Below are 68,724 nucleotides of genomic sequence, written 5' to 3'. Positions count from 1 at the left end.
GAGGAGCAGCACAGCGGCCCCACCGAGGCTGTGCAGAGCAGGGCGGAACCACCCGCTTCCCGCCCCACCGCCCCCCACCGCGCATGCGTCGGGACACCACGCGCCGCCGGGCGGCACGGCACGGCATAGCATCCCGGGGCTGCGCTCCGCCCGGTCCCCCCGCATCCCGGCCCTATGCCCAGGGCTGCGCGCTGCCCAGCGCCCGAGCGGCACGCCCCTGCGCCCGCACCTCGGGGCCGTGCTCCGCCCGCTGCTCAAACACTCAAACTCCCACCCGCCACGCAACCGGGACCTGGGCACCCCTGGCCGTACCCCACGGCCACCGCGCGTTCCCACCGCCCACGCGCCGGTACCGCCGCGCCACCCCTGGGAGGGGCAGGGCCGCCGAGCGCGTGTGGCCTGCTGGGAGGCGGGTGACGTCACTGGTGATGCGTCGGAAGCGGCGCGGTCGGGTGGTGTGCTGAGGTGAGGGACGGGACGGGTTGGGATCGCCGTCCTCCCCTCACCCCACACAGGCCGGGGGGCCCTGCGGGGCTTTGGGCGCGGGGCCTGGCGGCTAGGGGAACTCGTAGTCGTGGTATGGCCTGCCGCTGACAGCCTGCCGGTGGGGCGCCTGGGGCTTCGGCCCTCCTCCCGCATGGGGCTGCGCTGTCAGGCCTCGGGTTGTGCTGCCCGGCAGGGACTCGTTGGCTGTAGGCTGCGCACCAGGCAGCGGCACGCCGTGCTTGCCTGTGGGCCAGCCCCACTGCTGGGGCTGTGAGAGTTTTTTTGGCTTCCTTTGGGTGGGTGTCCAGGTGGGGGGAATGGTTCCTGCCCTGCATGCTCCTGTGACCCTCTCTTCTACCTCATATGCTGTTGTCTCCTCTTGTTCTCTTCCTCTCCTTGCTGCCTGCCTAGTGCACGCTTCCTAGATAGAAAGTCCTCATGTCTGTGGAAACAATGGGCCCCAGCATTGCCTGGACTCTGCCCACCTCCCCTTCCTCTCACTGCTCTGCTTCCTGCTGGCTAGACTCTGCTCTCTGTGCCATCTGGCAGGGCAGGGCAGCCCTGCAAACCAACACCAACTTCCTGCTCCCAGGCAGCTGGCACAGCAGCCCTGTGACTGGAGTCTGCCCTGGCCTTCTAATTTTTTTTTTTTTTTTTTTTTTGGTGGGCTGTGACACCTGTCAGCTAGATCTGAAATCTTAATGGTGTTAATGGGGAGGCTGTCCCAGCTGGCTGCATGCTAGGAGTATGGCACCTTCGGGCTTCAGTGGAATGGCAAGATCTTGCATACCCTCCATGGCAAAAAGTCTGGGGCCCTTCCACTTTCCCTCTCCTTCCTGCAGCTTTTGCATTCTGGGTGAAGCCTGGCTCCCGTGGCTGGGTCCCAGTAGTCTGGTGGGACCACTGGTGCTGCTAACAGCCTTGTTGGGACAGTACTCATGGCCTGGTCATTGCTGCAGGGCTCTGGCAGCTGTCGCCATTGCATGGGGAGACTTTGTCAGTAGGGGCTGAGTGACATCCCAAAGAGCCTGTGCTCACTTTGGGTGTCTTGCTCAGATGTTGTGCCCAGAGGAACTGGCTGTCCTGGCAGATGAGGACCTGCTTGACTTCCTCCTGAAGGATGATGCTCCCTGCCCTGAAATCCCAGGGGAGGAGAATGGTCTGCTGGAAGACTGGGGCCTGCCAGAGCCTGAGGTGAGTTCTTCAGGAGGAATTGCTACTGGTTTGTGGGGAGGTTTGGCTCCCTGCTTATTAAAAGCTTGTTCTCTGCAGCTCCTGAACAAGGAGATGGATGACTTCATCAGCTCCCTGCTGAGCCCCTTTGAAGATGAACCAGGCATGCTGCAGGGTTATTTGCCTGCTGATAGTGACAGCAGCATTTCTGAGGATCAGAATCTGTCCCATAGCCCTGGCAGTGACTTTGCTGGCAGCCCTCGGAGCTCAGACATTGTGCAGTTTGATCACAACTATTCCCTCCATCGGGACTGGCCTGTGCTTGAAAGTGTGAGGTCTGAAATGGCAGAAGATGTTTCCATTGACCTTGGTAAGTGATGTGCGTGGGCTCTTTCTGTCCTGGCTACAGGCAGGACATAGGGGTTTTTGGGGAGGTGCCAGGCAGTGATGGAGAAAGCCAAGTTTGGTGGCTTTCTGCTGCCATAAAATTGTGGTTTTGTGCTACTCAAAGCTGGCTGGTCGAGTGCTGCCTCACTGGGGCCCAGAGCTTGACTCTCCTTTCCTTCCCCAGAGACATGGATGGGTTTGGAAGGCACAAGTGAGGTGCTGGAACAGAGCTCCAGTTTCCCCATTGCTGTTGCTGTGGATGCCAGACCCCAGCTTGTGCCCGGAGCCACCGTGCAGGTGCTGACTGCCATGCCTTAGGAAGTGTGTGGGCCCCAGCCTTTGCTTCTGCTCACACTTCCCCTTCTCTCCTGGCTTGGCTCCTGTGAGAGAGATCTCGGAGGAAAGCATGATGCTGCTTTGGGAGAGCTGATCCTGGTTCTGTAGGCTTTCTGCATGCCCTCTTTGCCCTAGGGTGGACTCCCTTTACTTTGCATTCTCAGTGGGCGTATTTTTGCTGTTTTCTAGTCTGACGTCCCAGAGCTGGTCCTGACAGAGAAGGAGAGGCAGTTCCTGGAGAAAGAAAGTGTTTCATTACCAACCTGTCTGACACTGACCAAAGTGAGTCCTCGCTACAGCCTGTCACTCCCAAACAGACTTGGACCGCTCAAACCCTTCAGCCAGAGTAGGGGTCAAAAATGCAGCATGGTGCCTTGGAGAGAGCATTAGCACTCAGGTGCTGCATTCAGGGCAGCATGTGGCAGGGCTTGGTGTCTTCCTCCTCCCTTTGAGGCCTGGGGGGTATCCACATGCACAGCAGCCTCTGCTTTGCTAGTCAGGTAGATACAAAGAGCAGCAAGACCTGGCTGCTGTCAGTCTCCCCATTTGCAACTGCTTGCAGGAGGCAGTTACACCACAAGTGCCTTTTTCTTACTGCTTGCCTCATGTCTTGTGAGCTGCGTGCTTTTCATCTCCCTTATGTGTGCCTCTTCTGCTACGCTGGGGAAGCTGCTGGCCTCATCAGCAGGCCAGAGTTTGCCTTGTAGCTCGCGCAGTTCATTCAGCAGTGTGGAAGGGACAGAGGACAAAAGCACGTGGGTTGCTGCCTTTCTAAGCAGGGCTGAGCGCTGAGATGTATGCAGGATTTGCAAGGGCTGGATTGACAATGCCCTGGGGTGGCTGCTAATGAGAAATGGCCCTTGCAGGCTGAAGAGCGGCTTCTGAAGAAAGTGCGTTGGAAGATCCAGAACAAGCAGTCAGCCCAGGATAGTCGTCACAGGAAGATCTACATGGACGGCCTGGAAAACAGGTACAGGCATGCAGCAGCTGTGCTGTGCCGCTGCTGGGGTCTTGCCACCCTGGGCAGAAAGTGAGGCTGACCCCTGTGGTCTTCTCAAGAGGCTCAGAAGATCAGGGCGTATCCTGCTGTCGTGGTTTAGCCCCAGCCAGCAACTAAGCACCACGCAGCCGCTCACTCACTCCCCCTGCCCCGATGGGATGGGGGACAGAATCGGAAGAGTAAGAGTGAGGAAAAACTCCTGGGTTGAGATAAGAACAGTTTAATAATTGAAATAAAGTAAAATAGTAGTAGTAGTAGTAATAATAACAATATAATAATAATAATATACAGAGCAAGTGATGCACAATGCAATTGCTCACCACCTACCGACCGATACCCAGCCAGTTCCCCAGCAGCAATTGCTGCTCCCCAGCCAACTCCCTGCAGTTTATATACTGAGCATGATGTCATATGGTATGGAATAGCCTGTTGGTCAGTTTGGATCAACTGTCTTGGCTGTGCCCCCTCCCAGGTTCTTGTGCACCTGGCAGAGCATGGGAAGCTGAAAAGTCCTTGACTAGCATAAGCAGTACTTAGCAACAACTAAAACATCAGTGTGTTACCAGCATTCTTCTCCTACTAAATCCAAAACACAGCACTATGCCTGCTACTAGGAAGAAAATTAACTATCCCAGCCGAAACCAGGACAGTATCCACCCCTTATTCTATACCATCTATGTCATGCACAGGTCTTACCCTTCCCAATGCATTCTAATGAATCACCACCACTTTCCCTGTCTTGATATATACACACAGATATCATTCCCTTTATCTATGGGCCATCCCTCTAAAATGTCCACTGAGTTCATTTAGTCCATGACTTTGGGCTCCATCTGTCATCATAGTCTTTCGGGGCAGGAGAGATGGTGTGCGGTGTTGGATTGTTGCATGCTGAAGCCAGTTCTTGTTCCAACACTGCTGCACTTTGCTCGGTTTCATCAAAGTTCATTCTTCATTAAGCTGGGCGATTCTTACTGTAATACCATTGATGTGGCATATAGCAACCATAAAAGAGATGACATACAGTATTATATAGCAATTAATATCATACCATACAGTTCATTGGCTGTTTTCACCCGAAGTCAAATCCCCTTGAGGTACACATTGGACTTCCCCATCCTTCCGCATCACCCACCAAGTGCACCCAGGTCCTTGAGCAAAGGCAATCTCACAAATGGGTTTGCCTTTGCCTGAGGCAGGAGTAACCCAGACTGTCTTCCCCAGCATATTTTTTATGTGCACTACAGGGACTTTATCTCCTTCTACAGTACATAAAAGTTTTGATTGGGCAGGGCCAGCTCGATTGGCAGATCCCCTGGTGTTCACTAACCAGGTGGCTTTTGCTAAATGTATATCCCAATGGTGAATGTCCCACCACCCATTGCTCTCAGGGTAGTCTTTAACAGTCCATTGTATCGTTCGATTTTCCCGGAGGCTGGTGCATGGTAAGGGATGTGATATACCCACTCAATGCCATGCTCTTTGGCCCAGGTGTCTATGAGGTTGTTTCAGAAATGAGTCCCATTGTCTGACTCGATTCTTTCTGGGGTGCCATGTCGCCACAGGACTTGCTTTTCAAGGCCCAGGATGGTGTTCCAGGCGGTGGCATGGGGCACGGGATATGTTTCCAGCCATCCAGTGGTTGCTTCCACCATGGTGAGCACATAGCGCTTGCCTTGGCAGGTTTGTGGGAGCGTGATATAATCAATCTGCCAGGCCTTCCCATATTCATATTTTAGCCATCGCCCACCATACCAGAGGGGCTTGAACCGCTTGGCTTGCTTGATTGCAGTGCATGTTTCACATTCATGGATAACCTGTGCAATACTGTCCATAGTTAAGTTCACCCCTCGATCACGAGCCCATCTATATGTTGCATTACTAAGAAAGTCCCCGATCTGGTACAGCCCTCTGATTGTTACCCATTGTTGGTTATGCAGGTTGGCAGTGATGAGGTTGCGGAGAGACGTCCTAAAGCGATCAAAAGGGACTTCAGGGCACTGGGGTGATTGGTTGCAGGATCGCAAGCACAGGGAGTGTTTTCCTCCATCCCATCAATGGCAGGGAAGAATGCTGAAAGGAACAGGAAAACTCACCTGATTAACAGGTGGCTCAGAGGCTGGTGCTGTCAGTGGAATTTTGGTTTTTTTGATCATGGGGAGGTTTACAAGGCACCCAGTCTGCTGGCAGCAGATGGAGTTCAGCTGTCTCCAAAGGGGAAAAGGATTCTCGCTCATGAGTTGGCAGGGCTCATCGAGAGGGCTTTAAACTAGGTTAAAAGGGGGAAGGGGATATAACCAGGTTCTCTAGAGAGGAACCTGAGGGTGGCATGGCAATGTTGGGGGTGAAATCGATAGCCAGGCTCAAGTGCATCTACACCGATGCACGCAGCATGGGCAACACACAGGAGGAGCTGGAAGCCCTTGTGCAGCAGGATAGCTATGATTTAGTTGCCATCACAGAAACGTGGTGGGACGACTCTCATGACTGGAGTGCTGCACTGGATGGCTATAAGCTCTTCAGAAGGGATAGGCAGGGAAGGAGAGGTAGTGGGGTGTTTGTGTTAGGGAGTGTTTTGATTGTATAGAGCTCAATGGTCATGATGATAAGGTCGAGTGCTTATGGGTAAGGATGAGGGGGAAGGCCAGCAAGGCAGACGTCCTGTTGGGAGTCTGTTATAGACCACCCAACCAGGATGTAGAGATAGATGAAGCATTCTGTAAGCGGCTGGCAGAAGTCTCACAATTGCTAGACCTTGTTCTCGTGGGGGACTTCAACTTGCCGGACATCTGCTGGAAATACAACACATCATGTTATCAGCATTATTCTCATCCTAAATCCAAAACACAGCACTATGCCAGCTACTAGGAAGAAAATTAACTCTATCCCAGCCAAAACCAGGACACCTGCCCTGCTCTCTTCGGCTTGGAGATGCCCCAGGGCTTGCGTCGTTTGAGCGAGGTACTGGTCTGCCAGGTCCAATGTGTTATCCAGGTCAGGCTAGTTTGTAATACAGCCTGGTGTTGCTGATCTGCAGGGCTGTTCTGCTAGGAGTGAGCATCCTTTGGGATTGATCTGGCACTTGTCTGCGGGACTGGGAAGGGCTTTGCTCCATCTGGTGCCAGGTAGACCCCAGGAGCACTTGTAGCTGCCCCAGCCACCCAGAATTGGTGGCTGATTCCCTGAGGGAGAGACTCTGGTGGAGTCCCTGCTATTGACTAACAAAATCTCTCTAGTTTTCCCCCATGCTGTTCATCTTTCCCGGGAAGAGTGGCAGCCTGCATGGCTCAGAACCATGAGCTGCAGAAGGTGGTGCAGCTGCTGCAGAATCAGAACATGTTAGTTCTTGTTGTTGGACATGGCTGGAGATGTGGTGGGGAAGGTTGTTCCTCTTCTTGGGATTGTGGTCTGTCCCTGGCTTCAAAGGGGCAGGAGGGGAGTGCAGCTCTTGTTTCACCCGCTGCATTGCCTGCTCTCCTGCAGGTCACTGCTTGAGCAGCTGCGGAAACTGCAGGCCTTGGTGAGACAGTCCACCACCAAAACTACCACAGCAAGCACCTGCATCATGGTGAGTGGCTTCAGCCCCAGTGTCTGTGAAGGGGTCTCTGCTGTTCCTATAAGTCTGGGAGAGAGGCGTTTATTGTAGCTGGTGATGCCTATCCATGTCCTTTGCTGAGGGCTTTGCTGATCTTTCTGTTTCCAGGTCCTGTTTCTGTTCTTCTGCCTCATTCTCTCCCCCAGCCTCTACTCATTTAGGAGCAGAGAGCCACAGCCGGAGCTCAGAGGTGAGTGCCCTGGGGGCTGAGGCACGGTTCCAGGTGAAGTGCTGCCCTCCGGGGCAGAGCAACTTCCTTGGAGACAGCCTGAACTCTGGGGCGCCTCCAACCCAGCAGCCCCTTGCCTGGGATGACCACTTGGTTTGGCTTTGCTGTCTCGCCCCAGCTCTGGACTCTTCCTCAGTCCTGTTGCGGAGGCCCGCCTGGGCCAAGGATGGTACCAGAACTGGATGTATCCAGTCTCTCTTGGAGCACAAGCTGTGCTTGTGCCTGGCGGCTGTGCAGCATCCTCTCCCTGCCTCCCTGGGAAGAGGCAGCCCTAGCTGAACAGTTTGTTCCCCTCTTGTGGGCTCTGTGGTGGCCCATGCTCAGGGCAGGACCATGAGAGGCTGGTGTGTCCCGCTCTCAAGGTGGGAATGACAAGGCTAGCTCTACCTCTCTTGCAGTGCTGTCACAGCAGATCCACGAGTTCCCAAACCAGGTTAGGCAGGCAGCACCTGATGTGCAGGAGGGAGCTGTGCTGGGGGAGGCTCAGCCCAGAGCCTGAGGACCCCTTGTTGTTGGGCAGCTTCAATCAGTCATGGGAAGAGGGACAGAGTCCACCCAAGCCCAATCCCAGATCTGCTTTCAACAGCAACTCATCCTCTGACTCTCCAGCAGCAGTGGGCTCTGAGCTGGGCCCTCCCCAGCCTCAGGAGCAGTGCTCTCGGAATGACCCTTTGCACATGGTGGTGCCAGCAGCGTGGAAAGCCAAGAGGCAGGAGTGGGTGGAACACACTGCCAGCATTGCCATCCAGCAGCACCATGCTGATGAGATGTGACTGCTGCCTCCTTCTACCTGTTGGGGTGACACTGGGCACCCTGCCAGGCAGGGACAAGCAGAGCTGTGTTAACAGATAATCTATCAAAGCAGATGCTTTTGAATACTCCTGATTGCTGGCAGCTCAGAGGGTTTACCAGGGAGGAATCGTTTTAGGGATGACCTGATTTTACACTCTGCTCTGTATGTCCATAGCAGGACCCTATCTGAGATGGGGTAGGAAACTGTGGGAACATTGCTATAGCTGCTGATGTGGCCTGCAGCCCAGGGTGTGTCCTGTGGCTTGTGGGGATGGGCTGTGGCATATGGAGGGTGAAGGCGGTCGGGCCTAAGGTGCCTGTACCTGGTCTGACTGGATGCAGGTGGTGATGAATGCTGCTGCTCTGCTTCTTCCCTGCCCAAGTGGAGGTGACCAGGCTGGGTCCTGCACATCTTACTGTGTCTGGTGGCTGCAAGCATCTGTCCCTTGTCCCTTCCCTTTAATCCTGCAGTGTTGCCTGATTTCTGGGTGTGAGATGGTGAGCTGACCTTCAGTGCCCTGGCAGGGAGCAGTCCTGCCATTGCAACAGACCCTGTGTTTCCCCTGTTCCTGCTAGGTGTTGAGCCATGGGCACAGCTCCTGGCCTGGCTAGAGAAAGTGCTGTGGAGTCCCTCCCGAGCCACACATGCTGTTTCCCTTCATAGGGGCTGATCCTTTCATCTCCCACAGCCCTGGGAGCAGGGCTTCTGGTCCATGCCTCAGGAGAGAAGGCATGCCTTGAACCGGACTGCCAAGGGGGCGTGGAGCAGAGAACAGCAGAGCTGTTTGCTCTTCTGAAGGCTTTCCTGGCCACACACTGGTTTCAAAGCTGTGTCCTCGTGTGCCCAAGCTTTGCTGCGCTGGCTGGTGAGGCAGTCGGCTGGCTCTGGTTGCACCCCAGGTCTGTGCAGAAACACTTTGAGCTGGCAAGTGGTGTCTTTCCTGGAGTGCAGCTTAGTGGTACCTGTTGAGCATCTCTCCTTGTCCTACTTCAGATCTACACTGGTGAGGACATTTCCTTATTAATGATGTGTAAATAAATATTAATGATGTGTAAATAGACTGGGCCCTCCATGGTTGTTTTGGTGCAGGGCTGGGCTGGCCAGTGGAGGCTAGGGGCTGCACCAGGGTCTGGGAGTGTTGTGGGAGGAACCCAGCGGAGGCTGGGGGGGTGACCACCCTTGTAGCCTAATGAAGGGGAGCGGGTGCTGCCTTCCTGTGGCTGCAGCTGTGCGGAGGGGCTTGTTGAGGCACAGTGCAAGTTTGCTGGGCAGTGCTCTGCTCTCACCCCCCTTCAAGGGTGCACTAACACCCTTGAAACACTTTTGGAGACAAATGGATGTTGTGAGCACCCAGCGCCCATGTGTGACCTGTGCACACTGAAGCTGCTGGTGCAGTGGAAGCGAGCAGCTTCCCTTGCAGGAAGCGCAAGGAGCTGGTGTCTGCCCTCACCACTGCTTTTGTAACGGGGAACTGCACAATTGCAGGAAGCGGTGCAGAGCCAGGGTGGTGAAACAGCCCAGTCCCTTCAGCTGGGGGCTGCAGAGAGGGCTCTGTCTGTTGTCTCACAAAGGGAGTTTATTACCCAGTGTGCGACAATCCAATCCACACACTGAGTCGAGATATCGATTTTATTTCATTTCTGTGCAGAGATGGGTGCTAGGTGGTAATTCCACAAAGCTAGCACACCAAACGAGGCTTTCTGAGCCTTATTTATACACAAAACTTACAGAGTTAGTAATAATCCTTTTTATGATGATTGGATAGTAATTACCATGCTATCTGCTATTGGTCAACTGTATTCTAATTAGCCTCACTTGCTATGTAAATTAGCACGCATGCTCCTTACGGGGGGGGGGGCAAATCCTTTTGGTCCTAAATTGAGTCGATGGTCATGATCTCCCCCTGCCGGAATTACCTTTCCCCCAGTTACTGTTTTTTGGCAATCGTCCAGTTTTTCTGGTGCCTTCTGGGGTAGGATGTTCCCTTTTATCAGTTTCTCAGTACTTCTTCAAGGTCTAGTTGCTTCAGGATGTCTTTGGTTAAAGGATACTGAATGTTTGTTCTTCTGATTAGGGATGATTAAGCGTCCTCTACTTGCCAGCTTACAAAAACATCTTGGCCTGATACGATGTTAGCTGAGTTTCAGAGTTAGCCTTCAACATGTCTGCTGGGTCGTTGCTAAATCAGGACTGTGCCCTGGGTTCGGTTGGGATCACCGGATCCATGGGAGGCACTAGCAGACCCTGAGCTCAGACTGCTGAGCCCAGTGCAGGGTTTGGGAGCACGGGAGCCCAGTGAGACGATGGGTGCAAGCAGCACTGCACTTGCAACCTGCCCAGGAAGCAAAGGGCACTTGTGCAGACAGATGAGATATAAAATTGAGTGCTGTGTCTCTGCCTGTGGAGGAGAGACAGCCAGAGGATGGCTCACCCACGGGCCATGTCTCAGGACAGGCAACGGCACGCTTGTAACAGGATCAAGTCGCAGCTCTGCTCTGCCCAGGGAAGGGCAGCCTGTGAGCATCCCCAGGGAATCACTGAACCTTTTTCCCCAGGAGCCGTGTGGTGACAGGAAGGTCTAGGACCCCGTCCTTACTTTTGTTTCGTTTTTTTGCAGTTCAAGGCCAGGGTGTGTATTGCCACTGATGTCACCTGGAGTCCCTGGCCCAGTGCTAATTAATATCTGTATGAGTCATCCAAAATAAAACACAGTGATGTTGCCAGCAATGCAGGGAGTGGCCACCAGAGCTGGTGTTTGGTCAGGGGTGATGGGGTCAGCACCATGCTCTGCAGCAGTCTGGCTTGCTTGGCCAAATGTCAGGAAGGGAGATAGCTCTGGGAGAGCAGGCAGGGAGCCAGGCAAGCACAGCAGGCTTTTCATCAAACACAGCCAATCATGTGCTCCTGCCACTAGGCACTGCCCACACCAGCCAGCACAGCCCTTCCATGCGGAAAGATTGTGGCAGAGGCTGGGATGTCTCAGAGCTGGTCCCGGTACTGCACTGGGAGTTTTGGGGACAGTTGCTCTGTGATCTCAGCCCGTGCTGCCCCAGGGCTGCTATTTTTCATCACTTTCTGTGTTCTTGCGCTGGTCCCGCAGCAAGTGGCTCTGAGCCAGCAAGAGGAAGGAAGCCTAGCCTAGGCCTTGCGCTTTGGGTTAAGGGGCAGTGATGATAAAAACAAGCTGTGACAAGCTGTGGGATGGTACGCGATGGTTAGAGGGACGGGGTGCTACTGTGAGCCCTCAACCTGTTGCCCAGAGGCATGATGGGGATGCTGCAGCACAGTTGAAGTCTGGCAGAGATGAGCCGGGGGCTCCTGAGATAGTTAGAGCTCACAAGGAAACCTTTGTGAAACACCCCGAGGGAAACAAGGGGTGTTCCACTAAGAAGGTGACGTGGCCAACAGCCCAGATGAAATGCCTCTACACGAACGCACGCAGCATGGGGAACAAACAGGAGGAGTTGGAAGCTGCTGTGCTACTAGAAAGCTACGACCTGATTGCCATAACTGAAACTTGGTGGGACGAATCCCACAACTGGAATGTGGCTATCGATGGCTACAGGCTGTTCAGAAGGGACAGGCAAGGAAGGAGGGGCGGAGGCGTTGCCCTCTATGTAAAGAAATGAATACAGTGTGAAGAGCTGTCCCTGAAGAATAGCCACGAGCAGGTCGAAAGCTTATGGGTAAGAGTCAGAGACAGAGGCAACAAAGGGAACCTTGTGGTTGGTGTCTACTACAGGCCGCCTGATCAAGGGGAGCCTGCTGACGAAGCCTTCTTCCTCCAGCTCCGGGAGGCTTCGCTCTTGCAGACTCTCGTCCTGCTGGGGGACTTCAACCACCCCAACATTTGCTGGAAAAGCAACACGGCGAGCTGTAGGCAATCCAGGAGATTCCTGGAATGCATAGACGACAACTTCCTAAGCCAGGTAATAGACACCCCTACCCGAGGGGATGCGATACTGGATCTGATGGTCACCAATGCAAGTGAGCTCATTGGTGATGTCAAGACTGGAGGCAGCCTGGGCTGCAGTGATCACGCGTTGGTGGAGTTCATGATCCTGAGGGACATGGGAAAAGCGAGGAGTACAGTCAGGACCCTAAATTTTAGGAAAGCAAACTTCCAGCTCTTCAAGGAGTTAGTCAGAAGGACCCCCTGGGAAACTGCCCTCAGGGAAAAGGGAGCAGAACAGAGCTGGCAGATCTTTAAGGACACCTTCCATAGAGCACAAGAGCTCTCAGTCCCCAAGTGTAAAAAATCAGGCAAGGAAGGGAAGAGACCAGCATGGCTGAGTCGAGACCTGCTGGTCAAACTAAAGAGTAAGAGGGAACTGCACAGGCAGTGGAAGCAGGGACAGGTGTCCTGGGGGGAATACAGGGAAACGGCCCGCTTGTGTAGGGAGGAGGTCAGGAAGGCCAAGGCGAGGATGGAGCTGAATTTGGCAAGGGACATAAAGAATAACAAGAAGGGCTTCTACAGGTATATCAACCAGAAAAGGAAGGTTAAAGAAAGCGTACCCCCCTTGATGAACAAGAAAGGCGAACTTGTATCAACGGACGAGGAGAAGGCTGAGGCACTCAACAACTTCTTTGCCTCAGTCTTCACCGTCAACCTCTCTCCTCACCCCTCCCAAATCGATGGACCACAAGATGGGGAGCAGGGGGGTAAAGCCCCTCCCACTGTAAGGGAAGATCAGGTTCAAGACCACCTGAGGAACCTCAATGTACACAAGTCTATGGGACCTGATGAGATGCACCCCGGAGTCCTGAGGGAATTGGCTGATGTAGTTGCCAAGCCACTCTCCATGATATTTGAAAAGTCATGGCAGTCCGGTGAAGTCCCTGCTGACTGGAAAAAGGGGAATGTTGTGCCCATTTGTAAAAAGGGAAGAAAGGAGGACCCTGGGAACTACCGACCTGTCAGCCTCACCTCTGTGCCTGGGAAGATCATGGAGCAGATCCTCCTAGAAGCTATGCTCAAGCACATGGAGGACAGGGAGGTGATTCGAGACAGCCAGCATGGCTTCACCAAGGGAATTTCCTGCCTGACCAACCTAGTGGCTTTCTATGAAGGAGTGACTGCATCAGTGGACAAGGGAAAAGCAATGGATGTCATCTACTTGGATTTCTGTAAAGCGTTCGACACAGTCCCCCACAGCATCCTTCTCTCTAAATTGGGGAGATATGGGTTTGAGGGGTGGACTGTTCGGTGGATAAGGAATTGGTTGGATGGTCACATCCAGAGGGTCGTGGTCAATGGCTCAATGTCCACATGGAGACCAGTCGCAAGTGGAGTCCCTCAGAGGTCCGTACTGGGACCGGTGCTATTTAACATCTTCATCAATGACCTGTTGGAGTGGGTCCAGAAGTGGGCCACCAAAATGATCCGAGGGCTGGAGCACCTCTCCTATGAGGCCAGGCTGAGAGAGTTGGGATTGTTCAGCCTAGAGAAGAGAAGAGAAGGGTGTGAGGAGACCTTATTGCGACCTTCCAGTACTTAAAGGGGGCCTACAGGAAGGATGGGGAGAATCTTTTTAGCAAGGCCTGTTGTGACAGGACAAGGAATAATGGATTTAAAGTAAAGAAGAATAGATTTAGACTAGACATAAGAAAGAAATTTTTTGCAATGAGGGTGGTGAAGCACTGGAACAGGTTGCCCAGAGATGTAGTGGAAGCCCCATCCCTGGCAACATTCAAGGTCAGGTTGGATGGGGCTCTGAGCAACCTGATCTAGTGAAAGCTGTCCCTGCTCACTGCAGGGGGGTTGGGCTAGATGACCTCTAAAGGTCCCTTCCAACCCAAAGCATTCTATGATTCTATGATGAAATCTGAGCGACCAGTTAAAAAAGAAGCTGGAAATACAGCGATGGAGCCACCACCTTCCCCCAGCTCCTGAAACTGGGCACCTCAGCCCCAGGGCTGTTGAACCCCCAAGGGAGCTGGTTGTGTCGGGACCGCTTTGGCAAGGTATCTGAGGTAGAAAGCAGAGAGGTTGGGCTGGGATGCCTGAAAAGACAAGACAGTGCCAGATGCATCCTTCCCCTCTTCCCTTTCCTTGGCCACATGCTGCGTAGCAGGGGCTTGGCTAGAGACTCTGGTGTGTGCATTGCTCAGGGGACATGGCCACGCCAAGGGGTCTCTCTGGGGACGGGCTGTTTGGGAGCTTTCTCCACCCCTGGTGCAGGAGGGCGGTTGGCAGCTGGCTGCTGCAGCGCATCCGCCAGGGCTGGGAACAGGATGCTTCCGGCTCTACAAAAGCCATTTGCAGCTGCCCTGTGTGTTCAGGCGCTCAAGAAACTTCCTCTGCTCTGCTCACACAGGGAGTGTGAGCTGCCTGGAGCCTGCCCCAGACCCCACAGTGTCCCACTGAGGCTGTGCCTCATCCCGCCATCTGATCACAGACTGGTTTGCCCTGCACCCCCTGGGATGTTTGGGAGGTACCCTGAGGGGCAAGTTGCCCGCAGCATGGTGGCAGATTTTCAGGCGCAGCGCTGCTGCACACTGCCAGGGAGGGGACATGGTACAGCCCCCATCCCCAGGTACCCTGCTGCCCTCAGCGATGATGCACGAAGCCTCCCCATGGGAAGGTGGCTGTAGGGGAAGACAAACCCTGCAGGTTTGAGGCAGGGCAGAAACCAGAGCCAAGCCCTACATCCCTACAAAACCCCTTTATTTTGCACCTGGTGCCCAGCCTTCATGCTAGGGTGAACTTGCCTGGGAAAGCATGAACCTGTGGGCTGAGAGCTGCCAAAACGCAGCACATCAGCATAGGCAGAGCCTGGCCAGGGGGAGCGCCATCTCTTTGCGGGCCTGGCCTGTGCCTCCTGGATTTCCCCACTCGCTGTTATTTTATCCGGGTGAAAACACTGGTGCCAATCCTGCAGGAACCCCCAAATCACTGTGGTTCATTCAGCTGGGGTCACCTATGCTGTGGTGGTGGGTGCAGAGGGGAAACCTGGGGTGGGGGCACCGTGTCCTTGCTGGGTGCTGAGCGGGATGCCCAGGGCTCCAGCACCCTGTGACGGAGGCTGCTCTGGGTGCTGGCATCATGCTCTGCTTTCTTCCCCCCCGGGCTATGTGTGAGGGGAGTCCTAGGGGGTGTCCAGTTGGGGCCAGACCCCATCCTGGGCTCACCCAGCCCTGGGGCACGCCTGGGATGCAGGAACTGGCCAGGTCACAGGGATGCTCCTTAGCCCCTGTTCATCACCAGTGACAAACCCATTTTACCCTCCTGGTCCCACTGTGCCTCATCCCATGGGATTTCTCCCTTCTCCAGCCCGGGGTGCAGGAAAGCTTGGCACAGCGGTGGCTGGGACCTGGCACTCACCGGGTGGCTTTCCAGTCCTCAGCAGGGCCCTCGGCCACCTCTTGCAGGAGCCACAGGGTGTGCAGGGTCTCTTCCCTGTTGGTGCCCACATAGCACTGGCCCAGGAAGGCAGTTGTCTGGGCTCTCTCTGAGTCTGGAAGGGTCCAAGGGGGCATGAGCCTGGGCAGCAAGGCACAAAGCCACCCCCCCTGGGTCCTGCTGGCATCCCTGCTGTGGGGCAATGGCCCCCTCCCACCTACCTCGGAGCTGCCAGCACATGGTGAAGGAGAAGGTGGGCTGTGAGACCAGCCCCACATCCTGCTGGGACCCCTCCAGGTGAGGATTTCAGGGTCGTTGGCCACAGGCTCTGGCAGGTAGGAACTGGAGAAGCTGCTGTCCTTGCTGAGGATGGACACAACCATCTGGCAGCTGGTATCACTCCGCCAGGACTTGGAGAGGAGGTACTGCAAGGCTAGCGCTGTGGCTCGGGGTACCTGGCCAGGCAGAGGGGGCACCCTGCTTCCATCTCACCACCCTGGCTCTGCCCTGGGGCAGCACTGAGGGATGCACTGTGGACCCTGTGCAAAGCTCATACCACCGGCGTTGCTGCCTTGGCACAGGCATTGCACCCATGGCACCAATTGCCTTCAGCCCAGCTGCTGCTCCGGGCTGTTTGCTGCTCCCACCCAGGGGAGAGTGGGTCCTCCCCATGCTAAAGTGGGATGTGCTGCTTGCTTTGTGCACTTGGTGGGAAATGGAGATTCTCTGGGGCATGGCTCTGTTTGCCTGTCTCTGGGCAGATTCCCACAGCGAGGAGCATCCTTGCATGAGTGGTCCCTCCCTCCTGGCCTCTCCACAGCTTCCCCCAGCATCGTGTAGTGCTGGTCCCACCAGCTCTAGCAGCCCAGCCCTGGCTCCCTGCCGAGCACCGCAGCCCCAGCCTTTGGGGTGTAGCAGGGTGCCAGTGCCACATCCCAGTCGCCACCCATCCCCGTACCTTCCTCTCCACAGGGGTGACGCACGCCGCCAGGGTGAGGACCAGGGCAAAAGCGCCGCTTCCCATGGCCGTGGGGCTGCGAAGCGCCTGGCACGGCTCCTTCCCAGCCCCACGCCCCGGCCCCCTTTATAAGGCTGTAACACGGGCACTGGGCTGGCAGCCATGGGGCGGATGGCCAGGTGGCAGGGTGGCAGGGTGCCTGGGACAGGCGAGTCAAGGAGGTCTGTGTGACCTAGGCAGCACCGGAGGAATGCGGGGATGAGTACGACTGTGGAGAGAGGCAGGGGCAGTGGGGTGTTTTTAAGGCCCTAATAGCAGCCTGGAAAGCATCAGCTGCCACCTTTGGGAATTCGTCTCCTGTGCATGCAGGCTGGAAATTATTATCTGTTTAAACATTTAACTGCTCCCTGCTTTGCTGGTGCCACTGCCTGGCCAGGGTGTCACCCATGTGGTGCTGGGGCATCCCTGGCAGAGGCAAGCTGCAGTGCTGCACAGGAGGGAAGGCTCACCCTGCCTTCTGCTTTAGCAGCAATAACATTTCCCCAGCATGTTCTGTATATTGGCTGCTAATTTTGCTGCTTTTGCTTTTACAGGAGTTAGAGGAAGAAGTAACCACAGCGGGACACTGGGGTCCAAGCAAGTGTGTTTACTAAACACACTAACCTTCCTTGTGTTTGCATCACTGCTCTTAGGGGCTTTGGATGTGCACAACAGGGTGTACACTGTCCCTGTGCACCCAAAACTGCTGCTCTGCTCCCTGCAGTGCCCAGAGCAGGCATGGGGCTGTGGGCAACCGAAAATTAAGGTGGGATTCAGGTGCCTAAATACATGCCATCTTCGGGACAGCAGTGTCTGGGGCACTGGATGGCACCTGGGCTGTGGTGTGTGTACTGGGGGTGATGGAGCCACTCAGCGCCTGCCATGAGCCCCAGCACAACCTGGGGCCCCACTGCTGCTGCTGCTCAGCACCTCTCCCTCCGGTCCGGGTGGCCCTGAAGGCTGGGGCAAGCAGAAACCATCCCTCTCCTAACACATCACTCTTCCTTGTTGCCTTTTACAGTCCCAAATTCACAGGCTTTTCAGAGAGGCCTGAGAAATCCCCCCTGGGGGCTCTCTTGCCCTTGCCCTGGATGCCACACTTCATCCTTTTAGCCTGACACCAGCCCCTGCCTTTCTGTGCTGTTTAGCAGGGACAAGCCACCCCGTTTGAGGTGCCAGGGAGGTGGCAGCCACCGCTCCACATCACACATGGCAGCATGCACCAGCCTCGCTGGGGCTGGGCCAGGCTGGATGGACTGTATGGCTTGTGTGCCGGCATCCCTGGTGCTGGGTTATATTTGTAATACTTCTGCAAGAGCCTTCGGGTTCACCCATGGACCTGCCAAAAACCCTTGTGTCAAAAGCACAAGCTTGGCAGGTGTCCACAGAAGCAGATTGAGTGCCACTGCCAAAACGCAGTAGCAGAGAAGGGTAAAATCCCTGGTTGTAACCCAGAGGGATGGGATGGATGGCATGGGACAGGATGGGGGCTTTGTGCGTGTTTTACTTAGGGTGCTGTGCAGCACAAAGGAAGTGCTTTACCAACATCTCACATCTACTGATACCATTACCTTCATCACCCAACTCTACAGGGAGTCCTGGGGCTGCAAAGGCATCTAGTGGGGATGGGTACGAAGGCACCACAAAGCAGGCAGCTGGATTCAGAATGCCAATGTCACCTCTGCCACCAGTGGGCAGGTGTGGAGCAATGGTGCAGGGTGGAAGTTCCGATTAGGATAAAGTGGGAAATGAGCCCAGGAAGCTGGATGAGGGTAATTGGGGGGGGGGATCCAGATGTCCCTGGGGAAGGGCAGTTGTGGACAGCAGATAGCAATGAGCCCTCCCCTCTGCAGGGGGACCTGTGGGGACAGAAGCTGCCTCAGAGGGGGAGCGAGAGCAGTTTTTTTAAAAAACACAATCACAGCTGACATGATTTTTAAATTTTTTTTTTTACGTGAGAGGCTGATTTTGCTTGCCTTGGGGGGCCAGGTTGCAGCTGAAGCGTGCCATCACAGGGTGGGCGAAGCTGTGTCCTCACAGGATGGGAACAAGCTTGGCAGGATCTTTCCTTTCGGGGTGCGTTTGCATGTGAAGACATTTCTGCCCACCCTGTGGGGAAGCAGAGTTCCCATGGGATGACCTGCACACATGACCCACTCAGAGGTGACCCTAAATGCCCCCCAACTTGCCCCAAGCAGCTGCCAGATGCCCCTGTCCAGGGCAAGCCCCTTGCCAGGAGGCATTGGCATCCCTGCTGCAAACCTACACTTGGGGGGTTACCAGGGGTGGTCCCTTCACCCAGGGGAATGCTTGTCCTCGGGGGTCCTGGGGAGGCCCCCTCTGTGGGGCTGCTGCCCACCGCATCCCTCTGCTACCTTGTGGCTTTCCAGTCCTCCTCAAGGGACCCAACAGCTTCGCGTAGCAGCCATGTGGTGGTCAGTGTCTCCTTTCCGCCTGCGTCCATGAAGCACTGCCCCACAAAGGCAGTGGTGGCATCTGGGGGAAGCGCTTGGTGAGGGGTTGGAGGGGGACAGCACCCGTGCTGCTTCCCACCCTTCCCTGGGGTCCTCCTGGCCACAGCCATGTTCCTGCTCCAACGGCCATGTGCCCACCCAGCCCACACCTGGGGGGACCTGCCCTTCCCAGCGGCTCCCTCGGGCAAGGCAGACTCTGCAACACTGCATCCCCGTGTCCTAACGGGATCCGGACCCACCACAGGCACCTTGGGCTGCCTGGCAGGGATGGGTGCAAAGATGCTGGGTGAGGAGGGGTTGCCCCGTGCGAGCCCAGCATTGCCTGTTAGCCCTATGCTGGCCAGGTACTACTGTCTCCCTCTGCTTAGCTGCATCAAAGCATCACCCAGCAGACTTTCCAGCAGTGGAAAAATCCTGCTGACCACCTGCCTGACTCCCGGTGTCCCCATGGTGCCAGTTCCAGGTGTCCCAGCACTTACTGGAGATCTTGTCCCAGAGCACAGTGAAGGCAAAGGTGGGCCAGCCCCCCTCACTGGGCTGCTGCTGGGCACCCTTCAGGGGGGAGGCGTGGGCACAGCTGCCAGTGAGGGTGACACATGTGGTATTTCCCCTGGAAGTCCCCATCGTCCCTCACCGCCGAAATCTCCATCAGCAAGGCCTGCTCATTCCTCCACAGCCCGCTGAGCTGGCACTGAAGGGACATGGCCACGGGCCCTCTGCCCCTGCACATGGCACAGAGGGGGACCCCATCCCTCCCAATGCCCCATGGCTGGAGCCGCAAGCCCTGCTGTGGGTGCAACTGTGGGGCACGGCTCTCCCTGTCCCCAATTTGGGGAAATGCTCCCCCAGGTGCTGCCGGTTGCTGAGCAGACGGTGCAGCCTGGCCAGCACATCCCAGCCCATCAGCATGCATGGTACCCCCCAGGCATAGACCACATAGGAGGGTATGTCCTGTGTGTGGTACCTCTGGGCATAAAACCCTGTGGGATGGGTTGCCCTGTGCATGGTGCCCCAGACCCCATGGAAAGGGATGCCTCATGCAAGGTGCCCCAGGCACAGACCCTGTGGGTGGGGATGCCCTGTGCATGGTGCCCCTGTGAGAGAGAAGCTTTGTGGAGGTGGTGACCAGGTGGCTGGGAGTGACCCAGAAATACCCTGCCCATTGCCTGGACTAGGTGCTTGCAAAGCTCTCCTGCTTGCCCCAGCCTAAAATGGCATTTAAGAGAGGACCTCCAGCTGCCCACGCTGCATCCCAGTGCCATGTCTGACATGTCCCCATCACCACCCATCCCTGTACTTTCCTCTCTGCAGGGGTGACGCACACTGCCAGGGCCAGGGTGAGGACCAGGGCGAAAGCGCTGCTCCCCATGGCCATGAGGCTGTGAAGCACCTGGCACGGCTCCCTCCCGGCCCCATGCTCCAGCCCCCTTTATAGGGCTGTGCCTGTGGGCACCGGGCTGGCAGCCGCGGGGCAGGTGGCTGGGTGGCAGGGCGCCCAGGACAGGCGAGGCGAGGAGGTCTGTGTGACCCGGGCAGTGCCAGAGGAATGTGGGGCTGAGCACAGCTGCACATCCACTATCCAAGGGGCTCTGCCAACCCATTCCTTGCTCCACGATGGAGCCCTTGGGGTGGGCACAGCAGCCTGACGCTGTCTGTATTGGGTTTGGCTGAGATGGAGTTAATCTTCCCCATAGCAGCCCTCATAGTGCTGTGCTTTGTATTGGTAGCTAGAAAGGTGTTGATAACACACCAGTGTTTTGGCTACTGCTGAGCAGTGCTCCCACAGCATCAAGGCTGTCTCTCCAACATTTCCCCCACACCAGTAGGCTGGGGGTGGGCAAGATCTTGGGAGGGGCCATAGCCAGGACAGCTGACCCAAACTGACCAGAGGGATATTCCATACCATATGATGTTGTCTCAGCAATAAAAGCTAAGAGAAAGGAGGAGGAAGGGGGGGCATTTGTTATTTACATTTGTCTTCCAGAGCAACCACTACAGGTACTGACTCCCTACTTCCTGGGAAGTGGCTGGACATTGCCTGCTGATGGGAAGCAGAGAATAAATCTTTTGTTTTCCTTTTGCTTCCGCATGGCCTTTGCTTTTGGTTTTTATTAAACTGCCTTTGTCTTGACCCATGAGGGGTTTTTATTTTTCATCTCATTTTCTCCCTGCCTGTCCTGCTGAGGAGGGGAGTGATAGAGTGGCTTGATAGCACCTGTCGTCCAGCCAAGGTCAACCCACCACACTGTCCCACTGCCACCGTCCCACTGCTGCCATCCAAACAGCGCTGCAACAAGCACAGCCCGACCAGCTCTTCTCTGCTGCACTGAAGGATGGTGTGTCTGCCCGTGGGAGTTTGTCCTCATGGCAGTCCCCCCTGTGTTACAAGTTCCTGATGCTGTTTCTAAGACATTTTTCTCCTGGCTGTGCTGGGTTTTCCCTGCGTCTGGGAGCTGTGACTGTCACTGCAGCAGGAGCACCCCTGAATTAATCCCTCTTGTAAGTGCAGAAGGGCTTTTCTGGAAGACATGTAGATATTAAAATCTGCTTGCCCCTGCAGGAGGGGATGCATGGTGCCCTGGGCACAGACCCCATGGGAGGTGATGCCCCATGCATGGTGCTTTGAGGCCGAGCAGGGCACAGCTCCACGGTAGAGTCCTGTCTGAGCCCTCCCAAGGGGTCCTTAATAGTATGAGACTGTACCGAGGATGGGCAGGTGGGTGGGCAGGGGTCCTTAGACCACGTGGCTGCTGCATGGGGACATGGCACAACCACCTCCTCCGAGACATCTCTCCAACCAGGTGAACATGTCACTGCTGATGCTGCAGGGGAAGACAGAGCTGGCACCTGGCCATGTCCAGGTCAAGAGGGACCTCTCTGGCCCCTGTCCTGCACAGGGGATGAGCATCTGCTTACAGCATCCTCCAGAGACACATCTGCCCCAGGGTTGAAGGCACCAGGAGGGCCACTCTCCTCCTCCTTGGAGAGTGGGATGCAGTGATGCTCATGTACAAATTGCACTTTGTTTTCAATTAGAAAATTATAGTAGCTGCCTTCAGATCCCATCCTGGGGACATGCTCCAAAAGCCCTTGGGGTCCCAGCACTGCTGTCCCTCACTTGCTGCCCAGCTGGCTCCCAGCACCGGCACCCACCCCCAGGGCTCAGCGCTCCCCCCAGGGGCTCCATGCTGCACCCATGGGTGCAGTCCCAGCACAGAGCAGGGATGGAGCAGCATCCCACGGCCCTGTTCTGCCCAGGGCTCACCCACTGGCTTTCCAGTCGCCCTCGAGGCTGTCAACCTCACTTCATGTGATCCACGTGGTCCTCAGTATTTCCTTCCCATCCTTGTTCACGAAGCACTGGCCCACAAAGGTGGTGGTGGAGTCTGCAGAAGGGGTGGGAGGTGGGAGAGGGCGCCAGGCCAAGGGGTTTCCCTCTGTTAGGCAGCCAGCTTGCCAGTTTGGGAGTGGGAAAGGCTGCTTGCGGGTGGGTGGGTTATGTTTCCCTCCCCAGCCTCCTGCCCCACTGGGACCAGGGATGCGGCACTGGACAGGCATGGGATATGCAGGGCATGGGGGGATGAGCCCAGCTGAGCCTGCATCCAGCTCTGCCTCACCTCATCCTGGGCAGAACCTGCTTGGACAAGAGCCAGAAGTGGGGACTGGGAGGTGCCACCAGTCATGCAGCTCTGGGGTTGGGGATGGGGCAGGGCAGATGGATGGCAGGCAGGGCAGCAGGAGCCGGCACCCCTGGGAGCTACAGCCTCGCTGCCTGCCTCTGCGCAGTGTGCTGGCCCAGACCTGGCACCAAATCTTACCTTTGGCTGCAACGCGGCGCTGAGAGATGCTGTGGTCAAGGTGAGGAGGAGAGTGATGCTAAGCCTGCCCATCGTTCTCGGGAGTGGGAGCTTGCTGCTGAACTGGGTGCTGCCTGGCTTTGTGGGAGGGTGCTCTGGCTCCCAGTCAGCCCCAGGAAGGTCTGGGGACCTGGCTGAGGAGCTCCTCCATCCTCCCAGCATGATGGTTCATGCTCGGCAAGGCTGCAGCCAGAGCTGGGCCAAGGAGAGAGGCAGAGGAGCAGAGCAGGGTGTGCAGTCCCGACTGGGGGGCTGGTGGGAGTGATGACCATGTAGACACAGCAGAGCGGGCAGGAGCTACTGGACTTCATTTATAAGTGAAGTTATAGGCTTGAAAATCAGATTTATTCTTTTGTTGTTACTGCAGCATGGCTTGGTACCGACCAGCCATGGAGTCCCTGGGTGACCTGGGAACTCCCCAGCTCCATCTGCTTAGGTGGGACAACAGCTAGATTGAGACAGATGTTGGGCACTGAGATGTTCAGTGTTGAGACATTTGTAAATAGTTGCTAGGAACAGTCCCTGCAGAAATGGTCACGTAGGACAGTCTTCTGCACGCGGTTAAGACTTATAAGTGCTGTTTCCCATGTAGTTGAGACAAGCAGTAGCAATGGATCATGCATGCACTGGAGCATGGCCAACAGCTGGACAAGAGCTGAACAGGGAGTGGTTCAGAGAGTCTCACCTGACCCCGCTGGAGGTGCTGCTGCAAGGACCCCTGCAACGAAGACTCCTTCTCCATCCAGAGAGTGACCGACTGATCCCCTACATGAACATTACCCCATGTCAAGATCCCAATAAATTAGTTTTTCTTTTTTTAACTGATACACTACCTGTGAGCACCTGTGCAACACAGACACAGCAGCAGCGATATGCTGCGTGTGATCGCAAAGTGCTTCCTGCTTCCTCCAGCTACCTGTGCTTCCAAAGGCGTTCACAGTGTGTAAATGACTATGACCAAGGCCTGCCATGCAGGATCAAGGTCTGGTTTTCCTCCCAGAGGGAGGTCTGCAGTGGGGATGAAGGGGACCCTGCTGCTCAGCTTTGCTGTGCCAATGAGCCCAAGCTGGAAGGAGGCGAATAGCACCAGGTTTGCAGCTCAGAGAGGCAGAGCAGACATGAGCAGCGTGCAAAGCACTGCAAGCAGGTCTTGCAGCTGGGTAAAACCCAGTGCTGATGAATACCCAACATCCATGGGGAAGCATCCTCAGCCACAGTCTCCCAGACCCCCACAAGCACCCCCGGCACACCACATCCTATCACCCCAAAACCGAGATGCTAGGTGTGTTGCAGCCTTGCTGGGTGCCCTCATATAGGGACTGGCCTTGCTAATAGCTCTGTCAGCCCATGCCCATTGTGTTTCTCACCGGCACTGTGGCTGCCCGCGGGGGTTTGTAGACCACTCAAACCGCAGTCAGCACTGCCGCCTTGCTGGAGTGCCCCAGGACTGCTGCAGAGCCTCCTGGGAACCCTGCCCAGGGGAAATGTTGACATGAAGGCAATAATAAAGTCAGGAGGATGCATGTGGTAAAGCTGCAGGCTTAGCAGGATGCCCCACCACTGAGCTGGCCATGCTTCGGGGCAAGAGCACAGTCCTGTGGCCTCTCTGCCGCCCTCTTTCCTAATCCCCAGGTTCCTCGAAAGCAGGTAAAATGCTGCACAAACCCAAGTATCCCGTAGCAGAGGGCTGATGTAAAGGCACTCTACTTAGAAAGGCTGTAAAGGAACCAAAAATGCTGGAGAAATTCCAGGGAGGCACCAAGAAGGAAACAGCAGCATCGCTCCAGAAGCGGAAGATGCACCCAAGAGAGTGTAGTGAGAGACTAATTTGTGCCAGAGCTTAGCACTAGTGACTAAAGTAAATGAAGCCTTAGGCCATATGAATTGTACTTTAACCTTTGTTTTTATCTATGGAAATGTAACTGGTAGGTAAGGAAGTATAAGTAAAACTTTAAGTACAGGTTATTCTGTAACAAAAGATAAGGAAATGTCTCAAGACACAGACAAAAAGGGTGCCTGGAGGCTGCGAGAGAAAATCAGAAGAGAAGACCCCAGACTCCGCAAACAGGATTGGATGAGCAGAAGTGCCATCAGGAAATCAAGCGACCTATAGAGACTATAAAAATCTGGTAACAATTGACAGATGGGGTCCCTCTTAAGAGGCACCCAGCTCGAGCTGTAACTACTATTGGATATTAAACATAGCAGAAGAAGGAACTCTGTTTGATTCTTTTATTAAAGCGGAACCTAGGGGCGAGCCCTGTTGAGGTGGCATCCGCTTAATTCCTACCATGGTCTAGGTGGTGGCTGTATAATTCCTACAACAAGAGAAAATGTGAAAAGCAAACCACATGCAAGTCTGCAACAAGGCGGGCCAACACAAAGAGCAGGTGGAAAACTTGCTAAAGCCATGGATGCTGTTAGCAAAGCTCTCCCACAGCATCCGCGGCAGGAAAGCCAGGGAAGCAGTGGGAGGTGGCAACCCTGCCAGCCCACTCCTGCCTTTGGGCTGCCCAAATCCCAGGCAGGATGCCAGCACGGGGCATGCAGCACTGTCTGGGGTTATTTTGGGACTGGGCAGTTCAAGGACCAAGTTTTGGATTCAGACCTGGAGCTGAGTTTCCTGGAAATCATTCATTTCGGCTGGGAGGGGCAACTCAGGCAGCACTGCTGCTGCCCATTTACAGTAAGTCACAAAGTCCATCAGGCAAGGGTTTGGGATCAGATTTGCTGGGCTTCCTCTTTCCAGTAAATCACACACATTTCCCTAGGAAGAGGTTTGGGGCTGGATGTGCTACAGCTACTGGCACTGTGCTGCTGGCACAGAGCAGCCCTCGCCGCTCGCCCGGAGCATGGGCACAGCTGGGACCCCACACCTGTCTGCCTGAGGGTTGCCTCAGAGCCGGGGGGCTCCCAGCCAGCTTTTCAGGGTGCAGAAGGGCCCCCCAGTTCACCCTCCCATCACGCTCGCTGTGGTGGTACATCTCCCCCCCCCCCCCCCCGCCCATTTTTCTGTCCTGTTTTTCCCCTTTACTTCGTCTGCTTTACAATCTCAGGAATTCCAGGCCGCAGCTTTTGTGTAGCGAGTTGGTCAGTTAAGCGCCCCTTAATTGTACCAGAAACTCCTACATGGCTGGAGCAGAGAGCGACCCTGTCCTTATCAACATTCATATTACGGCTAACGAGGGGAACGAGAACAAACAGCTACCCCAGACAGCCTTGAAACAGGGTGGTATCATCGCTGCTGGAATTCCAACAACAAGCCGACCCGAATTGTGGCTCGGATGGAAATTTACTGATGATTCAAGTCAATCATCTCACAATCCTATAAACGGCAGTCCTAAGTGAGGCCCTTTGAGCTTTCCTGGACTGCCGCGGGCCGCACCAGCACCTCCCTCTGATCGAAAGGTCTCTCAGAGTCAGCGAAAACTAGCAGACTCTGAAAGTCTGCTGCTGCCAGAACTCCATTGCTGGAGATCGACAATGGAGCCTGGGCTGCTGATATTCTTCACTTCTCACAACTCTACTCCCACCCGTTGAGAAATGCCAAGGCATTAGACGCGAGTATTTCGCTAAACTCGAGGGGAATTTTTAACAGGTATACTATTTTCATATATGCATTTATAGTTGTAAGTGTGCATGCATGAGTCAATTTAAGTAGTTTGTAGATGTATGATTTAATTTTAAAAGGAGTTTTATATTGCTGTATTATCCTTATAGCATTACTCTCCTAAACCGTTGACCAAGTCTGAGACTAAGAGTGGGCCCAGACGCACCTAGGCTCCTCTCTGAGAAGGAGTTTAGAAAGCAAGGGGGTCCATTCTGAACCTCGTGACTCAACGGGAGGGCTTCCGTATCCCCTACATACAATTTCTCTCTCTCTCATATAATCCAAATTTCCTTTATATACTTTTCCTATGTACTAGATATACATATATGCATATATATACATTATCCTTATCCATATAAACCGTTGACCAAGTCTGAGACTAAGACTAGACCTAGCCACACCTAGGCTCCTCTCTGAGAAGGAGTTTAGAAAGCAAGGGGGTCTAGTCTAAACCTTGTGACTCAATGGGAGGCCCCCCCCTTGCCTTTATTCCATATATACGCAATCCTTTTATGAATCATTTCAACTCATTGTGATTTAATTGTTTTTTATGTGCTTCTATGTAGTAAGTGAACCTTGCCATCTTGGAATCTGTAACTAAGTCACTGTTTTGATCAATTTTGTCTAATCACTTTATTAATCATTGATGATTGAGTGCTATTGAAAATATTATAATCAAATTCTGTGATTTGCTATAAGTAAATTCTAACTGTTACTAAATCAAACTGTGTAAAGTCACTCATTCATAGTGAATTGACATAATCAGCAGGATTCACAGACCTGCATTCGTGACACTCGCCCAACACCAAGCAGGAGCAGAGCCAGTGCTGACCCACAGGGTCGGAGGGTCACTTTGGGGATGCACCATCCCTGTCACCCCCTCGCCTCTCAGATGCAGCGCTCCTGCCTGGCAGAAGGAGGGAGCCTCTTTGGGAGCGGGATCCTCCAGAGGGATGGGAATCCATCCTCCCCAGTAGGAATTAGGGTTGGCTGGAGCCTGACACCATGTCCTGAGCTGGAGCCACTTTGTTTGGCAGTAGCGGCTAATCTGTACTGAAAATAAAGTCAGACTTTCTTGGGGCAGAAGGAACACCTGGCAGGAGAAACCAGACAGCAAGTGTGCCTGTGTAGAGACCATCTTCTCCTCCATGCTGGCTTCCCAAAGACTTTTCCTGGTCCTTACCTTACCCACACTGGTTGCCCTTCTCTCTTTGTCAACCTGCAGTGATCTGCAGTGGCTGCAAAGCCCCTTTGGGCTGCAAAAGGGGCTTTCTCAGGGCCAGTCTCTTCCCGGAGTAACAGGGTGAGAGCTTTGCCCCGCACCCACTGCAGTGCTTTAGCCCAGCTTCCCTGGGACATATCCACAGACTGCACAAGGTTGGGTTTAAAGAAAAAACTTTAATTGTATTTGTTTTTTGGGGGCATCTTCCTCCAGAGCTGGTAACAGCCCTGATGCTGGTACACACTGATGCTGCTGAGGGGTCCCCCAGTTCCCCAAGCCCAGTTGGAGCTGGCGATTGCTCTGCTTTCCACTGGGTTGTGAGAGCGATAAATGCTAAATGGAAGGCAAGAGGCTTCTCCTTCCTCCCTTCAGCCCATCTGAGTGAAGGCGTTGCAGCAAGTCCTGCGGGGAAGCAGAAGCCCAACAGTGCCTGGCTGGCAGAGGGGCATGCATTCCAGCCGGGCCAGAGGTCCCGTGGCTCACCTGGTGGCTTTCCAGTTGCTGGGCAGGAAGTCGACCTTCTCCTGCAGCAGCCGGGTGGTCTGCAGGACCTCCTCCCCACCAGCCCCAGCAAAGCACTGGCTCACAAAGACGGCTGTGGAGTCTGGGGGAGTGGTGGCCATTAGCATCCCAGCAGGGTCCCGGCTGCTTTTGGGGCTCCACAAGCACCAGCGGGTTTAATGCTCACGGAGCCTGGGTGGGTCTCAATGTTTGCAGGGAAACGCTCTGTGGCAGAGATGCTGTCAAAGCAACTTTCAGTGCCTGAAGAGTGTTTCAGGAGGTCTCCTGCTGTCTGCAGATACCAGCCAGAGCGGGGAGAGGTCGGGGAAGGACAGACTGGGGATAGGAGAGGAGGGGACAGAGGGATGTGGGGTGGGTGCTGGGACCTGCCTAAGCTCCTCTTCCCATCCCCTGCCCCATCCAGGCACGGCCACCACTGCAGCTACTGACCAGAAAACTTCTTCCAGTTGACAGTGAAGCCGAAGGTGCACTGCCCGTCCTCATCCAAGTGCTGGGAGCTGACGAGGGGGGATGGCCCGATGGGTTTCTGGGAGCTCGACATGGTGATGTGGTACTCGACAGAGAAGTTGCCCTGGCTCTCAACCACAGACGTGCATTCTGGAGCCCAGCTCATTCTCCCACCAGTCGGTCAGGTTGCACTGCCAGGGAACAGGCGGGCATGTCCCCAGAGGCTGCCTGCACACAGCGCCTACCCCTGCCCTGCGGGCTGAGCCCCCTGCCTGCGCCCCCCCGATGCCCACAGGGTGCCGGCACTCACCTTGCTGTTCCTTGCAGGGCATTTCTTCTTGCGGCCCGGCCACCACTTGGTGTTGGTCGCCTTTGCCTCCTTCACACCAGCCTTTCCCACCCCCCGGGGATCTTGGCTGCCTGGCAGAGGAGCTTGGAAAAGAAATGAAACACAGGGGCAAGCTGCAGGCAGCGGCACAGCAGGGTTTCTCCAGAGCCCTGTGAGTGCTCAGGCACTCGTTTTTAAGAGACATGATTTATAAAGTCGATGCCATCTCAGCCACATCAGGAGGGCCAAAGGCTGGAGTAAGCCAAGCAGAAGGGGAGAGGTGAAGAGGAAAAGCTAAAGGCAGGAGTCCCAGACAGGCAGGAACACAGGCAGGACCCCTGCTCCAGCCCTGCCAGGTGAGCTGTGTGACCCCAGGACATGTCTGCCTGTGCCTGTGGGGACGTGTGCTGTGCCCAGCACCAGTGCATGGTACGAGTGGAGAGCCCACTGGGACGGGCAGAGCCCTCAGGTCCATGGTAGGCTCCTGCGTGGCCAAGGAGGTGGCACAGCCGGTTCCCTGCAGCAGCCCACCTGCAAGGCTCCAGCTCCTGCTCCAAGCACTCCCTGTCCCCTCCCACACCTCACCTCCCTGGGCAGAGGCAAGCCACCCCACTGGGGCAGGGTCCCCAGGTTATCCCTGCCCCAATTCCCCTGCATGTACCCCGGGGCAGGGGTCCCCACATGCATGCCCCCCTGCACCAGGGAAGGGATCCCCATGCACATCCCTCCCGGGGACACAGACAACCCCGGAGCATCCCTCCCCCTCGGAGCACCCCCCTCGGCAGGAGCTCCCATCAGCATCAGCATTCCCCCTGGAGCAGAGGGTCCTCCTCCTGCCCGGGACTCCCCCCGTGGGTGGGTCCTCCATGCGTGTCCCTCCCCCCCAAGCACTGCAGCTCCCACATGTGCCCTCCTAGGGTAGCCTCCCCCAGGGCTGAGTTTCCTACGTGCGTCCCCTAGCAGCCACCCACAGCAGGCACTCCCACATGTGTCCCCGCTTCTACCTGGCTCCCCGCCGTGGCCGCAGCCAGGGCTGCCTTGAAGGGCAGGGCAAGGGTATGTGTGCGGGAACATGTGGTGTTCTGCAGCATCTCCAGGGATTTGGCAGATGAAAGAAGCGAACCTGCCCCAACAGCAATAGGAAAATCCCAGGGCGTTGCAGGCCGGAGGTGGGGAGCCCCAGTACATACTTACCAGGTGAGAGCAAAAGGTCAGTGAATGTCAGGGCAGGATCAGGCCAGTGTGGGCTGTTCCTGCAGGGGAGCAGGACAGCTGCTGAAGGATCAAGGACAGGGCCATATGGGAAGTGGGGCCAGGATGGGGGATGTTTGGGGCACCTGACAAGTGCAGCTTGAGGCAGGGCAGTGGTGATGGCACTGTAGGTGCTGGCTTCCTGTAAACCCTGTGGTTTTGCTTTCTGTTTCTGTTCCACAATTAAGCAAGCAGACTGCTTACATCGTCTCCTATCCTGTGGGCTGCCTTTTTAGGAGACCCCAAAAGACACACCCAGCCATGGGGGTGATGAAAGGACAGAAATGAAGTTTTACTCCCTGGTCCCACATGGTTCTCGGTGGCCCCACATCCCCCGTGGGCTCCCCTGCCAAGGCTCCCAGCCTCATCCTCCCGCTCCCACTGGGCTCCCGAGGCTTTAACCTCACAGACCGTTTGGAGAAGCAGTTTGCAAGGGAAGCACTGAGGCAGGGACCCACTCATGCTGCTGGTGACAGCCACAGCGGGCATTTGGGGAGGGTGAGCATGAGAATGAGCTCTGAGGATGCAGGGGTGAGGATGAGGGTGCAGTGGTGAGGATGAGGATGTGGGGATGAGGATGAAGGTGCAGGGGTGAGGATGAGGGTGCAGGGATGAGGTTGCAGGGGGGGGTGAGGATGAGGATGCAGGGGTGGCTTTTGATCAAAAGCTGAACCACCAGATACCTCAGCCAGTTGTGGCTTGGCCGATAAAGGCATAGCCTGGACAGGCTCTAGTCCGTGCATTCCCTAGGAGCTGGGGGGGCTGAGAGCAGCCCTGGAGCCCAGCAGGAAAGGAGGGAGAGGAGCAGAGGGTGAGGAAGGCTGGGGAAGGGCAGGCAGGGGCACCCTGCAAGAGGATGAGGATGGTGGACAGGCCCTGACACTTGCCCAGGACACTGTGTGCTCGCTACCCCAAAATACCTGCCCCATCCGACGGTCTCCTCCCCCGGCAGCCTTGCAGCCCCCAGACAGCACCCCCCCGTTGAAGCCCTTCGTGCCTCTCCCTGCCTGCATGGCTCCTGCCTGAGGTGCTCACAGGCACCCAAGTTAGGAGCTGTGAGTTAGGGATTAGGGAACTTGTGAGTTAGAAACTTTCTGAGTTGCTGAAGTGATGAATTAGTGAGTTCACGTGTTAGATGAGTCCACGCAAAGGGCATTGAGCCCTTGTTTGACATGTTTGTTTGCTTTCTTTCCTAATGAATGTATTGGGTTTGGATGGCAAGGTTTTGGTAGACCTGGGCGGGGCCAGGAGCAATGGCGGCCAAGCCCCCCATACGTATAAAAGAAGCCCCTAGGGAATGCTAATGACTAGGAGTGCGGTGACCGGGCGGAGCAAGCAGGGCGTGGTGCGGGAGTTTGGGCGCGCAGGAAGGACGCTGAAGCTCTGCCAGCTTGACCACGGAGCAAAGGTATCCACCGGGCAGAAAGCCGTGGCCTCTCTAAGCTCTGCATCTGCCACAACTGGCGAGGCTTCCCAGACAGAGCTGAGGTGGGAACATGCTGCCACCCAGGTGTCAGGCTGCACGGTGTGCCCTACTCTTATGCCAGTAGCAGATGGCAGTAGTGAGCACACCTGTGAGAGAGCTCCGGGAGGAGGTGAGTAGGTTGAGGAGTATCAGGGAGTCTGAGAGATAGACTACTGGAATTGCACCCTACCTTCCCTGAGACAGGCTGTTGTGGTTTAACCCTAGACAGCAACTAAGCTGTTGTTCTTCAACCCTCAGCAACCCCACAATAGAAGGGTCCTCCGAGAGGCCGGGCAAGGTGGACAGCTGTTTAATTTCCTCCGTCTCCAAGGCAGCTATACCAAAAGCCCACTGGTATCCTTTTGGGTCCTTGAAATACCCTCTCCTGAGGTAATCTATGCCAAGGATGCATGGAGCCTCTGGGCCAGTCACAATGGGGTGCTTCTGCCACTCATTCCCGGTTAGGCTCACTTCAGCCTCCAATACAGTTAGCTGTTGGGATCCCCCTGTCACTCCAGAAATACAGATGGGTTCTGCCCCTGTATAGCTTGATGGCATTAGGGTACGCTGTGCACTGGTGTCCACTAGAGCCTTCTGCTCCTGTGGGTCTGATGTGCCAGGCCATCGAATCCCCACAGTCCAGTAAACCTGGTTGTCCCTTTCCTCCACCTGTCTGGAGGCAGGGCTCCTCTAGTCCTGGTCATAGTATTTTTTACTCACTTCTTGTAAATATGAATCAGAAGTCCCTTTATTGAGATCAGGGGGAAGATCAGCCCTTTCACTCTGTCTGGGGAACTGCTCACTGGGAACTGGAGCTGTAATTTTCCTGGAAGAACCCCCTTGTGTGACTGTTTTTCCTTGCAACTCACGTATCCGTGCCTCTAGGGTCGAGGTAGATTTCCCATCTCACTTCCTCATGTCCTCTCCATGGTCATGCAGGTAAAACCACAGGGTGGCCCGTGGTGTGTAATCACTATATCCTCTGTCTTGGGTAGAGGGACTCTTACTCCTAATGGCTGAGATACTGGTCTGTACAGGTGGGAAGTAGGACAGATCCTCTCTGAGTTGCTGGAACTCACAGGACAGTTTTTTGGACAGTCTTTCCACAGCCGAGACACAGGCCCATAGGGAGGAAGAGAGACTTTCTTTGTATTGCCAGAGTTGGCCAGTCAGTTCATCCACCATCTGTTCCTGTGCGTCTTTCCATGTCATTACTGCCAAATGAGTTTGCATGTGATGATGGTGTGCTCCGTACCACCTTCCGCCACATGGGTTGTGTGCACCTGACTTCATCTGGATCTTTGGGTAACTGCTCGTTGTCCAGGTCTCCATAAATCACCTCCAGCATGCCTAATTCCCTCAGGTACTGGATACCTCTCTCCATGGTGGTCCACTTGCCTGGGTGACATATAACATCTTCCTTGAAGGGATACCTTTCTGTCACACCTGACAGGAGTCGCCTCCAGAGGCTGAGCGTTTTTGCCCCTTTTCCAATTGCTTTGTCAATGCCCCCTTCCCTAGAAAGGGATCCCAGCTGCTTGGCTTCCTTACCCTCTAATTCCAGGCTACTGGCCCCATTATCCCAGCATCAGAGCAGCCAGGTGATGATGTGCTCGCCTGGACGACGACTGAAATCTTTTCGCATATCTTGCAGCTCACTAAGGGATAGGGATCGGGCGGTTACCATCTCATTTATGGGTTCTGCCTCTTCCTCCTCCTGTTCCCGTGATGGCCCTGGTTCATCTTCGTCCCTTACTAAACGATCCAATCTTCTTGTGTATTTCTTCTTGTGTATAGGGGCGACTCATACCGGCACGGGTTGGTTCTCTAGTTTAGCCGCAATGCCTGTTGCTGGAGTTAGAGTATCTGCAGCGTTTGTCACTAGGGTTAGAGTCATTGTGGTGCCTGTCGCCGAGGTTTGAGTAGCTGCATTGCGTGTCGCGGGGTTGTGAGTAACCGTATTGCCTGTTGCGGGGGTTTGAGTAGCTGCAGTGCCTTTCACCAGGGTTGGAGTGGCCTCAGTGCCTGTTGCAGGGGTTGGAGTGACCACAGTTTCTGTCACGGGGGTTGTTCTCTGGATGATATTCTTAAATAGTTGTTTAACCCTAAACAAGACCTGAACTACATTCAGGAGACATAGCAGTAGGAGGATGTTGGTTTGAACATCCCAAGGATATTCAAAATTCTCAAGAGCTGTTCTAACTAGCCTGAAGGAGAAAGGGATAGTGAAGGAGCAGGAGGAAGTGTCCCCCTCTGTCTCCCCCATAGATCGGTTCTCCAAGGAGAAGAGGTAAGAAGTGTAATTATTAATAGTTTCTGAGAAATGGCTCCCGAAGCATGGGAATGACAGCAGTACTGAGTACAATCTCATGACCGATAATTTTATTATACCATATGCCAGTCTTACACAGTACAGCAAAGCGATAACTTTAATCCAGCTCCCAGAGGTGATAAACAGCACCACAGGGAGTGCATACGGCAAGTAAGGTGTTACATAGCACAACTCTGAGAACAAGCACAACAACTCTGAGAGCAAATGAATCAACAGTGCAACCAGTGACTATTAAGCTAATATAGAAACATAGAATCGTTTAGGTTAGCAAAGACCTTTAAGATCATCTAGTCCAACCATTAAACCAACACTACCAAGCCCAACACGAAACCAGTCAAGGGCAGAGTAACAATCAATTTCCTGTTTCCTGGCTTGGTGGCTGGATTATTTTTAATGAAGGCAAAATTAGGAATCATTAAGGTTGGAAAGGACCTCTAAGATCATCAGTCCAACCATCAACCCAACACCACCATGTCCACTAAACCATGTCCCTAAGTGCCACATCTACCCGTTTTCTGAACACTTCCAGGGATGGTGACTCCACCACCTCTCTGGGCAGCCTGTTCCAATGCTTGACTACCCTTTCCATGAAGAAATTTTTCCTAATATCCAACCTAAACCTCCCCTGGTGCAGCTTGAGCCCATTTCCTCTCATCCTATCGCTAACTACTTGGGAGAAGAGACCAACACCCACCTCACTACAACCTCCTTTCAGGTAGTTGTAGAGAGCTATAAGGTCTCCCCTCAGCCTCCGCTTCTCTAGGCTAAACAACCCCAGTTCCCTCAGCCACTCCTCATAAGACTTGTTCTCCAGACCCTTCACCAGCTTTGTTGCCCTTCTTTGGACAGGCTCCAGCACCTCAATGTCTGTCTTGTAGTGAGGGGCCCAAAACCAAACCATACAAATTGACATCATGCTCATTATATAAAATGGGGGGAGTTTGCCAGGAGGCTGGGATCATTGCTCGGGAACTGGCTGGGTATCGGTCAGTGGGTGGTGAGCAATTGCATTGTGCATCACTTATTTTGTATATTATTATTATTATTATCATTATTTTCTCTTCCTCTGCTGTCCTATTAAACTGCCTTTATCTCAACCCACGAATTTTACTTTTTTTTTTCCCGATTCTCTCCCTGTTGCGTCAAGAGGGCTTTGGAAGTTACCCAATTTATCGTTATAAGTCCAGTCGCGTTCAGTGCACTGAACTATCACGATTACGGATGCACAAATAACGTAGGCACCTTTCATCTAGTCGTGCTGCATGAACTACCACGGCCACACTTAAAGTGTCTGGTCGCGTTCAGTGACAACTATCACGGCTAGACCAATGAATCAAAGCAATTTATTAAAGCAACAGACACACAGGTTCTTTGGATTACTGGTGATAAATTCACTGACTGCAAGGCACATGCAAATACCAAAGCTTTGGATAACACGGATGCATCAAAAGACATAAAAGCGACTCTATAGAGGTTTCTAAATTTCCCGGGGAGGCACTTGGTACAACCAAGTGTTAGATTCTTACCCAAAGGCGTCCCAATGGGGGGGAAGAGAGGCTCAGCCCGTCGACTGATCCCAGAAGTCAGAGTAGCACGCGATGGTATCTTCCCTAACATCCCCTCTCTCTTAGGCTAATTTATACTATTTTTTACCTTTCAGGTGGAGCTTGAGTGACTCTAGTCATACATACTTTATTATGATTCGTGTAAAACTTTCTTGCTTTGCTTTAAAGGTATAGGCCACGAAAAATTCAAAGCGCAGGCTCAGTGAGGAGGGGTCACACCTTAGAGGCGGGTAGTTTCTGGGATGGAGGTGTGTTTCGGTATTATAATGATATTATAATGAGCAAAGTTTACCAAAAGGACAGCATTTTGTCAAAAACATGACAGTCTGTTGGCCCAGGGTAACAAATATGCAGCTTATCGGTGCCATGGTACCTTCGAGTTCCCTTATCGCAGAGCTTGGCCGTGGTGTCTCCACACTGCTCCACCCTGTGGGCAGCTCCTCTTAGAGCCAGTGCACCAGGCTCCCCTGGTGTTGCCGACATCTAAGGTTGCAGGCCTAGGGAACTTTCTGTGGAATGGATTCCTTGCATACCAGCTGCATTCCACCCGGAAAGCTTCTTCAATGCTGTGCCTTTCCTAAAATCGTAAATCTAAGTTTAATGTCTAAGTCACCTCCAGCAATTACTCCACACTCTTCCATCCCACTGTGCGGGGGGAGGGAGCAAACGGCTGTGTGGTGTTTAGCTGCCTACTGGGTTAAACCACAACAGCAGGGAAGAAGTACAAACCAGAAAGTGCTGAAGAAGTTAAAAGTTGACAAGACTGTGGCTTAAGCCTGTGTATGTGAGGGGTCAAAAATGGGTTAATAAATAATTAAACTCAAGCTGGGACTGAATCAGCTTTGAAAAAATGGTAATACAGGCAAATATTAGAGAAAAATCATATCTGTAACCAAATATTGTCCTCCCAAATTGCCAAAACCAAGCCTAGCAGGTACAAGTTTTATTGATGTGATACAGTCTGTGGTGGGTTGACTCTAGCTGGATGCCAAGTGCCCACCAAAGCCTCTTTATCACTCCCCTTCTCAACTGGACAGGGGAGAGAAAATATAATGAAAAAGCTCGTGGGTCGCGATAAGGACAGGGAGATCACTCAGCAATTACTGTCACGGGCAAAACAGACTCAACTTGGGGAAAATCAGTTTAATTTATTGCCAATCAAAACTGAGTAGGGTAATGGGAAATAAAACCAAATCTTAAAACACCTTCCCCCCACTCCTCCCTTCTTTCCGGGCTCAACTTCACTCCCTGTTTTCTCTACCTCCTCCCCCCGAGCGGCGCAGGGGGATGGGGAATGGGGGTTGCAGTCAGTTCATCACACGTTGTTTCTGCCGCTCCTTGCTCCTCAAGGGGAGGACTCCTCACACTCTTCCCCTGCTCCAGCATGGGGTCCATCCCACAGGAGACAGTCCTCCACCAACTTCTCCAATGTGGGTCCTTCCCACGGGCTGCAGTTCTTCACAAACTGCTCCAGCATGGGTCCCTTCCACGGGGTGCAGTCCTTCAGGAGCAGACTGCTCCAGCATGGGTCCCCCACAGGGTCACAAGTCCTGCCAGCAAACCTGCTCCAGCGTGGGTTCCTCTCTCTCTCTCCATGGGTCCACAGGTCCTGCCAGGAGCCTGCTCCAGCATGGGCTTCCCATGGGGTCACAGCCTCCTTTGGGCACATCCACCTGCTACAGTGTGGGGTCCTCCACGGGCTGCAGGTGGATATCTGCTCCACCGTTAACCTCCATGGGCTGCAGGGGGACAATCTGCTTCACCATGGTCTGCACCACAGGCTGCAGGGGAATCTCTGTTCCGGTGCCTGGAGCACCTCCTCCCCCTCCTTCTTCACTGGCCTTGGTGTCTGCATAGTGGTTCCTCTCACATATTCTCACTCCTCACTCCAGCTGCAGTTTGTGTTCAATTGGGTTTTTTTCACCCTTCTTAAATATGTTATCCCAGAGGGGCTACCACTGTCGCTGATTGGCTTGGCCTTGGCCAGTGGAGGGTCTGCCTTGGAGCTGGCTGGCATTGGTTCTGTCGGACACAGGGGAAGCTTCTAGCAGCTTCTCACAGAAGCCACCCCGTAGCACCCCCCCTGCTACTGAAACCTTGCCACGCAAACCCAATACACAGTCAAAAGAAAAGGAAAGAGCAAAAATATCCCTTGATAGAGACTGAATACCTCAGCCTTTGAAAGAAAGTCTGCAGGCAGCCTAGTGCCTGGGGTCAAGGAGCAATGTCGTGGTTTAGCCCCAGCCAGCAACTAAGCACCACGCAGCCACTCGCTCACTCCCCCTGCCCCAATGGGATGGGGGAGAGAATCGGAGGAGTAAGAGTGAGAAACACTCCTGGGTTGAGATAAGAACAGTTTAATAATTGAAATAAAATAAAGTAAAAGAGGAGGAGTAGTAGTAATAATAACAATATAATAATAATAGTAATAATAATATACAGAGCAAGTGATGCACAGTGCAATTGCTCACCACCTGCCAACCGATACCCAGACAGTTCCCGAGCAGCGATCGCTGCCCCCCAGCCAACTCCCCCCCCAGTTTATATACCAAGCATGATGTCATATCGTATGGAATAGCCCTTTGGTCAGTTTGGATCAGCTATCCTGGCTGTGCCCCCTCCCAGTTTCTTGTGCACCTGGCAGAGCATAGGAAGCTGAAAAGTCCTTGACTAGCATAAGCAGTACTTAGCAACAACTAAAACATCAGTGTGTTATCAGCATTCTTCTCATACTAAATCCAAAACACAGCACTGTGCCAGCTATTAGGAAGAAAATTAACTCTATCCCAGCTGAAACCAGGACACGGGTCACAGCAATAAAACCCAGCCTGGTCAGAAGCTGTGCTGGCTTCAGCACCTGCTTTTGTCCCTCACCGGCTGTATCGGGACGTCACCATCCCCAGTGGCTGCCTACACAAGACAAATGGAGGCAGGCAGCCCAGCTACCCAGCTGGTGCTTGGGCTGACATCCTCCACCCATCTTGGTCCCTCTACGCCAGCTGTGGGCTCTGCTGCAGGAGGACAATGCTGGCTGGTCTGGGGAGGGGACCGCATCCAGGACGACTGCTAGAACACTCCCTCAGGGAGCGAAGAAATGCTCCCCTCCCCATGCATCCCCAGCCCTCAGTCCCAGCCCAGGAGGAAAAGGGGGAGCAACAGCCCCCCCATGGCAGAGAAGACATGCAAGAAGAAGGACAGACAGCTGGACAAGAGTTTGTTAAGAACTTAAAGTGATTCATCCCCTAAAATCTGCTCCATTGCCCAGCACCAGCAAGGAAGTTTGCCACGGTACCAGACCAGGACCTGGTGCTTGGGCTCTGATTGCCACCAGCTGGGGAGCCAGGGCTCCCCTGTGTATTGTACCTGCCACAGGCTCTCCCGCAGCCAGTGCCTTGGGGCAGAGTCAGTTTGCATTCGCAGTGTCACACAACAGAGGGTCAACTACAGCATCCACATGCCAATGCCCTCACACATATGCACATTTTTTTGTCCTGCAGGCCAGCTTCCACCTTACCAAGCCTGCTGACTGCAGGAGAGAGGTCTCTCTCACAGCAAGGTTCTAAGGGTGCTGTGATCAAGCAGCACTAAAATAACATATTGCACCCTGTGCCATCTCTAGTGAGAGCAGCCTTCTTGCTACTACTCAGCTTCCCTCCATCTCCCTTGTGCAAGCTCCATGCAGTGTGGTCTATGCTACCATCACCACCCCAAACCATCCAAGCCTTTCATTCCCAGAAAAAAAAACCCAAAACACCCCCACACCACCATATTCCACACACCATACCTTTCCCACAGATGGAGAATTAGCTACCCTAAGAAAGTTGTGTGAGCAGCCCTGCACCCCCTCTGCCCCCCAACAGGCCAGGCCAGACCCCTCACCTGGGTCCCCAATATCATGTGGCACCATGTTCTTCAGCTTCACCTGGGCTGTCTGACCACACATCAAGTACTGCTGGGGCCGGACGTCCTCATTCACCACTGTGATGGCTGGAGAGGGCACAGAGCGAGGGATGTTAGAAAGGCAGCAGGCACTGCAGCAGCAAGCCCCAAGCACAGGCACGGGCAGGGTCACCAGGACTGGCACACCAGGCTCCCCTTTGGGGCTCTGACTGCAAGATCACAGCCTTCTGCAAAGGGCTGAGGGGACACCAGGCTGCTCCCAGTCTCCCCTCAGCAGGGGACATGCAATTGTCACCACCTCCTTAAGCAAGGTGGTGGCAGCACCCAGCCCTCCCACTGCCCAGCAAAAGGCTGTGCTCCACAGCTGGCCGGGCCACCACTGAGCAGCCTCCAAGCCCACCTAAAGCATCAAGGTCTGCAAACAGCTCTATGCTTCTCCTCTGCAAGGGGCATAGAGAGAGCTGGTATGACAAGGGACTCCTCCAGTGCAGGCAGAGCCAGCTGCGCACCCCCCCATGTGGCAAGAAGGCATCCCAGTGCTGGACAGAGAGATGCTGAGAGGCAACAACATTGGGGGCTTGCAAGTCCTGGGCCCAGCAGAGGAGCTGGAGGGGGATGCTGGCTCCATGGCACAGATTTCTATGGCATACACTGTCCCAAATCCTCCATCTCTTCCCTAGGTCAAGACATCAGCAAGCGTCAAGCCAAGGTCTCCTGGGTCACTCATCAATGTCATACTGCAGGCTGATCTGCAGCTTGGGCCACAGCATGACAAGAGTGAAGGAGGCATAGAAGTGGACATCGTAGGTGTACATCTGGTACTCCTGGCCTGGAAGGACCAGGGAGACTGTGAGGGATGGGAGACCTGCCACAGGGAGGGTAAAAGGAGGAGCAGGTCCTCCCTCCCGCACAGCCTGAGAGGCTGGGCCCTTTCCTGGCACAGGCAGGGGCTCCCGTTAGAAGTGGTTTTTATTCTCTATGTATAGCACCCAGGGGTCTGGAGAAGACCTTATGCAGTACCCTACAGGGCTTGGTCCTGCAAGGGGTTTTGCTGGGAACAGCACTGCTCCCTACCCATCAGGGTGTGAGAAGCATCCCCATGGCAGGTTGAAAAGCATCCCCATGGCAGGTTAAAAACCACCTGGTGACAGCAACAGGGAGGGTTGAGTTGGGACCATCCATCACGTCCCTGCAAGTTACCTTCCAAATAAGCAAACCTTCCGTACTCCTGCAAGATGGGGAGGAGGTGGGAGAGGCCAGCCCCCACTGGCCCCTGCAGGTCCTCAGCGCAGCAGTCCAGGGGCAGCTCCACCCAGATGGTCCATCACAAAGTACAGCTCATTGAAGAGGGACAACTTGTACCAGGAAGGCAGCTGGCTGCGGGCAAGAGGGAAACTCAATCACAGTGGCCAAGGTGGTGATGCTCCTGCCTTGACCCCCCCAGACAACCGCAGGAGGCCACCGAGAAGGTGCTCCCATCTACCCTTATCTGTTTCTCCAGGGTGGGCTTCTGCCACGCTTCGATCTTCCTCTCCCACTCTTCATAGTGAGTGTGTACGGAAGGGTTAAAAGATGGAATTTTGGTCCATGGATGGACACTGGGTGAGAAGTAGATAGCCAAGGAATGCAGTTAGCACAAGAGACAGATAATTTATTGTTTGAAATGCTGACCATAGAGATAAAAATCTGAGAAATGTTAGGGAGGATGTGCAGCTGTGAAGATATAAGGCACAGCTCATGATTTTGCTTGCTTTGCAAGCATCCTGTTATTGGCTTGAGCATAGATGATATGTGACTGCTGGATTATGGTAATATGCCACGTGAACAAAGCCCATGAACCAATAGATGGGATGACTATGTCGCGTGCAGCGTGCCTGGCCAGTGGGCGCACGCGCCATAGGCTCCCTTTGTTGCGACCGAGGTGTGTTTTCGGCACTCGCTGGCCACGTGTGTTGAAACCCATTTCCCCTGCCATATAAATACCGGGATTTCCTGAAGAGGGGTGGGCAGGTGTACGGCGAGGTCACCGTTGCCTCCGTGGGGACGCCCATGTAAAGCTGGTACCTACCGACCGCTGGGCTGAGCTCGCAGCACAAGACGGCACAAGACTGTACGGATGGACCATCTTCCTCACAGTCCTCGGGTCGGTAAGACTATTGCTTTGCTGGACGCTTGTAGTGTAGTTAATAAAGTCTTTTGTGCTGCTAGATAGTCTGTGTGTGCATGCCATTCTTTCCCTGGGAATCCTCGAAACCACTCTAAAACAGTGAGTCAGGGCATGATGCGACAGGGCAGGAGCGGCATCGCCTCTGCTGCCAAAGAAGCGGGTGTACCACCTGCCAAGCAGGGGTTTGGTGGGTACGCTGTGGGCTCAGGCTGGGAAGCCCACCCAGCCATGGGAGAGGGGCTGGACTATGATGAACACCAGAATAAAGTAACTGCTAGTGCAGGGGTGTTGAGGAGCAGGGGCTGGGGAGAAGGTCCACTCCATGAGCTGGCAGGGCCATGGCCACAGGAAGTGGGTGGCACAAGGCTCCCCAGGCAGCAATCAAGCCCAGAGGCAGGGAGAAGGGAGCTTCAGGGACATGAGCCAAGCCTCAGTACAGACAACCCACCCACCTGAGGTGCAGCTTCTCCTTGGAGCCAAAATGAACACGGGGCATGTCCCAAGCCAGGGCCAGCTCCAGTATCCTGTGCCCCTGGGCAGGCACCCTGCAGCTGGCACATACCGCTGCCGCTGTCACCTTGCCCTTCTCCATTGGGCTACTTTTACTTTCCAGGAAAAAAAATATTCACAAGTGACCCCGTTAAGCCTTGGGGGGGGGATGGGACAGGACAGGACAGGACTGGGGGGGGGAGGGGTGGGCGACAGATGGGGTTGGGGAGGACACTGATGCTCCCACACGCCCCAAGGGGGATGAGGCTATTCAGGAATGCCCCAGCCCCCTTGCAACCTGGAGGGCACATCCCCAGGGTGTTAAGAGATGACATTATTGCATGCAAGTAACTGCTGTTTGCAAGCAGGAAAAAATACCTGCCATGGGCAGAGGGGTTAAAAAAATAAGTCATCAAAGCAGAGGAACAAATCAGGCAGGAAAAGCTACCAGGCACGAGTGAGAGGGACAGAGCACCCCATGACTTTGTAACTGTGCTGCACTCAGAGACACTGTGACTTTCTAGTGACAGTCATCACTTCCACCTTTTTGCAGGGTGCTTGAACTGTGCCCGTATTTAAGAAAAGCCCTGAGGCAGCTGGATAATTACATGCTGGTTCTGACATGTGTACCAGGTAAACTCATTAAAGCAACAATTTTAACAGAAGCACAGATCCTGACTATGATAATGCCTGGCATGCATGAAGGAAAACCACATCCCAACAGCCTGGAGAGCTCTGAGTGCATCTGCTGACAAGCAGGCAGGAAACAGTTTTCCAGAAATATTTAGGTAAATGCTTTACATAATTTAAGCTTCAAGAAATCTTGCAGAGGCCCAGTGCCAGCGCCACTAGTTTGTCAGCATCATCCTTGTTCAAAAGCTGGCAGAGACATTAGGCAAATGGTCATCTTGTCATGATAACAGGTTAGCAGCAAGGGCTGGGAGTTGCCACCCTGCTTCAAGGCTTCTGCCAAGGGAGTGAGCAGACAACAGAGGATGATGCAGAAGTATCAAGGGAATTTGAGAGACCTTCAGGAAACCCACATAGTAACAAGAGGACAGCAAATGATAGTAGCACCAAACCCCAAGGACTGCTAAATGCCTGCTAGAAGAAATCTGACAGGGCCCAGCTCGTGGATCTGGCGACAGGAACTTAGGGAAGGTGGCTGGGCATCATCCTGGCTATTCAGCAGAAATCTCAACTCAGTCTGTGCAGGGTTGCATACTAACAAGATACTGGCGCATGCAATTAATATCTCCGAGAACAGCCCCGAAGTGGTGCCAACAGCTTTTGGAGAACCACAGCAAGGACAGTGTGACAAGCAATGGGAAATTCAGACACAGGCTAAAGCTGGGAAAGAGCCACAGCATCACTGAGAACTTCCTGCAACTGCCTGGAGGCAGCCAGAGGAAGGGAAACCCGCCCTTGCTTGGCTTGTGAAGGCTGGTGCCCCATGTCCCACCATCAGCATAGCCATGTGCTCCCCTGTTCCACAGAGGACAGAGATACTCACTGGCAGGGGAATCCAGCCTGCCATCCTGCAGGAGGTCCTGTCACACCTCTCTACCGGATCCCATGGGACTGAATGCAGTAAGGTGGGTGACTCCCACACCAGCCTGGGGAGGGGAAGAGTGTCACCAAAAGGGCTCCTCTGAAGGAGCCGGCAATGTGAGCACCCGCACGTCTCTGCAGGGTGGGAGGAGAGCAGATCCCCCCCAGACCACACCAGGGGCTGGTACTTTTGAGGGGCAGGTGCAAGGGGGGGGCAGTGACCCCCCCCCAACAATCCTGGGACCCCAAACTCACTCCCCACATGCTGCCCAGCAATGCTAACTCCAAACCTATTTGCCTGCCGTCCTGCAAGCTTCACCCACAGCTTCGCTCCTGGCACCCACCCCCAAAGAGGGTGCCCTTGGGGAATTCACATCCCCGCTCCTGCCCCAGCAGTCAGGCAAGTGCCGGGGACCGGTGCTGACCCATTGCACACTCATCCTTTACCAGCTTCCCCCCCACAGCAGGAGCCACAGCACCAGTGCCAGCCCTTTACCTTCTCCCAGGCAGAGATGGCAAGGGTGAAGGGGTTGACATGCATGCGGTGGTGCAGCAGGACTCCAGCAACCCACTCGCCTTCCTTCTTGAAGGCGAAGGGCTCATTCCAATGCCATCCGGTCCTGTCCCCCTTCGTTCCCATGCCGTTCTGCAGGCTGAATATGATGGAGATGTCCACATCCTTGTCCCTCCCATTCTCCACCTCCCAGATGAACACTCCCACCGGCAGGCTAGAGTCCTGGCAGAGACAGATAACACCATGTATAGGACTGGTGCTCTGCAGTTAGCAGTCAGGAGCATCACTTCTCAGACCATGTGGGATGCAGCGAGAACAAGAGCACCAGGAACAACTTGATCTCAGAGTCTACTGCCAAGCTGGGGAGCAGCAGTGGGAGCAGAGGATTTTTTGGGGCAGGCAATACAAAATTCAGATCATGAGCCCTGGGCTAGCAAACCCCCACACCAGGCAATACACAGATGGAAAGCAGCATTTAAGGCTCAGGCGGGTGTCTCACCACCCATCTGCTCAACAAGCTGCTACCCCAGCAAAGCATGTGAGCCTGTAAGAGGAAGGTCAGGTGTGTTGGCAGTGCAGCCTGCCACTCCCACCCGGGGCTGGGAGTGAGCAGGAGCAGCATGCAGGAGCAGCAAGGCATCCCTTGCTGCCATCCCCGACCTTCTGCATTGCTGTGGGGGTTCCTCTTGCCTGGGAGCATTGCTGAGCGGAGACGGGGGAAATGTTGGGAAAGCCCAGCTAATAAGCAGCTCTTCCCTTGGGGATGGCACACAAGAGCCAGCTAAAACACTCTCAGGACCATCCATCTGACAAACCAACCCACAAGTACAGGCTGAGGGTTTCCTAAAACATTAACACCAGATCCTTCGGGCAGTAAGGCCACAGCTCTGGACCTGCCATTCCAGGTAGGCAGGAGCTGGGATGGCCACAGGACAAAACCAAAGGCAGGGAACAAGCAGGACAAAGTGTCAGAGCACAGGTCAGAGAGGAAAGGAGCAGCTGCCAGAGCTAAGCACAGGGAAAAAGGGATTACTCCTCCCAGCACCGACCACCCCAGGAGGGGCAAAGCCTTCCAAGGTCTTGCTGTTACACACCTGGGTGGCAGCTGGCACTAGGGACAGGGTCTTGGGACAGAAAAGACCAGGCTGGGAAAGAACATTAACAAGGCAGCAAGCCTGGTCATCTTCAGGCAACAAGATAAGGAACTCCTCTACTGCAGCATCCCTGGATGCATGAGCAATGCTCAAGGGTCAAAAGCTTGACAGCTCCGAGCCTCTGCTGCCCAAAAAGGATGCACTGAGCATCTCACAGGACAGCCCCATCTCTGCCATGCCAATCCTTTCCCCTTCCCATGCAGGCAGCTCTGCAAAGTCCCTGCCAACCTGCTCCATAAGAGCCATGCTGCCGCAGCCCAGTATAGCCCAGCACTCCCATGGGACAGGCTGCAGTGAGCACGGGGCCATCACCTCCTTACCTTATAGTCATGGGGGATTACAGGAGAGACCTGGCAGCAAGTGAGCACCACATTTTGCTCTGGGAGCTCATAGACCATCCAGGCATGGGGGTACAGGGTGCGGTAGAAGGAACAGTGGCCACAGTAGCCCCAGTTCCAGCCCTGCAGAGCACTGGGTCTCTCCACATACAGGACCTGCTGGTAAACCATCTGCCCCTTGCGATATTTTGGCGCCCAACATGGGGCACAAAGGGTTCAAGGTAACAACAGTGTCCTGGTTTTGGCTGGGATAGAGTTAATTTTCTTCCTAGTAGCTGGCATAGTGCTGTGTTTTGGATTTAGGATGAGAATAATGCTGATAACACACTGATGTTTTAGTTGTTGCTAAGTACTGCTTATGCTAGTCAAGGACTTTTCAGCTTCCCATGCTCTGCCAGGTGCACAAGAAACTGGGAGGGGGCACAGCCAGAATAGTTGATCCAAACTGACCAAAGGGGTATTCCATACCATATGACATCATGCTCAGTATATAAACTGGGGGGGGAGTTGGCTGGGGGGCAGCGATCACTGCTTGGGGACTGGCTGGGCGTCAGTTGGCAGGTGGTGAGGGGTTGCATCACTTTTTTTTTTCCTGGGTTGTGTTTCTCTCGTTCTCCTTTTCATTACAATTTTTATTACTATTATTATTATTATTTCAATTATTAAACTGTTCTTATCTCAACCCATGAGTTTTCTTACTTTTGCCCTTCTGATTCTCTCCCCCATCCCACCGGGGGGGAGGGTGAGCGAGCAGCTGTGTGGTGCTTGGTTGCCAACAGGGGCTAAACCATGATTGGAATGTGCCAGATTGAATTTATAGCTGTTATTCCTGTTTAAGTATTAATTGGCAGGCTCCTGTGCATGCCATGGGGCTTGCTTGCCTTACTGTATATTAGAGTTTAGTGCTCATTAGTGGCTGCTTTTTGCTTTTGCTGCTTGCTGTACTGCTTAGCATCTTACTCTGCTGTGCCTGGGAACGTTTTGATAACAGCAATGGCAATGCACCTGGGCTGGCAGATGGCCAGGGCATTGCTGCTGTTTCTGTGCTGCTGTACTGGACAGGCTGGAACTCCAGTGTGAACTCGAGTCAAAAGGACTGTGACCTGTGGATGAGTCCACATGGGAGCAGGACACCCCAAAGCATCTGTGGCCGTGGATAAGCCAACGCCAGAGCAGGTACATCTCAAAGCGTCTGTGGCCGTGTTTATGTTTGTGCCACAGCAGGTATACCTCTGAAGGGATTGTGGCCCAAGCATAAATCCATGCTGGAGAAGGTACACCTCAAAGCATCTGTGGCTGTGGATAAGTCCATGCTGCAGCAGGTACACCTTGAAACATCAGTGGCTGTGCATGAAGTCATGCTGGAGCACCTCAAAGCGTGTGGCCATGGATAAGCCCATGACAGAGCAGGTACACCCCTGGAGGGAATGCAGCCATGGGTAAGGCCATGTTGGAGCAGGTTTACTCCTGAAGGGACTGTGGCTGCGGGTAAGGCCACGCTGGAGCAGGTATATCTCTGAAGGCATTGTGACCCATGGAGAAGGCCACACTGGAACAGGTGCACCTCAAAGCAACTGGCTGTGGATGAGTCTATGCCACAGCAGGTATACCCCTGCAGAGACTGTGGCTCATAGATAAGGCTCTACTTGGAGCAGGTACACCCTTAAGGGATGCAGTCTGTGGATAAGTCCAAGCCAGAGCAGGGGCAAGGGGAGGAGTTCATTGCAATGTTAAACCCTATGGTCTGGTCCAAAGGGACCGGGGTGGAGACTGTAATGGAAATACCTTTAAATTGTTGTAACCTGGGATTTGAGTTGCATGTTATAGGAATTACTATAGCAGGAACCACCTGAACCAATGGAGGAGAAGCCTTACAAGAAGCAGTGCAAGTGCAGCAGTGACCTGACCTGAGCTGGCTTTGGTGCCCAATAACTCCATGCAACACACCATCTCTCCTGTCCGGAGTGACCACCATAACAGATGGAGCCCAAAGTCATGGACTAAATGAACTCAACAGACATTTTATGGACATTTCACAGGGGTGGTCCATAGACTAAGGGAATAATATCTGTGTATTATATCAAAGGATGAGAAGGGGGTTGGTGGGTAATGAGGATGTATTGGATAGTGTGGGACCTGAGTATGACATAAATAGTATGGAATAAGGGGTGGAGAATGTGCTGGTTTTGACTGGGATAGAGTTAATTTTCTTCATAGTAGCTAGTATGGGGCTATGTTTTGGATTTGTACTGGAAACAGTGTTGATAATTCAGGGATGTTTTAGTTATTGTTGAGCAGTGCTTACACAGAGTCAAGGCCTTCTCTGCTTCTCACACCACCCCACCAGTGAGTAGGTTGGGGATGCACAAGAAGTTGGGAGGGGACACAGCTGGGACAGCTGACCCCAACTGACCAAGGGGATATTCCACACCATATGATGTCATGCTCAGCATATAAAGCTGGGGGAAGAAGGAGGAAGGCGGGGACATTTGGAGTGATGGTGTTTTCTTCCCAAGTAACCGTTATGTATGATGGAGCCCTGCTTTCCTGGAGATGGCTGAACACCTGCCTGCCATGGGAAGTAGTGAATGAATTCCTTGTTTTGCTTTGCTTGTGTGTGCGGCTTTTGCTTTACCTATTAAACTGCCTTTATCTCAACCCACAGGTTTTGCTTTTTTTTTTTCCCTGATTCTCTCCCCCATCCCATTGTGGGGGGACTGAGCGAGCGGCTGTGTGGTGCCTAGTTGCTGGCTGGGGTTAAACCACGACACGCAGGCACACCATGAACTGGAGAGGAGAGGAGCACATGGAGGGGATGAGATGAGCCCAAGAACAGATGCCTCAACTGGCCAGGCTGCTGCAGTGTCTCTCACACCCCTCGCAGACCCCACACCATCCAAGCCCTACTGCACCTACCTGGTCAGCAATGACTGTTTCGTAGTGATAAATGCCAGGATTCAGCTGCCAGCGGCAGAACTCGCCCTGCCAGCCACAGGTGATGGTGCCTCTCCTGATCCCACCCAGCAGGCACCCTGGCAGAAACACCTGAAATTAGCACCCTGGTTCCTCCCTGCAGTGGGGTCTGGCCCAACGACCCCCCCAGTGCAGCTCCAGGGGCCCCTCTGCACTGCCCATACCCCAGAAGCGACTTGACCCACTAGCACCTTGATAGCCCCACGTGAATCCCTGCCCACCCAGCACATGCTGGCATTGCCTCCCACACCACCCCAGTGCCCAAACTGGAGGCTGACCATAGATCTGCTGTAGAGGAACAGCACATAAGAGGTCAATGAACGCAGATTTCTTCTCTACTTGGGTCATCTTGTACCACCATCTGAAGTATCTGCAAGCAAGGGAAGAAGAGGTATGAAAGAAGACAGAAGCTGGCATCGCTGCACAGGAAGATGTGACTGGCACACATTGCAGCTGCCCCTCTTGTAGAGATGTACAATGGGGACCTGTGTCCCAGGGTGCATGGGGTGACATCCCCTGCCATCCATCTGCAGTGTGTATCAGTCAGCAGACACAAACGGGCAGAGCTCAGGCAGCCCAGGGCTGCCTGCAAGGGCACAACATGAAAACAGAGCACTCCAATACCTGAGAGCAGGGCTCCCAGCTCATGCGGGGAGCTTTCCCAGCCACCCCACTGAGAAGCGGCAACACACACAAGGACCACCACCATGCCTGGTAGGGCACGTCCTGCTAAGGAAGGTCTCAGAGCAGAGTCACAAGCTCAGAGAAGCCATACACTGCTCCGGGGATGTGAGCCTTGCTCTTCCATCTCCACATCCCCATGTCCTGGTTTCGGCTGGGATAGAGTTAATTTTTTTCCTAGTAGCAGGCATAGTACTGTGTTTTGGATTTAGTAGGAGAAGAATGCTGATAACACACTGATGTTTTAGTTGTTGCTAAGTACTGCTTATGCTAGTCAAGGACTTTTCAGCTTCCCATGCTCTGCCAGGTGCACAAGAACCTGGGAGGGGGCACAGCCAGAATAGTTGATCCAAACTGCCCAAAGGGCTATTCCATACCATATGGCGTCATGCTCAGTATATAAACTGGGGGGGGGGTTGGCCGGGGAGCAGCGATTGCTGCTCGGGAACTGTCTGGGTATCGGTCGGCGGGTGGTGAGCAATTGCATTGTGCATCACTTGCTTTGTATATTATTATTATTATCATTATTATAATGTTATTATTATCATTACTATTTTACTTTATTTCAATTATTAAACTGTTCTTATCTCAACCCAGGAGTGTTTCTCACTCTTACTCCTCCAATTCTCTCCCCCATCCCATCGGGGCAGGGGGGGTGAGCGAGCGGCTGCGTGGTGCTTAGTTGCTGGCTGGGGCTAAACCACGACAAGAGGTAAAGGTAGAGTACCCAACGCGTGTTTGCGTGAAGGCGGCCAGCACATACAAAAGGTCAAATAGTGCATAATTAGTCAGCTGAAACGAATGCAGCACACCTTTTTCTCTGGTTTGTCTAGACGTTTCATAGCTCTGATGTGTCACATCAAGAGATACCCATGTGCCACAAAAAATCCCTGTGCCACCTAAAACTCTGGTGTCAGTGCTTACAAATCAGATTGTGATGTTAGAAAACACCAGAGGAATCAGACACTGGCTATATTAACGAGACCACTATTGAAATAAAAATAGATAAGGGTTTTGGAAACTGAAAGGTGTCCGTAATGCCATGGGGAAATACCCTGTGGATTGGCTGAGGTCATAGTGGAGTCCAAAATGCAAGACTGTTATTCATGTTGGATGCAACCAATTCTTGTGGCTGTACAGAGAGGGGACAAAATGACACCTTCACCTCCCCTATACCCTTCAGCAGATCCCTTGCATCATGAGGAGAAAATAATGAACACCATGGGCAGGGAGAGTGTCAAGTTTAATAGTGTTTCAGGTACAAGAGCCTTACGCCTATGGGGTGGCCTGCAGAGGAGATGGGGAGGGCTGCCCAGAGCCTGAGTTCAACCACTGCCTGAGCAGGTGGGTGAGGGCAGGGGGTGCCCCAAAGAAGCTGGCTGGCAGACAGGAGGGGAGAAATGGCAGGCATGCGCCAGGCCCAGGGTTCCCCAAGAACGAGCAGAGGGTGGACACCAGGCTGGTGCTTGTGCTCTCTGTGCAGGGCCCGGGCTGCCCGTTCTGCTCAGCAGGAGTCATCTTCTGTAAGCAGCACATGGCCATTGTGCTTGTTTTCCAGTGGGATCTCCCCGCTTTCCCAGCTGAACTGGGGGTTCAGCCCTGAACCCAGTGCTGCTGGTGCAGTTGTAGTTACCCCAGGAGTTTGTGACAGATACTGAGAATGGCCCGGTCTCAGAGCAGGGCAGTAGATGTGGCCTTATTTTTGTCTCCTGGAGAGCTGTGGGAGGAGTGGTGCAGCCCAGAGAGGTATCTTTACAGCTGTGGCGCTGCCTCATCTTGTCCCGGAAGTGTCCTTCTCTGGTTTGATGTGACCAGAAGTTGATGTTCTTGAGGGGGACCATGCTGTGGGGAGGGAGCATGTCTGCACCCTGCCTACCCTGGGGAGTGTTGAGCTTCAGAGCTTTGAGGAGCTAGGTGGTGCTGTGGGCAGGGGCAGCTGAGCCCAGGTTGCAGATATTTGTTGGTTTTGAATCCTCCCACTTCCTTGATGATCAAGTTATCACTGGAGATGCCTCAGAGTGCTGCTCTGCATGTCACTTCTGGCTTGGCATTTAGCTCTTTGTGGCTAAAAGTCCTCTGCCAGGCCTGGCCCATGTGCGACAGCTAGAGCTGTCCTCTCAACAGTTCTGTGGCCAGTCCCAAGCTGTGCCCTGCTGGACAGGCATGATGAGAAAGGTGACTAAGTGAGTAAGGCTTTGGACTGGATCTTGGGATGCTTGACCTCAGCGTGTTTGCTGGAGGATCTCTGTGGGGTTCAGCCCTGTCGCTGTGGACAGGGTGGCTGCTGACCTGTGCTGCTTGTTGTCTTCTGCCATGCATGTACAGTGGGCTTCTCGGGGCAGGGGTGTCTGTGCTGTGCCCAAGGTGGTGTGGCTCAGACTGCAAAAATTGCTGCAGAACCAGAGCCCTCAGGCCACAGAGCCAGGCCTTGGGTGAAACTGCTGTCAGCGGCTGGGGTAGAAGTGGCTTTGGGTCAGCACCCCAGACTGAGCTTGCCCCAAAGGCTTCTTTGGAGGGGGGCTTTGAGAGTGGCTTCAGTGACAGAGAAGCAAGGCCACCTTCTTTCCAGAAAAACAGTCCCACATGGAGCTGAGTAGCAAGAGCTGCTCTTCTCCCAATTCATGCTTGCTGTAATCCAGGTTTAAAGCATAGACACAAATGTTGCTCCTCTTTGCTCTCAGTGAGATGCTGGCATGGGCCAGAGCCCAGATCCACTGCCAGTTTCATGCCAGCGAGAACTGGATAGCACTCCCTCCCTCTGATGGCAGCAAGCACGACGTGCAGGCAGAGAATGAGACAGTCTTCATCCCCAACAGAGGTGAGTGCTACTCCTGTTATCTCAGGTAGGGACAGTGAGATCACAGCGAGCAGGAATCAAGCAGACTATAACGTGTGTCTGAGGACAGCACGAGTAGAAGTGAGCGGGAAGTCCGTGTGGCTTTCCTTGTGTAATTCCCTGGTGATGGCTGCTGCAGGACCTCGTTAATACTAAGATCAAAGTGGTGCTAGCTTGGAGTGAAACATGAGGGTTGTCAGTCCAGCTGTTCTGGGAATGTCTCATGTTCTGACTGGGGCATGAGATATTTCCTCCTCGGCCCCTTCTCCTCTCCATTCCTCCCTGTGAGGCTAAGGCCTGGCTGTCCTGGGCATGGTGAGTACCGCCCCTTGGCCTGGGCCCTGAGGCTGGGCAGCATTCACGTGGTTGTTCTTTTCTTCCAGGAGAGCAGAGTCAGTGTATCCTGTCCACTCCACCAAAGATTCTCTTCTGTGACTTGCAAATGGATCCCAGGGAGTCAAAGTCCTGTGAGTCCTGTCTTCTCTTCCCCTGCTCAGAGAGCTCTCCTCAGGGGAGCCCCGCTCTCAAGCTGGCTTTGCAGACCTGAGTACTGCAAGTGGGAGACCCTGGCGCTTGCGGAAGGCGAGGTGCCTCGGTGGGAGTGTGAGTGCTAAGGAACTACTCCCTGCTGCATTGTCCAGAGTCTGTTCTCCACTGTGTATTGCAACGTGCCCCTCAGTCCTGCCCCTGGCCCGCATCCTTTGCCACAGGTCCACTGTGTAGCTGCGAGGCATAAAACATTTTGAAATACCTGGCTGCAGCTGAAGGAATGGATACACACACCTGCATTTCCCTGCCTTTATTTCTTCAGCCACACTGAAGTATTCTTGGGATTTAGGCTGGCGTCCTCTGAAGGTCCATGTTTCCTCTTCAGGTTGTGGCTGTCCTGGAGATCGCAGAGTCTTCTGCCTGTTCTAGTTTTCCTGACCTTTCTGCTGTAAAAGTGAACACTTCTCATCTTCTCTGGCTCAAAGCTCTCCATGTCTCCAAAGCCCTCAAATGGTGTCCTTCCAGTGGGCCCCCTTTAAGCTCTCCTTCACTACTTTCCCTTTTGCTGTTTAGAGACATTTTCATCCTTTTCACAGCAACTCATTTTTCTAGTTCAGGCATCTGCTTCTATCAGGGACTTCTACCTGAGTAGACAGCTGTGAAAATACAAATATGTGCTGTTGTCTCTTGGTTGGTGGCTGCGTGACCCAGCCTGTCAGTTCATGTCAGATCTCCTTTGTGTTCCAGCGGCCCGTGGTCCAGTGGCAGCATAACATTAGTCATTGCAGGCTGCGCATGAATGACTTCCTCGAGTTGTCCTAGGGGTCTGCTGGGAAGGGGTGATGGAGACCTCTCAAGTCACAGAGCAAAGGGATCAGAGGCAGTGCCTGTGGTGGAGGGGGCTCCTCTGGAGCATTGAGCTCTGGGGAGGGGGCGAGAGCAGAGCTGCAAGTGAGACCAAGGAGCCGCGGGCTGTAACATGCTGGTTTTGAAGCAGGGACCTCCTGCCTTTCTAGGCCTGGAGGGGCCTGACTGGAGGGAAAGGCAGACAGGGCAAAACCAACCTGGCTTGGCTAGGTGGTTAGCAGGGTGGGGCAGTGCTGTCTGGGGCTATGTGTCCTAAACTGCAAAGCCTATTGTCTGAGGACGTTTAGTTATTTACTTACTATTCTACAGCAGCATGCGGGGGAAAGGAGCTGGCCCTGCTGCATCAAAGCCAAGGTCCACTGTGCTTTCTGAAAGTGTCCGTGCCAGGGAGGAGGAGGCAGAAATCTCAGCTGGACTGAGGCTCACCTGGATTCTCCTGTACTCCTCGCTGCTGACAGATGTGGGGCTGGAGCATCCATTCCCCAGGAGCAGGGGGAAGCCCCTTATCCTGGAGCATCTCAGGCAGGCTTGGCAGTCTCTGGGAGAGCAGATCAGTGACTACAGTCCAACCTCCAGGTGGCTGGGATGGATTGAGAGGATTTCCTTGTGCTCTGGCTTTGCAGGCAGAAGCTGTTCAGCCCCTAGCTAAGCTAGCGATAGTCTGTCCCTCGGAGTGACGTTGTATTGTGTGTGTGTGTGTGTGTGTTCACTCTGCCACTAGGTGACACTGAGCCTGTGTCTGCCTTGCGCTTGGATGCAGCTCCATAAGAAGGACCCAAACTCTTCTATGCTTTGAGGTTCCTTGGCCGTGTGTTACAGCCTTTCCCCTTGGTTGTGTGATGCACACATCCCTTGCATGTGTCATGCGTGATGCCGCTGTGTGTGGTACTGGGCTTTTTAGCACTGAAACCCCCATATCACAGCCCCAGCTCTGCCAGGCTGTTCACACTAATCCCATTGGCATGTGGTGCTGCTCCTCTCACGAGAGACTGCAGCTGGCATGCTTGCAGATCATTCCTGGGGGCTCCTGCTAGCTCTGTGGAGGCAGAGTTGAAGCTGTGTGGGTGTGTATCTTAATTCTTCATTTCCTGTTTTTCAGAAGTTTTGAGTTTGGAAAGGCAAAAAAACCCCAAGAAATCTTAATTCTGCTTCAGCAAAGTACTATGTTATTAAACTGTAGCCAGAGCTGGCACGTATAGCTGAGGTTGTGTGAGTCTGTCTCTTGATAAAAGGCCTTGTTTTCAGTTGCCGACCAGCTTATTCCCCAATATCTTCCCCTTGTTATGGTGCCTATATGTTGAAGTTGACTCACCTCCCATCCCTTTGACACATTGCCCAGACTGAGCTCTTTAAATTTGTCACCATAAAACATTTTTTTCAAGCCCTCAAGTTGTTTCTGTGGCTTTTTTTACCTTCTCTCTGGTTTTGTAATACCTTTAAATATTTGGTAGATCACAGAGAGGGGAGGAAATGGAGGCAGCCTAGACACAGGCCAGGAGCCCGGCCAGAGGATACAGTGGGTGGGTAGAGGAAGGCATCCATACTGCTAGGAATGTGCTTCCTTCTGGGATCTGCACAGAAGCTGGGACTTCCTGAGTCCTGGAATTCCTGTGCCAGGTAGCAAACCGCCCATCCTCCTCGGATGGTGGTGGTCTCTGCTCAGGTTATCCTCACTAGACATGGAGGCCTTTGTGAGCACTCTTGTTAAGCCTGGTACAGGGGGTTACAGCAGTCTGCTGCAGTGCTCCTGAACCTTCCTTGGAAATATCTGATTTTCCTCCCTGTCAGGACAATTCTCGGCTTTATCTGCACCCTGGACAGCCTTGTGTTTTAAGGTGTGAGAGCCTGTGGGCACTACGCATTAGCACGGGCTTTTTCCTTCCTTCCAGTCCTGTTTTTTAAATCTAGAAGTTATATTTAAAGTGTAACCCTAGCTTTTAATCTAAGCCTCAATGTTTAGGATGTGCCAAATGTGGGGAAGGATCTGTGGTTTCACAGCAGGATGCTGCCCTTCCTCTGGCAGGGTGTATCTGCATCATGGTGGGCAAGCTAGAGAGGTGGAGACTTTCCACAGTTCACTGTTTGCACCTTTCTTATTATACAGTGTGCAGTTTGGGAAAGCTGCAGAAGTGTTCGCCCTGCCTTGAGAAGCATTGGGGTTTGTGTGGTGGCCAAGGGGTTTCGAGAGGGCTGAATGCAGTGTAAAGCCAGGCCCCCAGCATCTCAGAGATCTCAGAGGCTTTGTGATCTAAGTCATCAGTCTGTCAAGGGGGATACACCACAGGTTGTTGTGAAGGTCTCTTAATTGTTTCTTGGCCATTTAGACACGGTGCTTCAGAGAAAAACACAGGAAGGAACTAATTTTTGTTGCTGAGTTTGGGGTTTGTGTAAACCGAATGTCAAAAGAGGCATGAGGTATCAATCGGCACCTCTCTGCCTTCAGTATTGTTTGTGCGTGAATGGGGCAGAGCCCTGAGGAAACCACAGCACGTGAATGCATCTTGAAAGCGGTGCATGAAAAAAGTGTGCAGAGGCAAATTCAGGTTGAACTCATGATGAGTAAGTTTAGCTTTCATGTGTTTGTGTTCCTGGATTTTACATCTTTCACATTCTTTTGAGGCAGAGTTTGTGTGTGTGGTTGTATGTGCTGGAAGCAATGTCTGGATGACAGCGCATGTGATGCGAGGTGAGGAGCAATGCACTGGTGCAGGGAAGCCAGGGATGTGCTTGGCCTGCTGTGGGAAAGAGGAGATAGCAGAAAGTACCATGCACTGTCCCTAGCTCAGCCCTGCTGCTGTTCCTAACCATTGGTGCAGGGAGCCTGCGAGCAACAGCTCCAGGAACTTCCTTTTGGCCTTGGAAAGCAAACCTTTCTGCACTTGTTGCAGATTCATATTGTGAGACTCTGCCCATAGACAGCCCTCCCTCTTTCTGGGGACAGTCAGTGAAGTACGTGTACAAGTTGACCATCGGCTGCCAGCATGTCAACTCCCCCATCAAGCTCCTGCGCGTTCCCTTCCGTGTCCTTGTGCTGCATGGTAAGGCCACGCGCTGCCCTCCCTGCAGACACAGGCCTGGCTGCACCCTGCCCCAATGACATTCTCGCCTTCTCCCCAGGGCTCAAGGATTACCAGTTCCCACAGGATGAGGCCGTGGCTCCCTCAAACCCCTTCCTGGAGGAGGAGGAGGGGGGCTTGAAGAAAGACTCTCACCTGGTGGACCTGGTGACAGAACTGCTCATGGTGGCCACCTCCCGACACAGCCTGCGTAGGTCATTTCCCCTGCTTGAACCTGCTGTCCTAACCTGGGTGTGAAGCACATCTCAGTGCTTGCTGCAAAAACCTCTTGCTGGCAAAGTGAAGCTCTAACTGGGGCTGTGGAGCAGCTCCATCAGGGCCCGCTCGGATCAGAGTTTCCCATAGGCTCTCCCTGCCAGTCTCAGGCTCTTCCTAATTCAGCCAGAGACCTTCTTCCCAGTGTATCCAGTGTGTGGTTTGTTCTTGCTCATTGCAGGTGTTTCCCAAAGGGAATGCTGCCTCCAGGGCCTGTCCCTCACACCCAAGCAGCAGGTGTGGGGTCATTTCTGCTGGGATCTTTGATTAACCGAGTGCTGTATGGAGCAGAGCCTCATCCTGCTGCAACCCTGTTCCCCCCTCTTCTTGCTCCACAGACCTGTATAACATCAGCAACACTCGTGGGAAGGTGGGGACATTCTGCATCTTTAAGACTGTGTATAAGATCAGAGAGGATGTTATTGGGACCTTTAACTTCTTGGAAGGAGACATCCCATGTCTGCAGGTCAGTGCTGGCTTCGGGGTCACTGTGGGGAGAGGCAGGGGTTTCAGGTGGGGGAGTGGGAGAAGGGATTGGGGTGGCACTGGGCTGCTGTGGGGTTTCTAGTGGGACCCAGCTGAGGTCCCCTTGGGGTATGAGGTGGGGAAGGGCTCCGGTTCTGAGCTCGTTTGGGAAATGGAGGCCCCAGGGCTTTGGGCCAGGGCTGCGTGAGTGTGAGAGTGAGCACCCTGCCAATTGCCCTGCAGTTCTCCGTGAGCCTGCAGATGGAGGAGAGCATCCGGGAGGAGTTCCAACGCCGGCGGGGTCAGCCCATCTCCTTCAGCACACACACCCGCCATCAGGAGGCCTGCCTGCACACGGCCCAGAGCAGCTTCAGCCTGCCTATCCTGCTCGGCTCTACCCCAGGATTCACCACCAACATTGGTTAGTGGCCACCAGGGAAGGGACCTGCCCCTGCTGGTCTCTGCAGGAGGACTGCAATGTCCCCAGTCCTGCCTTGCTGTGTTGTGTGGGAGGGAGCTGGCCCGAGTGGACTTATTTGCTTGTCCACTTGCCAGGACAGCCAGCGCTGAGACAGCTGCTGTCCCTGTCCCTTGTGGTGTTGGCTGCTGATCCTCCTCTTGCCCACAGTGTCCCTGAAGTGGAGGCTGCACTTCAAGTTTGTGACCTCTGGGGAGTTGGCAGGGATTTGCCTGGTTCATGGGAGCCAATCAGAGGCCGTCACCTGGACTGGGGTGGAGCAGATTGAAGTGGACACTTTCAGCTGGGACTTGCCCATCAAAGTCCTTCCCACCAACCCCATCTTGGCTTCCTATGTATCTCAGTTCTCCAGCACCAACTCCATCACCATCTGAAGTGGGGAGAGCTGGTAGGGGCCTGAGGTGCTGCAGGCGTGTGCTGCCAGTGGGAATGACAGGCAGGACTGTTGCTGGCGCGCTGTGGGGTGCACACCCCAACATCCCCCTGGGTTTGTCTGTGACGCCCAGGTGGGCATCAGGTGAGTCTGTCCTGCCTGTGGGTGGAGGAGTGCTGTGCTTGCTGTGGTGTCTTGTGCTGCAGCCTTTGGCTGGGAGCTGGGCCCTTCCTGCCTGGGTTGGAGGTGTGTCTCAGCACTCACCGAAAGGAAATCTGCCTCCCAGGAAATGGCCTGACATGCCTTTACCCCATGAGGGGCTTCCAAGAGGGAAGGGTCCAGCCCAGGGAAAGGAGAGTGGAGCTCTTCTGGTGAAGCCCCATACCAGCCTTGGGTGAAGGCCATGCCCCTACAGCGGAGACCCCTCAAGGAGAGGTCTGGCATCCAGGTGAGGCATGCTGGCCACCTGGCCTGGGTGGGAGCCTGCTCTCTTGCCCTGGCACACGTCCTGCCTCTTGGGAAGGATGTCTCATGCGCACAGCCCAGTGCCCCCATTACCCTCGCCCGGAGGAGGTAGGTCCTGGCAGGCCAGCCCTGCACTGCTGGCACGTGCTGGTGTCCTGGATGTGGCTGCGTGCTATGGCAGCACGATAGCAATGATCCAAAACCGAGAAGCACTGAGCGTCTGGGCTGTTCTCTGCCTGCGCTCCTGGGCGCGAAGGCATCTTGCTGGTCTTGGGGTCCTTGGGGAGCTGGAGTGAATGCGTGCTGTGCATTCAGGAGCTGGGATGGAGATCTCCCTGCTCAACAGCCAGCTCCCCTTTTCTACCAAACCTTTCAAAGAGTTTTCCTCTTTGCATGGAAATCTAATAAACATCTGAACGTGCAAAACTCAGCCTTCCAAAGAAAGAGCCTTATTCCTACACCATTCCCGGTGCTAGACACAGCCTGCTCTGTACGACAGTCACAGGCTGGAGACCTCCTATTTGTTTAATAACTTTGTTGCAAGAACAGAAACATCTACACAAGACTGCACAACACAGGCATGGCACCAGCTGGGGCAGGCTGCCAGGGTGGCTGGCTCCACCCTGGTGCATGCAGATTGCTTCAGCTCCCTGAACCCTAGCAGGGCACCTGGCTCCATGCCCTGTTCCCCTGTAGCTGGGATGGGGCAGCCAGCATGGGGGAGGCTGAGCTCCTCCTGGGGATACCTTCTAGTGGTTCCTCCCACTCACCCGGCACTCTGCTGCCTGCCCCAGGCTGGCTCCATTGCAGTGTTGCCCAGGGCTGGCCTGCAGTGCCAGGGAGCTGTGGGAGCAGGGGCATTAGTGGTTCCAGAGGTGGGTTGTGCCCCTTATGCTCTGGGGCAGAGAAGGGGCTGGTTGGGGTGTGTGGGTCTGGCATGAAGGGCCACGATGCTCCCCATGAGCTCCCAGTGGCTGCCATGCAGGGGGATGGGGATCTCAGAGGGAGGAGGGAGCTGTTTAGCTTGTGTCAGGATGCGGGAGTACAAGACTGCTGCGATGCAGGCTAATTTGGTCCCGTAGCCCTTTCTTTAGTAGTTGGAGCTTTCCTGCCCACCTGGGAGGAGATCCCATAGGATCCGCATTCCCATGGTGTGCAGGGAGTTTCACAGGGAGGGGGCCCTGGTTCGGTTCAGGGAGCTGAAGGTGGAAGTGAAGCCATACTGTGGCAGCGCTAGGGTGTAAATGTTAACTCAGTACCATAGTGTGTGGATAGTGGTTTTCCTCAAAGGTGGCTGCAGTGATGTCTCTATGGGATGGGGCAGGTCTGGAGCATGCGGGAGGTGTGCTCTGGAGGAGGGAGGCTGATGCCGGGGGGCACAGGGTGCTGATGAGCTTCTATCTGCTCAGCCCCATGCCCAGCACCTTGTTGCTCAGCAGCTCGGGGGTGCCGGCTGAGCCCCACTCGTGCTCCATGTTCTTCACACAGGGCAGGTTGGGGTTGGCTTTCTGCACCACTGAGATCTGGCAGGTCTGTGAGTCGTAGTGGGCCTCGCACCAGTCAGGGAAGTTGATGGGGAGCTGGGTGCTGCAGGAGAGGGCACGGTGCCATCAGCTCCTCCTGGTTTGTGCCAGGGGGCTGCTGGCAGGGCCAGGTGGCTTCCTCCGCTGCCAGTCCAGTTGGCTGGGGTGTCTCCCAGGCCAGCTTGAGCAGGCTGGGCCACAGCTCCTGGAACATCTGGGCATCTTTCTGTGCTGAGATGCCCCTGCTGCCTGCTGTCCCTGGCTCCCTGACTCACCCCACCACCCTCAGCACCATGGTGGGATCCTGCCCACCTCTGCCCCTTGTCCCCCAGGGCCTGGCACCCCGCAGGCCCTCAGGGCTCTGACATTTGCTCCACTGCATGTGTGGCCACCAGACCCACATGACCTCCTCCCTGCTGCGAGCACAGAGGTGCCATGGCAGGGCAGCATTGCCAGCAGTAGCCCACCCCCAGCGCCCCTTGGCCCCTCACTCACATCTCACAGCAGCCCACGCTGATGGGGTACAGGCAGGTGCAGAGCAGGCAGTTGGTGCTCAGCCACGACTCCCCAAGGGAGAACTGCTTCCCCTCGTACTTGCAGAGAGCTGCAAAGGAAATGGCAGCAATGAGCACCCGTGGGCCTGCATCTCTGCAGCCCTAGAAGGAGGCAGTAGAGGAAAGATGGGCAGCCCTCCTCCCTTTGCTGCTAGTCCTGCATGCTTGGCCCCAGCCAGGCTTCTGCCAGGAGCTCTTCACAGCCCAGTGAGCTGTTTCTCAGCCAGAGCCCTGGGGAGCTGTTCTGTGATTTATAGACTGCTCCTTCACTCATCACTGGCCCACAATTGTGCTCCTGAGCTCAGCACAGTCCTTTCCATGCTTCGCAGGCACGCAGCCTAGGGAAAGCTGAGGCCTCCTCTTCCCATCAGTGTCTTCCCGGCTCAACGTCCCCACTTACCTTTAGCCTGGAAGTAGCATTTGGCCTGGGAGCCTGGCAGCTGGAGGAGGAGGGAGAGCAGCAGGCAAAGCCAAGCACACCCCATCTTCTGTGCTCGTGTGACCATGGCCGGTATTGAGCTGGGCTGTTTTGCCATGCTGCCGAGGTTGCCTTGCTTCTCTATTGCCTTTGCTCCTTTCCCTTCATTCTCTCTCTCTCTCCCCCGCTCCCCGACTTTTTAATGCTCTTCCTCTGATCCTAACAGGACATATTTATGAAGTTCAGCTTTACGACCCTGGCCAGCAGCTGTGCCCCACTGGAAAAGTTGTAAAACTCATTTCCTGATTTGAAAGACATGAAAACAAGAGGTAAGATCAAGATTTTTAACAAGCTGTGTGTTGTGGTTTAGCCCCAGCCAGCAACTAAGCACCACACAGCCGCTCGCTCACTCCCCCTGTCCCGATGGGATGGGGGAGAGAATTGAAGGAGTAAGAGTGAGAAACACTCCTGGGTTGAGATAAGAACAGTTTAATAATTGAAATAAAGATAGTAACGTTAATAATAACAACAATATTATAATAATAACATACAAAGCAAGTGATGCACAATGCAATTGCTCACCACCCGACGACCGATACCCAGACAGTTCCCGAGCAGCGATCACTCCCCCCCGGCCAACCCCGCCCAGTTTATATACTGAGCATGACGTCATAAGGTATGGAATAGCCCTTTGGTCAGTTTGGATCAACTATTCTGGCTGTGCCCCCTCCCAGTTTCTTGTGCACCTGGCAGAGCATGGGAAGCTGAAAAGTCCTTGACTAGCATAAGCACTACTTAGCAACAACTAAAACATCAGTGTGTTATCAGCATTATTCTCCTACTAAATCCAAAACACAGCACTATGCCTGCTACTAGGAAGAAAATTAACTCTATCCCAGCTGAAACCAGGACAGTATCCACCCCTTATTCTATACCATCTATGTCATGCACAGGTCTTACCCTTCCCAATGCATTCTAATAAACTACCACCACTTTCCCTGTCTTGATATATACACACAGATATCATTCCCTTTATCTATGGACCATCCCTCTAAAATGTCAATTGAGTTTATTGAGTCCATGACTTTGGGTTCCATCTGTCATCACAGTCTTTCAGAGCAGGAGAGGTGGTGTGCGGTATTGGACTGTTGCATGCTGAAGCCAGTTCTCGTTCCAACACTGCTGCACTTTGCTCAGTTTCATCAAAGTTCATTCTTCATTAAGCTGGGCGATTCTTAATGTAATACCATTGATGTGGCATATAGCAACCATAAAAGAGATGACATACAGTATTATATAACAATTAATATCATACCATTCAGTTCATTGGCTATTTTCACTTTATCTCCTTATACAGTACGTAAAAGTTTTGATTGGGCAGGGCCAGCTCGATTGGCAGATTCCCTAGTGTTGACTAACCAGGTGGCTTTTGCTAAATGTGTATCCCAATGTTTGAATGTCCCACCACCCATTGCTCTCAGGGTAGTCTTTAACAGTCCATTGTATCGCTCAATTTTCCCGGAGGCTGGTGCATGACAGGGGATGTGATATACCCACTCAATATCATGCTCTTTGGCCCAGGTGTCTATGAGGTTGTTTCGGAAATGAGTCCCATTGTCTGACTCAATTCTTTCTGGGGTGCCATGTCGCCACAGGACTTGCTTTTCAAAGCCCAGGATGGTGTTCCGGGCGGTGGCATGGGGCACGGGATATGTTTCCAGCCATCCGGTGGTTGCTTCCACCATGGTGAGCACATAGCGCTTGCCTTGGCGGTTTTGTGGGAGTGTGATATAATCAATCTGCCAGGCCTCCCCATATTCATATTTCAGCCATCGCTCTCCATACCAGAGAGGCTTGAACCGCTTGGCTTGCTTGACTCCAGCGCATGTTTCACATTAATGGATAACCTGTGCAATACTGTCCATAGTTAAGTCCACCCCTCGATCACAAGTCCATCTATATGTTGCATCTCTTCCTTGATGGCCTGAGGTGTCATGGGCCCAGCAAGCTATAAATAGTTCACCCTTATGTTGCCAGTCCAGATCCACCTGAGCCCCTTCAATCTTAGCAGCCTGATCCACCTGCTGGTTGTTTGGATGTTCTTCAAGGGCCCGACTCTTGGGTACATGAGCATCTACATGATGAACTTTTGCAACCAGGTTCTCTACCCGGGCAGCAATATCTTGCCACAATGCAGCAGCCCAGATGGGTTTGCCTCTGCGCTGCCAGTTGCTCTGCTTCCATTGCTGCAGCCACCCCCACAGGGCATTTGCCACCATCCATGAGTCAGTATAGAGATAAAGGACTGGCCACTTTTCTCTTTCAGCAATATCTAAAGCCAGCTGGATGGCTTTCACCTCTGCAAACTGACTCGACTCCCCTTCTCCTTCAGCACTTTTTGTGACTTGTCGTATAGGACTTCATACAGCAGCTTTCCACCTCCGATGCTTTCCCACAAGACGACAGGACCCATCAGTGAACAGGGCATATTGCTTCTCATTTTCTGGCAATTTATTATACAGTGGGGCCTCTTCACCACACATCACGTCCTCCTCTGGCGATATTCCAAAACTTTTGCCTTCTGGCCAGTCCATGATCACTTCCAAGATTCCTGGGCGACTGGGGTTTCCTATTTGAGCCCGTTGTGTGATTAGTGCAACCCACTTACTCCACGTAGCATCAGTTGCATGATGTGTAGAGGGGACCCTCCCTTTGAACATCCAGCCCAGCACTAGCAGTCGGGGTGCGAGCAGGAGCTGTGCTTCAGTACCGACCACTTCAAAGCAGCTTGAACCCCTTCATATGCTGCCAATAGCTCTTTCTCAGTTGGAGTATAGCAGGCTTCGGATCCTCTGTATCCCCGACTCCAAAACCCTAGGGGTCGACCTCGAGTCTCCCCTGGTGCTTTCTGCCAGAGGCTCCAGGTAGGGCCATTATCCCTGGCTGCGGTGTAGAGCACATTTTTAATATCCTGCCCTGCCCGGACTGGCCCAAGGGCTACTGCATGAACTATCTCCCGTTTAATTTGTTCAAAGGCTTGTTGTTGCTCAGGGCCCCATTTGAAATCATTCTTCTTCCAGGTCACTTCATAGAGAGGGCTTACGATCAGACTGTAATTTGGGATATGCATACTCCAAAAACCCACAACGCCTAAGAAAGCTTGTGTTTCCTTTTTGCTAGTTGGTGGGGACATGGCTGTTATTTTGTTGATCACATCCATTGGGATCTGACGACGTCCATCTTGCCATTTTATTCCTAAAAATAGGGCCTCCTGTGCAGGTCCCTTGACCTTACTTTGGTTTATGGCAAAACCAGCCTTCAGAAGGATTTGGACTATTTTCTTTCCCTTCTCAAAAACTTCTTCTGCTGTATTGCCCCACACAATGATGTCATCAATATACTGCAGATGTTCTGGAGCTTCACCCTGTTCCAGTGCCATCTGGATCAGTCCATGGCAAAAGGTGGGGCTGTGCTTCCACCCCTGGGGCAGTCGATTCCAGGTGTACTGAACACCCGTCCAAGTGAAAGCAAACTGTGGCCTGCACTCTGTTGCCAAAGGGATTGAGAAAAACGCATTAGCGATGTCACTTGTGGCATACCACTTGGCTGCCTTTGACTCCAGTTTGTATTGAAGTTCTAGCATGTCTGGCACAGAAGCACTCAGTGGTGGTGTAACTTCGTTCAGACCCTTTTGTGTCCTAGAAATACCCTCTCCTGAGGTAGTCTATGCCAAGGATGCACGGAGCATCTGGGCCAGTCACAATGGGGTGCTTCTGCCACTCATTCCCGGTTAGGCTCACTTTGGCCTCCAATACAGTTAGCTGTTGGGATCCCCCTGTCATTCCAGAAATACAGATGGGTTCTGCCCCTTTATAGCTTGATGGCATTAGGGTACACTGTGCACCGGTGTCCACTAGAGCCTTCTACTCCTGTGGGTCTGATGTGCCAGGTCATTGAATCCACACAGTCCAGTAAACCTGGTTGTCCCTTTCCTCCACCTGGCTGGAGGCAGGGTCCCTCTAATACTGGTCATAGTATTCGTTGTTCAATCCTTGTAAATGTGAATCAAGGGTACGCTGATTAAGATTGGAAGTAAAATCAGCCCTCTTACTCTGTCTGGGGAACTGCTCACTGGAAACTGGAGCTGCAATTTTCCTGGGAGAACCACCTTTTGTAATAGTTTTTCCTTGCAACTCACGCACCCATGCCTCTAGGGTCGAGGTAGATTTCCCATCCCTCTTCCTCATGTCCTCTCCGTGGTCACGCAGGTTGTTGCGTCAAGAGAGGCTTTGGAAGGTACCCAATTTATCGTTATAAGTCCGGTCGCGTTCAGTGCACTGAACTATCATGATTACGGATGCACAAATAACATAGGCACCCTTTGTCTAGTCGTGCTGCATGAACTACCACGGCCACACTTAAAGCGTTTGGTTGCGTTCAGTGACCACTATCACAGCTAGACCAATAAATCAAAGCAATTTATTAAAGCAACAGACACACAGGTTCTTTGGAGTACCAGCGATAAATTCACTGACAGCAAGGCACATGCAAATACCAAAGCTTTGGACAATACAGATGCATCAAAAGACATAAAAGTGACTCTATAGAAGTTTCTAAGTTTCCCGGGGAGGCACTTGGTATAACCAAGTGTTAGATTCTTACCCAAAGGCGTCCCGATGGGGAGGGAAGAGAGGCTCAGCCCGTCGACTGATCCCAGAAGTCAGAGTAGTACACGATGGTATCGTCCCTTAACATCCCCTCTCTCTTTAGGCTAATTTATACTATTTTTTACCTTTTAGGTGGAGCTTGAGGGACTCTAGTCATACATACTTTGTTACGATTGGTGTAAAGTTTTCTCGCTTCGCTTTAAATGTATAGGGCAGGAAAAATTCAGAGCGCAGGCTCAGTGAGGAGTGGTCTCATCTTGGAGGCGGGTAAGTTTTGGGATGGGAGTGTGTTCTAGTATTATAATGACATTATAATTTGTAAAGGTTACTAAAGGACAGCATTTTGTCAACCTCATGATACTTTGTTGCCTCCGGGTATCACTTATGCAGCTTATCAGTGCCATGGTGCCCCTCCGAGTTCCCTTATCACAGGGCTTGGCCGTGATGTCTCCACACCACTCCACCCCCTGGGCAGTTCCTCTTAGAATCAGCCCACCAGGCTCCCCTGGGTTGCGACATCCAAGATTACAGGCCTGGGGAACTTCCTGTGGAATCAATTCCAGATGCATACCACCCAGACTGCTTCTTCAAATGCTGTGCCTTTCTTGAAAACATAAATCTAAGTCTATTGTCCAAGTCACCTCCAGCAATCACTCCACACAGGTAAAACCACAGGGTGCCCCTTGGTGTGTATCCACTATATCCTCTCTCTTGAGCATAAGGACGTTGACTCCTAATGGCTGAGATACTGGTCCGTACAGGTGCGAAGTAGGTCATATCCTCTTTGAGTTGCTGGAACTCTCGGGACAGTTTTTCAGACAGTTTTTCTGACAGTTTTTCCACAGCCGAGACACAGGCCCGTAGGGAGGAAGAGATACTTTCTTCGTATTCCCGGAGTCGGCCAGCCACTTCATCCACCGTTGGTGCCTCGTCATCTTTCCAGGCTAGTATTGCCAACGAGTTGGCATACGATGCTTGTGTGCTATGTACCACCTTCCGCCATATGGGTCGTGTGCACCTGACTTCATCTGGATCTTTGGGTAACTGCTCATCGTTCAGGTCACTGTAAATCACCTCCAGCATGCCTAATTCCCTCAGGTACTGGATACCTCTCTCCATGGTGGTCCATTTGCCTGGGCAATATATAACATCGTCCTTGAAGGGATACCTTCCCTTCACGCTTGACAGAAGTTGCCTCCAGAGGCTGAGGGTTTCTGCCCCTTTTCCAATTGCTTTGTCAATGCCCCCTTCCCTAGAAAGGGATCCCAGCTGCTTGGCTTCCTTACCCTCTAAATCCAGGCTACTGGCCCCATTATCCCAGCATCGGAGCAGCCAGGTGATGATGTGCTCGCCTGGATGACAACTGAAATCTTTTCGCATATCTCACAGCTCACTCAGGGATAGGGATCAGGTGGTTACCATCCAATTTATGGGTTCTGCCTCTTCCTCCTCTGGTTCCCGTGATGGCCCTGGTTCATCTTCATCCCTTACTAAATGAGCTGATTTCCTCGTGTATTTTTTTCTTGTGTATAGGGGCAACTGATACTGGCGCGGGTTGGTTCTCTGGTTTAGCCACAGTGCCTGTCACCGGGGTTGGAGTGGCTGCAGTGCCTGTGGCCGAGGTTGGAGTAGCTGCAGTGCCTGTCATTTTGTCATCAGATCCAGAGACCTTCTCTTTCACCTGAGGGTAGTGAATAGTGTTGAACAGGGCTCGGTAGGCATGGGCCAGCCCCCTGCATGTTGTAATGATTTGTGTCTCTCTGGAGTTGCCAGGGTGACAACATACTTTTTCCAAATACTTTACTAGTTCTTCAGGATTCTGCACTTGTTCAGGAGTGAAGTTCCAAAACACTGGAGGTGCCCACTGCCCTAGGTACTTGCCCATACTATCCCACACACCCTGCCACTCATAACTATCCAGCCTTGGGGTAGATCTCTGGATGATATTCTTAAATTGCTTACTAACCTTTGTCAAAACCGAAACAGTATTCCCAAAACGTATCAATAGAAGTATCTTAACTACCCAAGGATGTTCAAGATACTGAAAAGTTGTTGTAATGAAGGAGGAAACATCATGGAAGAAGGTAGCAAAGGTACTATTCTGTATTTCCTCCACAACAAAGCTCTCAGAGGAAGAGGTATAATTGCTAATTCTCTCCATGAGGTGGTACCCCAACTACAGTAATGGCTTCAGCACAAACCCCAGATACCAAATAATGCTCAAGGTCCGTGTTTTGATAAGGAACCTCCCAAGAAAAAGATCATTAATCACTGCAGAGCATAGCACACTGCACAAACCAACACCAAACTTTAACATGTACTGCAAAAAAAAAGGAGCATGGTGCAGATCAGATGAACTAATATTGTGACTGGCAACTGTTAACAGATTCCTTAATACACTCTGGTTAATCTATTATTATCTTAAACCCTTCGAGCCCCACGTTGGGTGCCAAAAAGGCCTGTCGTGGTTTAGCCCCAGCCAGCAACTAAGTACCACACAGCCGCTCGTTCACTCACTACCCCTGCCCCAGTGGGATGGGGGAGAGAATCGGAAGAGTAAGAGTGAGAAAAACTCCTGGGTTGAGATAAGAACAGTTTAATAATTGAAATAAAGTAAAATAATAATGATAATAATAACAATATAATAATAATAGTAATAATAATATACAAAGCAAGTGATGCAAATTGCAAAGCAATTGCTCACCACCCGCCGACCGATACCCAGACAGTTCCCGAGCAGCGGTCGCTGCTCCCCAGCCAACCCTCCCCCAGTTTATATACTGAGCATGACGTCATATGGTATGGAATAGCCCTTTGGTCAGTTTGGATCAACTATCCTGGCTGTGCCCCCTCCCAGGTTCTTGTGCACCTGGCAGAGCATGGGAAGCTGAAAAGTCCTTGACTAGCATAAGCAGTACTTAGCAACAACTAAAACATCAGTGTGTTATCAGCATTATTCTCATCCTAAATCCAAAACACAGCACTATGCCTGCTACTAGGAAGAAAATTAACTCTATCCCAGCCAAAACCAGGACAGTCGCGTAGATGCTCATGTACCCATGAGTCGGGCCACTGA

General features: G+C 53.4%; 6 protein-coding genes across 6 annotated transcripts; 2 read left to right on the top strand and 4 right to left on the bottom strand.

Annotated features, from left to right (window-relative positions):
• Positions 1-1,542: 1,542 nt before the first annotated feature.
• Positions 1,543-7,979, top strand: LOC142596534 (cyclic AMP-responsive element-binding protein 3-like). The gene is given in 10 exon segments (XM_075725686.1): positions 1,543-1,680; positions 1,759-2,029; positions 2,231-2,343; positions 2,572-2,664; positions 3,249-3,352; positions 6,652-6,720; positions 6,866-6,950; positions 7,086-7,167; positions 7,605-7,681; positions 7,683-7,979. Coding segments are annotated over 10 exon segments (1,329 nt in total).
• Positions 7,980-14,843: 6,864 nt separating this feature from the next.
• LOC142596532 (avidin-like) lies at positions 14,844-16,368 on the bottom strand. Its single transcript, XM_075725684.1, is given in 5 exon segments — positions 14,844-14,877; positions 15,327-15,459; positions 15,566-15,640; positions 15,643-15,769; positions 16,303-16,368. Coding segments are annotated over 5 exon segments (435 nt in total).
• A 1,982-nt stretch (positions 16,369-18,350) lies between these two features.
• Positions 18,351-20,184, bottom strand: LOC142596531 (avidin-like). Its single transcript, XM_075725683.1, is given in 5 exon segments — positions 18,351-18,450; positions 18,717-18,837; positions 19,295-19,416; positions 19,418-19,506; positions 20,113-20,184. Coding segments are annotated over 5 exon segments (504 nt in total).
• Positions 20,185-27,872: 7,688 nt separating this feature from the next.
• On the bottom strand, positions 27,873-50,723 carry LOC142596435 (non-lysosomal glucosylceramidase-like). Its single transcript, XM_075725532.1, is given in 18 exon segments — positions 27,873-27,906; positions 27,988-28,108; positions 28,456-28,597; positions 28,784-28,893; positions 39,294-39,403; positions 40,044-40,143; positions 40,515-40,633; positions 40,635-40,694; positions 40,808-40,867; positions 41,588-41,650; positions 41,934-42,086; positions 43,480-43,586; positions 44,018-44,257; positions 45,510-45,704; positions 48,291-48,314; positions 48,444-48,559; positions 48,779-48,870; positions 50,602-50,723. Coding segments are annotated over 18 exon segments (1,968 nt in total).
• Positions 50,724-51,344: 621 nt separating this feature from the next.
• On the top strand, positions 51,345-58,022 carry LOC142596434 (RAB6A-GEF complex partner protein 2-like). The gene is made up of 8 exons (XM_075725531.1): positions 51,345-51,364; positions 51,863-51,999; positions 52,401-52,484; positions 56,262-56,411; positions 56,491-56,640; positions 57,044-57,171; positions 57,414-57,591; positions 57,799-58,022. Exons 1-8 carry the CDS (start codon positions 51,345-51,347, stop codon positions 58,020-58,022), a joined length of 1,071 nt encoding a protein of 356 aa, XP_075581646.1.
• A 1,861-nt stretch (positions 58,023-59,883) lies between these two features.
• Positions 59,884-61,069, bottom strand: LOC142596538 (prostate-associated microseminoprotein-like). Its single transcript, XM_075725694.1, has 3 exons — positions 60,964-61,069; positions 60,505-60,613; positions 59,884-60,073 (listed from the first exon to the last, which is right to left on the bottom strand). Exons 1-3 carry the CDS (start codon positions 61,067-61,069, stop codon positions 59,884-59,886), a joined length of 405 nt encoding a protein of 134 aa, XP_075581809.1.
• Between the last annotated feature and the right edge of the window lie 7,655 nt (positions 61,070-68,724).

The sequence above is a fragment of the Pelecanus crispus genome, chromosome W (assembly GCF_030463565.1).
Source record: "Pelecanus crispus isolate bPelCri1 chromosome W, bPelCri1.pri, whole genome shotgun sequence".
NCBI classification, from domain to species: Eukaryota; Metazoa; Chordata; class Aves; order Pelecaniformes; family Pelecanidae; genus Pelecanus; species Pelecanus crispus.
Note: the sequence above shows the minus strand (reverse complement) of the source record. Positions and strands in the feature narration are given on the sequence as shown.

Excerpts from the sequence above, each read along its gene's own strand:
- LOC142596538 (XM_075725694.1), bottom strand. The coding sequence starts at position 61,069 with ATGGTCACACGAGCACAGAAGATGGGGTGTGCTTGGCTTTGCCTGCTG. Across the intron at positions 60,614-60,963 it reads ATGCTACTTCCAGGCTAAAG|CTCTCTGCAAGTACGAGGGG; the intron begins GTAAGTGGGGAC and ends TTTCCTTTGCAG. Across the intron at positions 60,074-60,504 it reads AGCGTGGGCTGCTGTGAGAT|CACCCAGCTCCCCATCAACT; the intron begins GTGAGTGAGGGG and ends CCTCTCCTGCAG.
- LOC142596434 (XM_075725531.1), top strand. The coding sequence starts at position 51,345 with ATGATGAGAAAGGTGACTAA. Across the intron at positions 52,485-56,261 it reads TCCCAGGGAGTCAAAGTCCT|ATTCATATTGTGAGACTCTG; the intron begins GTGAGTCCTGTC and ends CACTTGTTGCAG. Across the intron at positions 57,592-57,798 it reads AGGATTCACCACCAACATTG|TGTCCCTGAAGTGGAGGCTG; the intron begins GTTAGTGGCCAC and ends TCTTGCCCACAG.